Here is a 60,000-nt window from a genome sequence, read left to right on the forward strand (position 1 = left end):
AAAATACCTATTACCCATGGGACTGAATGGATCTAAATAGCAGTGACATAAAAATGTATATGTACTGTTAAAAAAATAAGCGAATGAGGTCGCTAACATTTATTAAGAGGTGAGAGATTTGTGTATAGGTCTCATCATTACTGAATAATGTCCCCAAACGACAATCAAAAATTCTTCAAATCTTAATTTCAGTCTACAACTTGTCAGTTAAAATTAACTCACGCTATACGTGCATGCATTATGTTTTTCAAGTGTGCAAACAACGTTCAGCTTCTGCCATCGTTTGGAGATTTAAAAAAAGGTCGTGATGTAGACAGGAAAAGTTTGAAACTGTGATAAATCTACATTGTGATTGTAAAACAGTAGATTGCTGACCTATGTGGACTGCATAAGATAAAAATGCTATTTTTTCAGAAAACAACTTTTTAATTAGCAATCATTTCTGATGGTGAGCAAAAATATGATTTGCATCGATATGTACTGATAAACATCCATCCCAATCTTTCACCCACAACCCTCCACCATTAGCATTTTCACTTTTACTGTTGTTGCGCAGAAGGACTTACACGTGAGCATTGAAGCCTTTGCCTCTTCATTTCATTTGTTTCAATTTCGTTACAATTAGACATAAAGCAACAAACACATGTCCAGCATGATACCAAGAAAAGACAGCAGCATAAAATAAAAGTGTGAAAAGTTAAAGGAGACTGCAAAAAAAAAAATCAATTTTTATACAACAGCTGCTGTTCAAGTGGCAGTAACATCAATTTCTGATTCATACATATGTATGTATGCATGGATGCATGTATGAATGTATGTATACATGTATGTTATGTATGTAACTATATACATGTTCGATCACGATTGTAATGTAACCGTGAACCGAGTGGTATATAAAAAAGGGGTCACAAAAGGATTATTGAATTTCTGAATTAGACAGGATAAAAAGAGAAAGGACAGAAAGCTCCTTGCACATGCCAGGGGCACATAGAGGCCAGTCACAAAAAGGGTTTTCAATTCTTTTATTTCTACAATAATTATAAGTAGAGAAAGAAGATAAGAAGGCAGGACAGTAGAATGTCAGGCAGCTGACTGTATGTGCGACACACTCGATGTCACTTTCTCAGACCAGAGCCGGGGAAAGTAACCAGCGGACGCCAAAAACAGCTTTCATTTCAATTTCGAATTTGAATAGCGTGACGCCACATGAGTTACCTCTACAGGTCAATGGTTGGACACCGTCACTGTAGTAAAACTGTCATCCGTTTCACGGAATGTACTGTGAGTAGAACTACGGTTATCGTAGCCAGCTGAGCACTTAGCTACATCTATATGCCCCTAACCTGTACGGGGGGCTTTCTATCCTTTCACTCTTTTTTTTATCCTGTCCAAGGAAATAAGCGACATTCAGCCATCTAACAAGTTCCCACTAAGCAGCACACACTAACACACCCTAGACTAAGCAGCACCTACATAAAGCAGCTCACCCTACTTAGCAGTTCCTATTAGCTGCACACCTAGAGCACCAACACAAAACCAAAATCCAGGTCAGATGCAGTCTCAAAATATCCTGGACACCATTGACATGGAATGTCCAACAGTATGCACTCCTCTCAAACATAGATCTACGTGAGGTAAAGCAAGCTTCAGTGAGCTTATCTGCCACTGTGACATACAATACTGTGCCCCACACATATGACCAATGAAATTATAAGTGCTTATCAAGTCCTGTATGTGCAATACAATAATAACTGTGCATTTCCATTTTGTACTCAAAACTCAAAACTCCCCACTTTGTCTCCACAAAGTGTCTCACTTGCACAATTACATAGGAACCATAATTACCACTTCGAATATTTAAGCATTATCAAACCCCGATATACAACAAACACAGGACTGACTGATAATGTATCTCTGAGTGTTGAACTCATATTACACATCATACGGTAATAACTGTATATGACCATGACCAAACAAATCTCCGTTTTGTCTCCACAAAGTGTTCCACTGACACAAATAGATATGAAGATCATGATTACCAACATGTCTCCGATAAACAGCAAAGCAAGTGCAACAACATGGCACTGACTCTCAATCCTCCCAGTGTTTACTAACCCTTTAACCACATTTCAGTGTGTTTTCCCACTTTGTCTGATCAAAGTATACCATAAACACATAACACAACTCCTACACATATTGTCACAACTACCAACAAATCAAACATGTCTCCCATAACACTTGCTGTTATCCCCGTGTGCACACACACATGAAAAATCATCGAAACATACTGACAAAGCCCATTTTACAATTAACTGAGACCATCTAATTTTTCATATATATACAAAACAGGTAATACCTCAACAATACATCAAAACCAACTTCAGGTGTAACAAAACCAAAACACACTACACACCTTCTACAATACAATACAATACATTTCTGTTCATCCATTTGGAAATAATTGTGTCACCCATCCAACACAATGTCTCAGCCCATAGCCGAGTCTATTGCACACACACACACACACACACACACACACACACACACACACACACACACACACACACACACACACACACACACAGAGTATTTAAATGATAATATATATCATGAGAAACACATTTTCAGAATAAGTTATGCTTCTATAATGATGTATGTTTTCGTTAGAATATTTGCCATTCAGACAGACAGTCTGGGTTCAGTTCGTTAAGTTGGACTCCAAAAACGTGAGTTCTGTGATATTTTTTGTAGGTTTTTTTTTCGGTTGTCTGCTTTTCTTCCTACTGATGATAAAATTAAATTTGCTGGTAAAATTCCAAGGGCTGTTCTGATCTGAAATCATTTTGATTTATTTTATTTTATATTGCGGATCTTAAATGCTACTTTCCTGATACTTTCTGTATCATTTGACAGCATTTTGGGTTGTTTTCAACCTCTACAAAGATATCATAAAATGGTCTTCTTCCTTTCTTTACAGAATATAGAACATCCAAGGTTCCGGGAATACTTGTCTGTCATTTTCAAAATTGATATTCAGCTCACAAACAAAGATTAACTTTCTAATGATTGCTGTGAATGTTCGAAAACTGGCTTTTATATTCTATTATCAATGAATTCTGCGTATGATTGATAAACTCTATATTCTTTACATACAACCGCAATACGTAATGCATTCTTATGCGGTTTTTGTTGTTGTTGTTGTTGTTTATTTGTTTTGTTTTTTGTTGTTTTTTGTTTGTTTGTTTGTTGTTGTTTTTTGTTGTTTTTTCTCTCTTTTTGTTGATCAAGTAAGTATAAGGTAAACTTTGTTGCTGAAAAATAATGACTAAGCTAGCATTCCTGATCAGTTGGTAAGATTTACTTTGTTTTGGAACATATTGCAAGCTTGTTTCCACAAAAGACTTTGATCACTTTGAGTCAACTCAAAATAGTCGGTCCATATTTACTGACACCTTCCATATTTGGATACAATTTATATCATTAGTGATTTTCATTTATGGTATGTGGTTTTCAATCTTCTCATCCGACAAATTTTTAAAGGCTGCATGAAACAATTTACGTCAGGAAATCCAATCCCACCCATAGCATCCCTTTCTTGCACTTATCCTATTAATTCTATTTATAATTGTGTCTATGACTTGTGTGTGTGCGTGCATGCGTGCTGATGTGTGTTGTGTGTGTGTTTGTGTGTGTGGAGGGGTTGTGAATAATTTGATAATGTTTTTTATCCTGTGTTCAATTTTTCCCTTTTCGGTATTAACGTTGTTGTTGTTTTTTCTATTTCTGAACGCCTAAGGCGTAATTTTTAGATTAGGCGTAAATAACCATAATGATAATAATAATAATAATGATAATAATAATAATGATGATGATGATGATGATGATAATAATAATAATAATAATAATAATAATAATAATAACAATAATAATAATAATAATAATAATAATAAAAATAATAATATGATTTTGCTGCTTATACCACATGCTCACCATTGCTTTTTGCTTTGAAGCTCCTTTAGATAATATAAAAGTATCTGTGCCTTCACTTTGTTCACACCATACCCATAATGAGCGCCATCAAAGCTCTCCACATCCGCCGTCATATTGAGGGAGTCAAAGATGGCCACGTCCCAAGGTCTCAGATGCTCTTTCATTTTCTTGCTGAAATCGATCACTTGTTGAAGGGGGTCACGTGGGGTCTTTAACTTGCCCCAGCGGTGAGGGGGGGCCCAGACGAGCAAAGGCCAGTGAGAACCGCTGTCATTTCTCTCTTGCAGCACTGGCTGCATGACCATATTGAAGGTGGCCTGGTCTTTAAATTTGTCGTGGCCACCCAAGCCGATGAAGGCAAGACTGCGAGGGGTGTGGTGCAGCTGAGAAATCATCTGACGTATGTCTTCGTTGTGATTCTTGGAAAAGTACTGCAGAACAGCACTCCTATCTGGGCACTCCCTCACATCCCTGTCCACCCACATACGACACACCTTCTCCGTGAACATGTAAATGCCCGCACACTGGCGTCTCAGATCTGAAACAACAATTACTGTCCATGGGAGCTCACTTTTCATGTCTAGTATTCGAATGAGCATGAAGAAAAGAAAATATGTTTTTAATTATATGAAGCAAACAATACTGTGCTCTGAATTGAGAGCACTCATGCACATTCATCTATATCACACACACACACACACACACACACACACACACACACACACACACACACACACACACAAATACACACGCGCACGCTTGCACGCGCGTATGCACACGCATTCCTGCTCACCCCATGCGCAAACTCTCTCCCCCTCTCTCTCTCTCTTTCACACACACACACACACACACACACACACACACACTCACACACACACACTGTCTGTCTGTTTGCCTGTCTACGTCTCTCTAGGGGAGATGGATGGGAAAGGTGGTTCAAAGGCCAGCAATCAAGCAGGCAAAAATCAGCACAAATAAAAGCCACAGCCTCAGGGCATGAACAATGAACACTCACCAGCAGGAGTTTTCTTACTAAAGGCTCCAGTGATGGGGTTCCCTCTGACGGCCAAGAGGAAGGCCGTGTACACATGACGTGTGAACGAGTCACCCACGAAGAAGATGGTGGTATTTCTCAGTAGATGACATATCTCTTCCACCGACATCTCGTCCACTTGGCACAACTGGTTGCTTGGACGCCATCTTGCATACTCTGCATGGAGTGGATTGCGCATGTCATGGCACTCAGGGCACACACATTGGTCCACGGATCGGTTGGTGCAGTGGTTGTGATAACAGCAAGGTTTATCTCCCTCTGTGTCACACATGGCTCGAAACCTGAAGAAAATAAAAAAATGATTAAGTAAATGATTGTTTGATTCATTGATTAACTGGTTGATTAATTAATTAGTGAATTAACTAACAAGCACGTAGATAACTAAATGAATAAATAGAATTATTAAATGAACGAACAAAAGCCATGGAGATCCTTGTAGTCAGATCTCCTTTTTCATCACACGTGTGTGCACGTTTAGTGTGAATGTGTGTAATGTGTGTGCACGCGCATGTCAGGGAATTGCAAAAATAATTGCTCATGCATGCACATTCCCCAAATGACAAAAACAATGTGTGTGTGTGTGTGTGTGTGTGTGTGTGTGTGTGTGTGTGTGTGCGGGTGTTTGTGTGTGAGTGTGTGTGTGTTCGTGTGTATGTGTGTGTGTGTGTACTTAGACGGTGTTTGCCTTCATGTGTGTGAATTTGCGTGTGCCTGGTTGGAAGAGAGGAAGTAATATGAAAGCAGGAGAGAAAGGCAGAGACGACGAACCTCCATGCGCGTTTAGGAAAAGTGACATTCCCACAGAGGCCGTCCTTCCGCTGAAGTCCTTTGGGCATCCCGTGTAGCTCTTCTCTCACCTGTAGGCAGCACAGTCCACACTGTCAGCTTGTCTTCACTGAGGGGAAGTATGGGGGTCACTGTATCCACATGGGGGTCAGTATGAGGGTGACTGTCTTCACTGTGGGGTCAAAATGAGGGTTAGTACCTGTTCTGGGGGTTAGTATGGGGTCATTATCTTCATGGGAAGCAGTATGTGGTCACTATCTTTACTGGGGGCCATTTTGGGGTCACTATCTTTACTGGGGGCAGTATGGGGTTACTGTCTTCACTGGGGAGGGGGTGCGGGGGTGCAGAATGGGGGTCACTATCTTCGGTAGGGGGTTAGGGGCCGTATGGGGTCACTATTTTCACGTGGGGTGGAGGGGGCAGTATAAGAGTCACTGTCTTAATTGGGGGCAGTATGAGAGTCAATCTTCACTCGTTAGAAGTATGGGGTTCACTGTCTTTACTGGGAGCAGTATGGGGTCCACTGTCTTCACTGGGGGCGTGGGGGGGGGGTCACTGTCGTTAATTGGAGGTCATTGTTAATGGAGGCAGTATGGGGGTCACTGACTTAACTGGAGGGCAATTGGTGGTCACTATCTTCACGGGGGGAGAGGGGACAGTATGATATGAGGGTCACTGTCTTTACTGGGGGCAGTATGTGCTCACTGTCTTCACTGTGGGCAGTATGGGGTCACTGTCTTCACTTGGGGCAGCATGGGGTCACTGTCTTCACTGTGGGCAGTATGGGGTCACTGTCTTCACTTGGGGCAGTATGGGGTCACTGTCTTCACTGTGGGCAGTATGGGGTCACTGTCTTCACTGGGGGCAGTATGGGGTCACTGTCTTCACTGTGGGCAGTATGTGCTCACTGTCTTCACTGGGGGCAATATGGGGTCACTGTCTTCACTTGGGGCAGTATGTGCTAACTGTCTTCACTGTGGGCAGTATGGGGTCACTGTCTTCACTGTGGGCAGTATGGGGTCACTGTCTTTACGAGGGGCAGTATGGGGGTCACTGTCATCGCTGGTGGTATTATGGGGTCACTGTGTTCACTGGGGTCAGTATGAGGGTTACTGTCTTCACTGGGGGCAGATGGGGGTCACTGTCTTCACGGGGGCATTATGGGGTCACTGTCTTCACTGGGGGCTGTATGAGGGTTACTGTCTTCACTGGGGGCAGTATGGCGTCACTGTCTTCACTGGCGGCAGTATGGGGTCACTGTCTTCACTGGGGGCAGTATGAGGGTTACTGTCTTCACTGGGGGCAGTATGGGGTCACTGTCTTCACTGGGGGCAGTATGGGGTCACTGTCTTCACTGGGGGCAGTATGGGGGCACTGTCTTCACTGGGGGTAATATGGTGGTCACTGTCTTCACTTGGGGCAGTATGGGGGTCATATCTTCATTGTGGATCAGTATGATGGTCACTATATTCATCGGGGTTCAGTCTGTGGGGCAATATCTTCACGGGGGGAGGGTTGGGGGGGTGTAGTCACTATCTTCACAGGGGGCAGTATCGGGGATCACTATCTTCACTGAGGGGTCAGTATGAGGGTCACAGTCTACACTTGGGGACCATTTTGATGGTCACTATATTCACTGGTGGTCAGTCTGAGGGTCACTATCTTCAGGGGGATGGGGGGAGTGTGGATTCAATATCTTCACGGGGGCAGCATAAAGGTCACTGTCTTCACGTGGGTCACTTTCTTTATTGAAGGTTAGTGTGAGGTTCAATATATTCACTCAGGTTCAGTATTTGGGTTACTGTCTTCACTGGGGGATCAGAATTATCATCACTGGGAGTTGTGAGGGAAAGTATTTCAGTGAATAATTCACTGGAAATCAGTATATGTGTCAGTATCTTCGCTGGGGATACGTATGTGGGTCCGTATTTTCACTAGGGCATGTATGAGGGTCAATATCTTCAGTGGAGGTCATTATCTTCAGTGGGGTCAGTATCTTCACTGATAAACAGTATCTTGATGGGGTCAGTATCTTCACTGGGGGGGTCAGTACTTTCACTGAGGGACAGTATCTTGATGGTAGTCCAGGACAGATACAAAAATGGTCAAAATGTCTGCAACAAAACCGTTCTTTTCACGATAAAATAGAATAAATCATACTGATCACGCTGATATAAACTTGACCGCTGTAGGTGGGCGGGAACATGATTAGATTTTGATTTTTAATAATTATTTCTCACACATTTGGCCATGAGAGAGCGCCTAACAAAGATCCGCAAGGCATGAGCCAGCGAGGGTTACGCAAGCGCGGTATAAGGGGTCGCCAGAGGAAAGCGTTTAGCGCAGGTACAGTACTTGTGGCTGACAGCTGCCGCGCTGATGCTATCCTATACCTCCGTTAGTAGGTCACTGCGGCAGATGACAGATACCGTACAGAAAATAAGAGAACTCTTTGGGGTCAAAAGGAAACCAAATTTTTAATTCCATCTATTACATACTAAATTGGTAGAAAACGCAAGTTTGCTTTTATGAATATTTTAGTTTCTTACCAGTCCTGACATTTCATAAAGATTGAAATCGGTATTATACCGACTGCAAAGGTGAATTTACGAAGGCGGCACGGGATCATTTAGTTCGCAGGAACAATTATGTTGACATTTTACGCAATGCAAGACTTGGAAATACTTCATGCTCTACTTATTAACGTGTAGTATATGAATATCTCAATACCTGTTAACTAGGTTTGTTTCAATGAACACTGTCGGAGCACTGTCCAGACAATTGATTCAGAAAGCATGGAAGGCAGATGATGGCAAGATCGACCAACATCATGTCTTGATGTAAAAAAGAACGGTATGAAACATATATTTTTCGTTGGAAATGAAGCGGTATTTGCAAATGTGGCTCACGAACCCTGCCGCAGTAGACACGTCGGTTTAGCATGGGAAAGAAAATGTATCTGGCTGGAGTATGAAGGTGGCAAAATGAAGTGCATCACATAGTCATGAAGTACTGCCTGGAAAATGAAAATGGGTCAGTCTCCAGAACTCTGGGGGTCTCAGTCTGATTCAGTATAAACATGTGTTTAGAATGATTATTCAAATGTTTCACATGTTATCAGGATTGCAATTCGTTAGATAAATGTCTGCAACAATTTTGTGAGAATGTGGTTTGTTCTTGTGTCTTAAATGTGTTGAAAATTATCAAAAACATCCAAAATTTCGGCGCCATTTTGTGACATGGCAATGAAGTGGTCAGAAACAAATAAGTACAAACCTGATTAAAATCCAGTACATACAGACCTGATCTATATTCATTCGTTGTGATAATAAAAACATTGATCATCAGTAAAAATGGTACATTAAGTTTGAAATATTACGCAAAAAAACCAGCGTGACAGACGTAAACAACCCATTCCTCTTGACGTATTTTTATTCATTCAAAGGCAAGCACATTCATGAATACACTACACGTTCTTTACTTGCAACAGGTGGTCAACACATCTATCTTCTGCAGCACATACACTCATTTTCTGGGGGGGAAAAAAAATGACTGTTCAACGTCGTATATTAATTTTCAGTTCTGCTTTTCTGTGTTACTTCTGTGCATGTAAACGACCCAATAAAAATTTACATGTAAACAAAATTAGAACTGTTTCCACATAAATCATGCGGATTCATCGCGGGAAAGCGTAAATCGGTTTGACAAACACCCTTCAATCGTGTGTGTTTGAACACAGATTCAGAGAATGTGTTGTTTCTAACAGCGTGTGAGATGTACATATGTTACACGGAAATCTCCGATATGTTCATTCGCACCCCGTGGTTGCTATATTAAAAGCAACAACAACAACAACAAAACTGTGTATGTTAATTTCGTCGTTGTTATGGTTTGTTTGTACTTTATCTCTGATTCGATTAAGTTTAGTCTCAATCACTGTTTCTGACACATGGCGAGATGTGGTAATATACGGATACTGGCGTAAGATTTCGAACCAAGTCAACGCATGTAGTTCAGTAGGACTGTTTTCAGTTGAAGACTTGTTGTATCAAAAGTTCCAAACAAGAAAGTTCAAAGCAGAAAATCACCCACTTAAATTACCTTGATTTTGGTTTTTGCTGTCTGGTGAAGTTTTATCACGAAATGATGCAAACTAGTTTATCGGTTCACAAGACAGACGAAGTGTGGAACGAAACACTGGGGAGAATTGATGTGAAAATGGAGTGCCTGCAGTGTTTCTGAAAAATAAAATCATCCAGGGTGGGGGAGTTAGTTTAGGTATTTTGGGTTCCATGTTACATATGTCATAAGGTTTTAAGTAATCATTAATAAAATACATAATTTTGCACAGGCTTTCTTTGAATGCATTGCATTGGCTAAGGATCGCGTGATAGATTCATTACTATCATTATTATAAATCCATTGTTATCATTATGATTATTATTTATATCCCACGCTAAATCGACGTCTTCTGCGCCAGGGTTCGTGAGTCACATTTGCAAATACCGCTTCATTTCCAAAGAAAAATATGTATTTCATACCGTTCTTTTCACATCAAGACATGATGTTCAATTTTGCCATCATCTGCCCTCCATATTTTCCCAGTTTATTGTCTTGACATAGCGCCGATAATGTTCATTGAAACCGAAACGGGTTAACACATATTTAGATATTCATATTCTACACGTTAATAAGCGGAGCATGGAGTATATCCAGGCTGTGCATTGCGTAAAATATCAACAAAATTGTACTTATGAACTAAATGATCCCGTGCTGCCTTTGTAAATTCACCTTTGCAGTCGGTATAATACTGATTTCATTCTTTATGATATGTCATGAATGGTAGGAAACTGGAAAACATTCATAAAAGCGGATTTGCGTCTTCTACCACTTTAGTATAAAATACATGAAACTGAAAATGTTTGTTTCCTTTTGACCCGAAAGAGCTCTGTTCCTAGCTTATTGTTAAGATTCAGTGACCTGCTCACAGATCAGCATCAGCGCGGCAGCAGTCAGTCACATGTACTGTACCGCGCTGAACGCTTTCCTCTGGTGACCCATTATACAGCGCTTGTGTAACCTTCGCCTGTGCTTGCCTTGCGACTCTTTGTAAGGCGCTCTCGCACAGGCAGCAGTAATAAAAAATATTCGATTCTGGTCATTAAAAATCAAAATCTACCTATGTTCCCGCTCCCCTATAGTGGCCAACTTTATATCAGCGTGATCAGTATGATTTATTCTATTTTATCGTAAAAAGAACGGTATTGTTGCAGACATTTTGATCTAACGCAAATTTTAATCAAAATTTCCTGGCCTATGGGGTCAGTATTTTCACTGATGGACAGTATGTTGATGGGGTCAGTATTTTCACTGGGGTCAGTATCTTCACTGGGGGTATCTTCACTGAGGGACAGTTTCTTGATGGGGTCAGTATCTTCACTGGGGGAATAGTATCTTCACTTTGGGGACATTATCTTCACGGGAGGGGGGGGGGGTCAGTATCTTCACTGATGGACAATATCTTCACGGGGGTCTGTATCTTCACTGGGGGTCAGTATCTTCACTGAGGGAAAGTATGAGGGACAGCTGCTTCACATGGGTCAGTATGGGGTTCAGTACGATGGTCAGTATCTTCACTGGGGGAATAGTATCTTTACTTTGTCTGAATTCACTGAGGGTCAGTATCTTCACTGATGGACAGTGTTTTCACTGGGGGTCAGTATCTTCACTGAGGGACAGTATGAGGGACAGCTGCTTCACGGGGGTCAGTATGGGGTTCAGTACAGTGGTCAGTATCTTTACTGGGGGAATAGTATCTTCATTTCACTTCACTTCACTGGGGGTCAGTATCTTCACTGATGGACAGTGTCTTCACTAAGGGACAGTGTCTTCACTGGGGTCACTATCTTCACTGAGGGACAGTATGAAGGACAGCTGCTTCACGGGGGTCAGTATGGGGTTCAGTACGGTGGTCAGTATCTTCACTGAGGGTCAGTATAAGGATCACAATATTCACTGAGTCTAGGTCTGGTCACTATGAGTATATACTCACTAAGGCTATGTTAACTAAGGGTAAGTATGTTCACTAAAAGTGAGTATGTTCGCTGATGGTGTTCAATGGGGATAAATTTGTTCATTAAGGATAAGTGATCACTGAATGTCAGTATGTTCAGTTAGATTATGTTCATGAACTATAGTCACTAAGTCTGTTCAGTGGGGATAAGTATGTTTACTGAAGGTAAGTATGATCAGGAAGGGTAAGTACGTTCACTAAGGGTAGGTGTGGGCAGTAAGGATCAGTATGTTCAATAAACATAATTCGTGAATAGGACTTGAACTGTGAACAAAACAAGGTGTGAGGCATGCAAACTACGATATTGGACAAACACGTGCTTGACGAAGGAGCGGTTAATCAGAAAGGACAGATATTAACTATGTGCCGTTCAATCAATAGTTAGACAAAGAAATAAAGACAACAAACACTCTTGCCATTGATAAATCTGGCCATTGATGGGGTCAGTTTTTTCACTGATGGACAGTATGTTGATGGGATCAGTATCTTCACTGAGGGACAGTATCTTTATGGGGTCAGTATTTTCACTGATAAACAGTATCTTGATGGGGTCAGTATCTTCACTGGGGGGATAGTATCTTCACTATAGGACAGTATCTTCACTGGGGGGTCAGTATCTTCACTGGTGGACAGTATCTTCACTGGAAGTCAGTATCTTCGCTGGGGGGTCAGTATCTTCACTTTGGGACAATATCTTCACTGAAGGAAAGTATCTTAACGGGGTCAGTATCTTCGCTGGAGGTCAGTATCTTCACTGAGGGACAGTATCTTGATGGGGTCAGTATCTTCACTGGAGGTCAGTATCTTCACTTATGGACAGTATCTTGGTGGGGTCAGTATCTTCACTGGAAGTCAGTATTTTCACTGAGGGATCAGTATTTTGATGGGGTCAGTATCTTCACTGGAGGTCAGTATCTTCGCTTGGGGATCAGTATCTTCACTTTGGGACAGTAATTTTACTGAGGAACAGTATCTCCGCTGTTGGACAGTATCTTCCCTGGAGGTCAGTATCTTCGCTGGGGCGTCAGTATCTTCACTGGGGGTCAGTATCTTCACTGAGGGTCAGTATCTTTGCTGAGGGCCAGTGTCTTCACTGGTGGACTGTATCCTCAATTGTCAGTATTTTAATTGTAGGTCAGTATCTTCATTGTATCTTCACTGGGGGTCAGTATCTCCAGTAGGGTCAGTATCTTCACTGGGGGTCAGTATCTTCACTGAGGGACAGTATGAGGGACAGCTGCTTCATAGGGGTCAGTATGGGGTTCAGTACGGTGGTCAGTATTTTCATTGGGGGTCAGTATGAGGATGACTATATTCACTGAGTCTAGGTCTGCTCACTACGAGTATATGCTCTTGATGTGTGAGGCATGCTAACTACGATATTGGACCAAAATGTGATTGGTGAAGGAACGGATAATGAAAAAGGACATGGAGACACAGATATTAACTATGTCCCGTTCAATCAACAGACAGACAAAGAAATAAAGACAACAAACACTCTTGCCATTGATAAATCTGGCCATCTTACATGTTTGTGAAATTTGTTCATCTTCTGAATGTCAGACGGCGTCATGGGCAGTCGCTCCCAACGCCCTTGTGTCATGGAGTGCATGACGTCTGGACATTGCGCGTGTTGCAGCCACAGTGCTGTGTTCAGCCACGCGTTCTGAACAGTCCAGGCTGGGGACCAACTGAACAGCAGACACACCGCCATGGTCACCACACACGTCACCAACAGCACACCACGTCTGTTCAGCAGGCAGCGGCTGATGTGTAACGCCATTATCAGGGTAAGATGGCCACGTTGTCCTAAATTCAGAGTTTCTCGTAGGTGCGTAGGTTCCGGCCTTTATAGCCAGGCAGGTCCTTCAGTTCTGTTGTTGTTGTTTTTCTCAAGTCTGAAACAAATTCAACGTGGGAAGAAACTGGATCATCTCTCTCTCTCTCTCTCTCTCTCGGGGAGCTGTCAACTGTTTTTGCTGCGAGTGGACGCACTGTACGAGCTCCTAAAACAATTGTCGATTTTTCTGGACGTATATCTGCCAGGAATCCTCAAGAACCATGCCTTCTTCTGCTGAAAAAATGAGGATTGTTTGTGGCCGCTTCGTGTCGACTTACCTCAATTTTATGTTGAAGCGGGGCATGAAGAGAAAGGCTTCGCAAGTGGCCATTGTGAGACTCGCACGGCGTGTAGACGGTGTAACCCTTGGGTTGCTCCTGTCCTATTTATTCTGGGGCAGTTTGTTGCTACGGTATGGCGACATTGAGAGCAACCCAGGACCCAACCCAGCCACAGGCAAAGACTCGTCTATGCGGCAAACACGACTGGCCAGTGCAGGATCAGCCCGTCAAGGAGCCGACACTGAGTGATGTCATGAACATCCTGGGCGCCAAGATCGACGACGTCAAGCAGGAAGTGCAGTACCTGTCTGATGATTACGCTGGCTTGAAAGAAGAAATGAAAGATCTCACAGAGGTGACAGAGCTGAAGAAAGAAAACCAGGACCTGAAGAAAATCAACAGCGACATGAACGAGAAGCTGGAAAACTGCGAGAGGAGGATTGACGACCTGGAGGGCTGCTCCAAGAGGAACAACTTACTGTTCTATGGTTTACCCAGGCGGCAGAACGAGACTCCTGCAGACTGCGAGGGCACGCTCAAGGACCTCTTCACGGACAGCCTGGACATGACGGAAGACGTGGAGCTGGACAGGGTGCATCGCCTGAGCGCCAGGCCTGACTCACCAGTGATCGCCTGCTGCACCTTCTACAGGCAGAAGGTAAACATCCTTAAGGCGAAAGGAAAACTTAAAGGTTCAAATGTTTTCATAGGTGAAGACTTCTCAAGGGGTGTGAGTGACTTAAGGTGGCGACTGACCCCTCATTTAAAGAAGGCCAGACAGGAGGGCAAAAGGGCGACGATGGTTTTTAACCATCTGTTGATTGATGGACAAAAGTACTCTGTTGATGCCCACAATAATTTAGTATATTGGAAATGAGAGGCTGGCCGGCCTTTGTTTGTTGATAATGCATCTTCTGGTGGGGATATAAAAAGAGAGGTTACACCGATCGCAGCGAGTGTCAGTGTCAGCGAACCAGCACGCGATTTGGGTGAAGAGAGCGGTGTGTGTGAGAGGTCAGCTGAGGACAGTGTGTGTAGTGTGTTTCCTGTAAATATGTGTAATGAAGTTGAGCGTGTGTTTGATAATGGAGATAATGTTGATTTGCCAGACGATGTGAATAATAAAAGTATAGCAAAACAGCTCACTTTTCTGCACTGGAATGTGAATGGCCGTATGCCAAAATTACACAACAATGATTTTGTTTCATTCGTCCGCTCATTTGATTTCATTTGTCTTGTCGAAACGTTTCTTGTTGGTTTCAACTGTTCTGTCTTTTCTGGACATAAATGTTTCTGTGTACCGGCTGTGAAATTTACAGCAAAAGGGAGACGATCTGGAGGAGTGATATGTCTTGTTAGAAATGTGTATTTGCAGTATGTAAAACACGTTGCTGTTCAATCTTATAATTTTTGCGCATTTATTATTGATCGTTTTTTGTTTGGTACTGCTTGTGATATATTGTATGTGTGCTGCTACGTGCCTCCTCAAGGTTCACGGAATTGCTGTACTTGAAGATTTTTTGTCTGAGTGTCTTTTAACTTGTGACCAGGATGTATATATTTTGTTGTGTGGTGAGTTAAATAGTAGAGTTTCCAATATATCTCATGATTGTATTGGTGGTATTTTAGATTTCCAGCATGTTAGTCACCCAGCTAGCTTTGATAGAATATCTGAAGATAAAGTGTTAAATGATTATGGTAAACTGCTTATGAATTTATGCACTGCCTTTGATTTGAGCATTCTTAATGGTATGTGTTATGGCGACTGACATGGTTGCTACACGTACATAACAGAGAGTGGATGCAGCGTGAATGATTATTTTTTATTGTCGTGTGACTTATATGGAGCATTAAAAGAGCAGTATGAGTTACTAGTGTCTGAGAGGCTTGATTCTGACCACATGCCTGTGAAATTTACAATAAATTGTTTAGGTGACAATGTAAGCAAGAAGCAAAATAGTATGTATATTGTAGAAAAATTTGTTTGGAATGAGGACTGTTCTAATCAATATAGCGATAATTTATGATCACAAGAATTTCTGGAAAGAATTGCTTTTGCACTTAGTTTGATAGATACTGATATCAATCATGCATTAGATGTATTTAATACATGTATTAAGGATGCAGCAGATTGTATGAACAAACAAGTACATTGTAGGAATGATTTTAAACCTCAAGACTGGTTTGATGTAGAATGTCGTGCTTCAAAAAGAAATGTGCGCAGATTACTCAATAAATATCGACGTACATTAGATAAGAATGATTGTGACCGTTTTTGTAGGACTAGAACAGAATATAAATATTTGCTAAAGCGAAAGAGAAAGCAGTACAACAATGCATTGTTGGCAGAATTGATAACATCTGTAAAAAGCCAGAAGGAGTTTTGGAACACAGTGCATAAGATTTCAATGAAAAGAAAACAACCACTTAATAACATTAGTATTGAAACATGGTATGAACCCTTTAAGGCACTTCTAACGAAAGATACCCATTCTAATGATACACTGCAATTGGGGAATGACGAAGAAGATGCAAACAGTATAAATCGTCCAATTTCTAAGGAAGAGGTATTATTTGCTTTAAGAAAATTAAAGAATCGTAAAGCTGCAGGGCTAGATGGCATTACTGGGGAACTGTTAAAAAATGCTTGTAAAGTAGAACCGATTTTGAACTTTTTGGTAACTTTTTTTAATTCTTTGTTTGATGGAGGAATTTATCCTGATGAATCGGCTGAATCCATCGTCCTGCCTCTTTACAAAAAAGGTGACGTGAATAATCCCAACAATTATAGAGGTATTTCTTTGTGTGATACCAGCAGTAAGATATACAGTACGACCATTAACCATAGACTACAGGAATTGGTTGAAGAAAATAATCTTACAGGAGAATATCAAACAGGGTTTAAACGTAATTATTCAACTACAGATCATGTATTTACTTTGATGGCTTTTGTACAGAAACAGTTTTCCCTCAATCGTAAATTATATGTTGCCTTTAAAGATTTTGAAAAAGCCTTTGATTCCATTAACAGAGCTATTCTTTGGCCTATTCTCTTGAAAGCAGGTGTTAATAGAAAGCTACTTAAATGTGTGATGAGTATGTATAAATGTGTGAAAGCAAGGGTGAGATGTGGAGGCAACATGACTGATTACATAAAGTGTACATCTGGTGTGAAGCAAGGAGACGTATGCAGCCCTGTTTTGTTCTCTCTGTTCATAAACGAATTGACCTCTGAAGTTGTTAGACATGGAAAGCATGGTGCACAGTTTATTGGTGACTTCTTAGAAATATTTATACTTCTTTTGGCTGATGATATTGTTTTGATGTCTGAAACAATTATAGGATTGCAAACACAGTTAAACAATTTATATCGAGCTGCTACTTCACTTCAGTTGAAAGTCAATATGTTAAAGAGTAATATAACTGTTTTCAGAAAAGGGGGGTATTAAGGGATCAGAGAAAAATGGACTTACAATGGAATACTTATGCCAGTTGTGAATGTTTGTAAATACTTAGGAATTTATTTTTCGTCAAAACTTAGTTTTACTGTTGCATGTAAACATCTTGCAAGCAGAGCGAAATATGCGCTTTTCTGTATCATGCAAAAATTATCCAGTTTAGAAAATCAATCTTTTGAATTGTATATGAAATTATGTGACTGTGAGATTCAACCTATTACACAATACGGAGCTGAAATTTGGGGTCTTTACGAATCAGCAATTCATTCACTGTGAAAAGGTTCATTTATCAGCATTAAAGAAATTTCTTGGGGTGACTATGAAAACACCTAATGATTTAATCTATGCTGAAACTAATTGCTATCCGATATATTTGAATTCGATTATTAGATGTATTTCTTATTGGTTAAAAATAATATGAATGGAAAACGTAAGACTGCCAAGGAAAGCCTACAACATGTTACATGATTTGGATAATAGAGGTAGAACTAACTGGGTATCAAAGGTGAGAATAAAACTGCACGATTTTAGCTTTGCCTACGTGTGGCTAAATCAAGGAGTAGAGAATATAAACGGATTTCTACGTACACTTCGCTCGAGACTAATTGACTGTCGTTGGCAGGAATGGTCAAGCCATATCCAGGATAGTAATCGTTTTGATTTTTATAGACAGATTAACTTTAGACATGCGGTACCAGTTTATTTGGTTATGAATATGGATAGACATTTAAAATGTATCATGGCAAAGTTTAGATTTGGAATTTCTGATTTGTTTACGCATTATTGCCGTTACAGGCCACATAAAGATAGTGACCTTATTTGCCCTTTATGTAAAAGTGCGACGGAGAGTGAACTCCAATTTGTACTTTGTTGTCCTGTGTTAAGTGATCTTAGAAATCAGCTGATACCTTCAAAATTCCATAGGCAGCCCTCCTTGTTCAGACTGTATTTGCTTATGTCATCCACTAAGGAACACGTTAATAAACAGCTAGCAAGTTACTTGTATAAAGCCTTAAAGATTAGAAATACAATATGCAGTTGAGTGTGTGCTAGTTTTCCGCTTTTTTGTTATTCTGTGTGAATAAGACTAAATGCAGATAATGACTATTTTTCTCATTTTCAGGTTACAACTGTGTTATGTTACATACCAAAATATATTACCTCTGTAATGTTTGTTTACACCACCCCTTCATGAGGGGCCATGGCCTATATTGATTAAAACATCCGTATCCGTATCTCTCTCTCTCTCTCTCTCTCTCTCTGTTCACCTCTGTGAATATATGTCTGTATGTGTGTGTGTGTGAGTGTGTTATACACACATCTTAGATTTCGCAGAACAGCACCAAAGATGACATCGTAACTCTCCACAATGAAAAGAGTCACTTTGCACCTGATCCACTTTGCAGCTCGCAGCGACTTTAGGCAGGTGGGGTTCTGGTTGTTGATTGTCAGATTTTGACCTATAGTAAACTTTAGGGTTTATTTTACCTAAAATTGAAGTATTTATGTGTAATTGTATTTTCTTTTGTCTCAAATGTGTGTTTAAAACATCCATCCCTTCATTCTGATCACATATGACTTCACTATTTACCACAACCCAAAGTTCTCAGACTGCGTTACTTTGTTACATCTGTCCATTATTATCTCGTAGCTTGATCAAAGTTCGTATTAGCATAAATTCTCCCTAGCTTACGTTCCGAAGTCCCGCCATCTACTTCAGCCGTGTTTGTGAAAGGGGAGATGGGGAACGACTGGAAAGACAGGCTGCCACACGGGATGTTCCGACATGCCGTGCTCGTCTGTTTCGAACACGGGGATTGTGGCAGACTTCACATAACCGCACGTGTTTCAACGACTGGGGCGATTGATGCGGTGTCATGGACCAAAGGCACTGACTAGGGAGTGGGGGTGAGGAAGGGTGGAAGGAGGGAGGGTGGCGCGGGTGTTGGCGCGACCTCAAAGACTGGACTTTGGACGGAGCAGGAAGGGGCGAAGGGATGGGGAGGGAAGGGGGGCAGAGTGTGGGTGGTGGGGGTGACACTGCTGGCACACTATAACACTAAATTTTTGCTCATTTATACATACGATGAATAAATTTTTAAGTTTGTATTGCTTCAGTTGTCCCATAAAGTTGATGCATAATCGATGATTGGCAGAACATGAGCACAGAAAAAAAAGCTTTCGTGAATGAACATCAAGGATCTTTTTTATTTTTGCTAACTGACGTATTTTGCTAGTGTTAAAGTGTGCCAGCAGTGTCACCCCCCCACCACCCACACTCTGTTCCCCTTCCCTCCCCCCCCCCCAAACCCCCCCCCCCACCCCCACCCTTGTTGTGGGAAGGGATAAAACTAGTCAGCAGAGCCAGTTCTCAGCTGTCTCCCAGAAAAAACTGACTGACACAGGCTGACTGACAGAACAGTGATATGAGGTGCAAAGAAATCCTTTTTGGGTTGTGTGCTGCTTGTAGGTGCTGCTTTAGGTGTAGGGTGAACTTTTTACTGTGTGATGCTTGTAGGAAGTACCTAAAGTAGGTAGTGTGTGCTGCTTTAGTGTGTGTTGCTTAAACAAAGTTGCTTTTGCTAAGTAGGGTGAACTGCTTAGTGTGTGTGCTGATTTTCCAAGTATATTGTAAAGTAAACACTCTATAAAAAAAATTTTTTTAAACCCACTCCATGTGGCCCTGCTATTAGCGTGAGGAGAGAAAGCGAATGAGTGCAAGTGAGTATGTGCATCATCAGTCAATCCTATATCCCCCTGTCTGCTCCTCTCTCTCTCTTGGAATAGAATCGAACCAACCACACTTTCAAAACAGTTTTTACACTAGAGAGACGTTTTCCTAAGTAAGTCCAAGAGAGATCTTTGTCAATAAAGACACCCAAAATTTTATGTGATTCTACCTTTTCAATTCTGTTTACTCCTAGGAAAAGTGGTTTGAATATGTGTTTCATCCTTTGTCTTTTTTGTAGTGCTGCTACATACATACATTTAGTTTTCTGTGTGTTTAAGGACATATGATTTAATTGTGTCCAATCACTAAGTCTGTGAATGTTGTCTTGAAGATCATCTGTAAGTTTACAGGCATCTGAATTGCTTGAATGCAGGGAAGTGTCATCTGCGAACATTTCACATTTACATGTCATAGAACAAGGCAAGTCATTAACATAAACAGAAAATAATATTGGCCCTAAGATGGATCCCTGTGGTACTCCATGTTTGATTGATTTGAATTTTGAGGTTTGTATTTATCATTGCTGTTAACTTAGAAGACTACTATCATTCGTAATTATTTTGATCTCGTAATAATTTGAACCATGTCGGTTACATCTGATTCATGGCCAACCAAGCAGGGACTTTGCGTAGGCTACTTAAATATAAACAATGCAACAAACAAGAAGGAAGACATTGCTACCACCCTTCATAACTCTGGTAAACACTTTCACCTTTTCTGATTTGCTGAATTTCGACTTTCTTCACACATTTCAGATGCTGATATGAACATGCCAGGATATTCACGTTATTCGATCAGACCCAACGAAACCCAAAACTACATGTTTACCTATACATTTTGCGTCTTCGTTAAATTGTAAACGACTGAGTAATCTTGAAGCTTATAATGTAGAATCAGTTTGGGTTGAAATTAAGATAAATGGTAATAAACCTCTTTTAATAGGATTTATATATAGAAACCCGTCAGAGAATACAGATTGGGAGGATAGGTTTAGTTCTCTTATGGATATTTGTTTTACATGGTTCAAAAAGAGTGTTAAAATTCCTAAGGTTGGGCATACAACTATATATTACAGAAATTTTAAGAATTTCAAAGAAGATGTTTTTCTTTCAGATCTAGCAAACTCGCCTTTAGATTACGTATACCAGATAGAGATCCTGATCAAGCAGTTGAATTCTGGATAAATACATTCTCTTCTGTATGCAACAAACATGCACTATTTGTAAGGAAAAGAGTTAGACAAGAAACAAAACCACCATGGATAACAAAGAAACTGACATTGAAATACATTTAAGAGATTATCTGAATACCTAGGGAACAAGGGAACAATTTAAGAAACAGAGAAATAAGGTAAATGCAATGAAATGTAAATCTAAATGTAACTTTTTTTTCCACAAAAGATTCTCGTAAAATCTGGAAAGCTATTAATATGTTAATAAACATGTGTCAATAAACCAACACATTATCACTGATATAACAGCAGATCACTTAAATGATCACTTTGCAAACATTGCCGATAAAATTATATCAAACAACAGAACCAGTGAAAATGACCTTTACAGTTTAAAACAGTTTGTTCATTCAAAGGAAATTAACGTTCCATTTAGTATCCAACCGATGACAGTTAACAAGGTACTGGACGAAGGTGTTGTACCAGAAAAATGGGTATCCGGCTTGATATTGCCATTGTATAAAGGCAAAGGTGATACACTTGACTGTGATAATTATAGGGGAATAACTTTGCTCAGCTGTGTTGGAAAACTATTCACGAAAGTGTTAAATGCTAGACTGACTGATTATATCAATGTAAACAATATACTTTCAGGAGCCCAAGCAGGATTTAGACAATCCCATTCTACATCAGATCAAATCTTTGTTTTGAAATCACTAATTGATATTTTCTCCATGAAAAAGAAGAAACTTTATTGTGCTTTTGTTGATTTTTTTTTAAAAGCCTTTTATTCACTTTGGGGAAGTGGGTTATAGCAAAAACGTGGTCTTGAAGGCATGAATAGTGAAATTTTGCGTGTCATAATGAACATGTATGATAGAATTAAGTCATGTGTGTTTTTAAATGGTGAAAAATCTGATTTCTTTAGAATTTGTAAGAGTGTACGACAAGGAGATATACTTGATATTACTTGACTTTTATCGAAATGGTATTTATTCTTCAAAACATTTAGCCGTTTTCTCTGGATCTAGATAGACTGATGTACAAGTTAAGTTGCACCCGCCGGGAATGTACGACACGGTCGATATAATTTCTCTTTCATGTTCATTCTAGTTTTATAGTTTTAACTCACTCCATGCCAAGAGTTTTTGCCCTTGCGAATCCCTGAAAACCCAGGGTTTGTATAGGATGGGAAAAAAATTCTCAAAAAAACAAATAAACACCCAGAGAATTGAAATTTAGAATGTGTATTTAGTGAATGTTGTTCCATATTTCAGCAAAAAATTAAATTATTTACTCACCATCTTGTTGTTGATCACGGTATTCATTTTTTGTGTATTTTGTAGCATTTTTGCACCCATCAGAAAGGTATACCAAGTGTCCTTGAACAGCTTACAAATGTTCCACATGACATCCTAACACTATTTGAGGAACTGAAGACCTAGTACATGCAATGAAGTATGAACAGATGGTGGAGAAAGTTGAAAATCACGCACACAAAAGAAAATATTGTCTCTACATAAAAAAGGGAGTTCACTGCACACAAAAACATGATGTATTATCACTGACAATAGGCTTGTCTGGAGTGAAAAAGCTCATGGCAGGTGATGTTGAGTCCTGGGCACAGCTTCACACACAGTGGAACTCCACATTTTGGACACCACTTGGCAGTTTGGTGTTTTTGTGTGTTGTGGCGCTTGAACAGGTCTTCACAGACCTTGCACTTGTAGCAGCTGGTCACTCATATCCACTCCAGCCATGTTGGTGATGTAGTCTTGTACTGCAGCTGGCTTCTGTCTTTCAGGACGGTGTCGTGTTGTCACACTGACCATGGTAGTTGGCAGCATGACGGCTGTCAGCACATGAACTGGTTTTTTGACCTGCCACTTCAGCACAGCAACATGCCCTGCAACTATACACACACACAAATGATCATGCAGGTCTGACTCTTTCTTCTTATTGTTGTTTAAATTATTTGTTTGCTTATTCCCTTGTTTATTCTAAATATTTATGTGAATGGAAGTATTAATGTGGTAAGTTTTTTTACATATAGTCAAAGAAAACCACTTTAGATTTTTTTTTTTTTTTTAAATACAATATTACAAACAATAATGACAGTATCATCAGTATTACTATTACTGTCATTTCTACAGCACCTTGTTCTACAAATGAACAAGTAAAACAGAAAATAAGTAAACATATGCATGCAATCACACACACACACACACACACACACACAGTTGTACACCTGAGCATGTGACATTGTTTTCTTTCACACACACACACACACACACACACACACACACACACACACATATATATATATATATATATATATATATATATATATATATATATATATATAATACATACACACTCACCATTTTCAGTCCAATCACTGGTAAAAACACCAGCAAAGTCGTCCGTTTCCTCAGTGATTTCGTTGTCAGTGTCGGTCAGCTGGCACATGGTCAGAACTCGCTTTCCTCTCCACTGTCAACACCCTCTTCAGCAACCGAATCTATTTCTAGTTCATCGGGATATGGTTCAAAATCACTGTCCAACGAACCAACATTATCTCCTTCAACACTGGAGCCTTCAGTTTGGATCATTTCCAAAGTAGTTTCAACGCTGTGTTGCGTTTGACCTCTCCTACCGTGTCAAACACTTCGACGCGACGCCATCTTGTCAAATAACTTGCAGATCTGACCGAGGCTATGTTTCGTTGTCGTCTGCTAATGAGCGTGTCACACTGCACACACGCTGTGTGTGTGAATGAAAAGTTGACCGGAGATAACTTAAGAATCAGTTCTGCTTTTGAGTTTCGTATCTGACACGTCACTCCAACAGCGCGACTTTTCAGCGCGACATTGGCATCGAACGCTTTGCCCGACGACATCCGCATATGCTGACAATGGCAGCGAGTGAGTTAAAGTTGATATGAAAATTGAGTATTTTGTTAAATACGTCGTATGAAGTGAAAAGGACTTCATTTTGAGAAAAGTCAATACTGGAAATGTTTACATTTCATCAAGGGTATTAACTCTCATGGTTTATTGTTTTAAACTGTGAATTCCGACTGATTTTGTGGATTTTGTCGTTCATTAAGACGTGCGATTTATTACGTTCCTTCAAATCAAGCATACGAAAACTTCTGCTCGACAAACAATAGGCCCACAAAGCAATTTTTTTTTACCAGCTAAAAAAGACAGAAAATCATGCTTTTTTGTGAAGTTTGTGTCTGTACCTTTACATGCAATGAATTCATTTTATTTCTACCTTTGTGCTTTAATGTTTTTACTTGTTCACCTGTTAACTGGATGTTATTACCTGTAACATCTGCATCAGCAAATCAATCACTTTTGTATATGTACAATGTTAAAGTTGTGTTTCTCTGTTCTCTTTATGTCCGCTGTATGTTTCTCACTTCGGTCATGTCTCTGTATGTGCATAAGTATATATATATATATATATATATATATATATATGTGTGTGTGTGTGTGTGTGTGTGTGTGTGTGTTGGGTGGAGAGAGTGTGTGCATGTGTATGGATATGAATGTGTGAATGCGTTCGTTTTATTACTTTTTGCGATGTTAATGATGATGATGGTGATCATTCTTCGTTGTAGTAGCAGTATATGTAACAGTGTTAACAAAATTAGTATTATTGTGTCGTTATCGTTAATGTTCTTATTGTTATTGTTGTCACAAGAACAAACTGGAAGACTGGGCGATGCCTAAAATCTTCATCTTGAGTAATAAAATTTTTGAATCTCTCTCTCTCTCTCTCTCTCTCTCTCTCTCCCTCTCTCTCTCTCTCTTTGTCTCTATCTATCTATCACACACACACACACACACACACACACACACACACACACACACAGAGAGAGAGAGAGAGAGAGAGAGAGAGAGAGAGAGAGAGAGATTCTTAGTCAGCTGATCCGTCTTTATGATGACGCTCACTTAGCAAAAAGTATAATTCCTGGCTAAACTACAGCAAATAATACAGTTTAAACAGTTAAACAGTACACAAGAAAGAAATTGAACGTTCAGAATCTCTCAGCATTTTTACAACAAAAGATTACTTATATTTTTCTGGTTTTAAATGTCCGCGTCATGCTTCAGAACTATGTTAAAACCGGAAGGTCACAAAATAACCTTGACACATGAACCCTAGGCCCGGTGTGTACTGCCATACGGTAAATCTTAATGGACACACACCAGCCTATAACTATCAGTTCTTTTTGAGTTGCAAGAAGTGGTAAACAACAAAAAAAATAATGACATGTAAGGGAAAGTCTTCTCTTGAAATGAACTTGCTATATCACTGACTAGAAACCGTTCATAATAAAATTAACATTTAACAATCTTTTATAAATAGCATAGTTCTTCCATGATGATTTACGTCACAAGAAAAACAACAACAAAATCATTCTCCATGAAAGTCTGTATGAGACTTTTGCAAGTACAAATCGATGCGCACGTGAGGCAGAATGTAATTATCTGAATCGTAACGCTCTGATGCCCGTTGAACAAGGTCACTGAGGTGTGGTGGTGACATGTTTTTGTGTACTTTGAACATGAGGACCATTTTATTGTAGTCGAATTGCTTGTATAGTGGTAATATTTCCAATTTTGTTAATTTTTCATCTGTTGATAGAGAGTGGTCTGGTAAAATAAGTTTAGCTGCTTGTCTATGCAGACTCCAGACTGTAGGTGCATAATTGACATGAGAGAGACAGTGTGCCCCGAAGAATAATTTTCTGGTTGGAGCATCGACGTAATATATGTTTATTGAGTACGAACAAATTGCGGGCTAATTGTTTGCATGCATATTGATATGAGCTTGCCAGGTCAGTTCCTTATCAATAGTTACCCCAAGAACGCGGTGCTCACAAACTTGTTCAATTGAGAGCGTTGTGCTAAGCTGAGACCGAAGTAATGTTCCTTTGTATAGCAGGTTTCCGATGTCTTGACTGTTCCGTAATGTCCAGTTATGTTGAGATCTGGACCAGTGATTTTAGGTGCTGATGATTGTCAACTTGTTTTCAGTGACTTTGGCTCACCGGCAGAATGTGTGTGTCAGGCTGACAGGTAGCGGGCACGAGCGCCTGTGGGTACTTCTTCTTCTTCTTCTGCGTTCGTGGGCTGCAACTCCCACGTTCACTCGTATGAACACGAGTGGGCTTTTACGTGTATGACCGTTTTTACTCCGCCATGTAGGCAGCCATACTCCGTTTTCGGGAGTGTGCATGCTGGGTATGTTCTTGTTTCCATAACCCACCGAACGCTGACATGGATTACAGGATCTTTAACGTGCGTATTTGATCTTCTGCTTGAGTATACACACGAAGGTGGTTCAGGCACTAGCAGGTCTGCACATATGTTGACCTGGGAGATCGGAAAAATCTCCACCCTTTACCCACCAGGCGCCGTTACCGAAATTCGAACCCGGGACCCTCAGATTGAAAGTCCAACGCTTTAACCACTCGGCTATTGCGCCCGTCGCCTGTGGGAACATCTCAGTCCTGAGGTGTGTGTTGGTATATTTGTGTGTGCTTGTTTATTGCTGTTGTTTTAAAGACTTATTATGGGGTTGTGTTCACGAAGCCCCATACATTGAATATTATTTTTGTTATTTTGGAAAACATATAGCTACCAACCCCTTGCTAATCAAGAAACATCTTGATTATGGTTTTAAGTTTATATGTTGATATGATTGTCTGTAGAAGAACTTCACAGAATTCCATGATTTTGTCTGTGGAAAAATTCCACTGATTGCACATATAGCCATACAGGCAATATTAACATTTTTACCCGTCCACTCTTTGATGTTGATGTCAGAAATAAAATCTACCCAAATGGGTATACCTGTTTCTGACGAACGTGTCCACCATCTCTGGTTCGACATTCTTATATTCTAATTAACATTTTCACCCGTCGGCAGTACAAAACATACGTGAAAAACTCCTAAATGGGTAAAAATGTTAATTATATATATATATATATATATATATATATATATATATATATATATATATATATATATATACATATATATATATATATATATATATATATATATAAGTTTGTTAATATAGCCCAACGTTCAACTTCTGCCATCGTTTGGAGATTAAAATAAAAGGTCGTGATGTAGACAGGAAAAGTTTGAAACTGTGATAAATCTACATTGTGATTGTAAAACAGATTCCTGACCTATGTGGACTGCATAAGATAAAAATGCCCTGTTTTCAGAAAACAACTTTTTAACTAACATTCATTTCTGATGGTGAGCAAAAATATGATTTGCATCGATATGTACTGATAAACATCCATCCCAATCTTTCACCCACAACCCTCCACCATTAGCATTTTCACTTTTACTGTTGTTGCACAGAGGGACTTACACGTGAGCATTGAAGTCTTTGCCTCTTCATTTCATTTGTTTCAATTTCGTTACAATTAGACATAAAGCAACAAACACATGTACAGCATGATACCAAGAAAAAACAGCAGCATAAAATAAAAGTGTGTAAAGGAGACTGCAAATAAATCATTTTTTATACAACAGCTCCTGTTCAAGTGACTGTAACATCAATTTCTAATTCATACATAATTATGTATGGATGCATGTATGAATGTATGTATACATGTATGTTATGTATGTGACTATATATAATGTGTTCGATCACTATTATACATATAACCGTGAACCGAGTGGTATATAAAAACGGGGTCACAAAAGAATTATTGAATTACTGAATTAGGATAAAAAGAGAAAGGACAGAAAACTCCTTGCACAGGCCAGGGGCATATAGAGGCCAGTCACAAAAAGGGTTTTCAGTTGTTTTATTTCTACAATAGTTATCAGTAGAGAAGAAGAGAAAAAAGATAAGAAGGCAGGACAGTAGAATGTCAGGCAGCTGACTGTATGTGCGACACACTCGATGTCACTTTCTCAGACCAGAGCCGGGGAAAGTAACCGGCGGACGCCAAAAACAGCTTTCATTTCAAATTCGAATTTGAATAGCGTGACGCCACATGAGTTACCTCTACAGGTCAATGGTTGGACACCGTCACTGTAGTAAAACTGTCATCCGCTTCACGGATCCCACGACCACCACGACCAAAAAACACCACTACAACCACCAAAATCCACTACCACCAACAACTACAACAGAGAATTTGAAATGAAGAAGAAGGAAATAAAACAAAAACAAAAACAAGAGAGGCCTCAAGACACTTGTGATACACTTTTAAAAAAAAAATCTAATCGTTAAAATGTGTTCTGTATTTGTTATTATAAAGCTTAGGGTTAAAAGAAAAAAGTCCTGACGGCATATTCGAACCCCGCGTGTTGGGATGAGAAAAAAACTGTCTTATCCATTACACTATCGTGGCTTCTTAACTGACGTTCAAAAATATATTATTTAAACATGCTTTTTTTTAAAGGGCGATAAATCGATTGTGGTATTCACATTGAGGACACTGTTCAAATCATATTATTCTGGCGTATCTTGGGCATTCAAAAAATCTTTAAGGACAATAAAAATTCTTTTTAAATCCGCGGTGGTTCGTCCGTCGGGATCGACGAGGACCATCTAGTCATCCTGGGGGTGGGTGGGTTGGGCTCTGTGGGTGCGCAGATGACTGGTCAGGCCAATCCGCGCCCGGAAGGTTCTGATGCAGTGTGGACAGGGGATGGTGGCGGCTGTCGGGGACTTGCTGGCACTGCTTTTCCTGGCCTGTCTGCGTTGCTCTGCTGCAGTGATTCTGTTGGCCTCACAGGATTTGGCGCCTTTGTGGACAGCTGAACGCCACTTTGGTCTGTCCATTGCATTCAGCTCCCATGTGTTGTGGCTGATGTTGAAGGCCTTCAGAGAAGCTTTCAGAGTGTCTTTGAAGCGCTTCTTCTGGCCTTCATAGGAGCAATTGCCATGTTGGAGTTCGCCATACAGCAGTTTCTTGGTGAGCTGGTGGTCTGGCATGCGAACTACATGGCCTGCCCTGTACAGCTGGGCCTGCATCAAGATGGTGAAGATGCTGGGAAAGTTTGCACGAGTGAGGACCTCCGTGTCAGGGATCTTCTCTTGCCACTTTATGCCAAGAAGTTTTCTGAGACTGGTGGTGTGGAAGTGGTTCAGCTTTTTGGCGTGGCGTTTGTAGACCGTCCATGATTCACATCCATAGAGCAGTGTGGTGAGAACTATGGCCTTGTATACTTTGAGCTTCGTCTCCAGGGTGATGTCTCTCCTGTTCCAAACGTTCTTATGGAGTCTACCGAATGCAGCGCTGGCTTTGGCGAGTCTGGCATTCACCTCGTCGTCGATGACAACTGTGCGAGAGAGTGTACTGCCCAGGTATGTGAACTTGTCCACCACGTTCAGTCGTTGCCCGTTGATGAAGATGTTTGGTTCAATGTAAGGCTTCCCTGGAGCTGGCTGGTGCATCACCTCAGTCTTCTTTGTGCTGATTGTGAGGCCAAAGTTGTCACAGGCAGCAGAGAACTTGTTGGCACTGTGTCGCATGTCAGCTTCGGAGGCAGCGTTGAGAGCACAGTCATCATCAAACAGGAAGTCGTTGACGGTGTCTGTCCTCACCTTGGTTTTTGCTTGAAGCCTCCTAAGGTTAAAGAGTGAGCCATCTGTGCGGTACCTGATGCCAATGCCTACATCAGCGTCTCTGAAGGCATCTGTCAGCATGGCTGATCACATGAGACTGAACAGGGTGGGGGCAAGAACACACCCTTGCTTGACTCCGTTGGTGACAGGGAATGGTTCTGAAGTCTCTCCGTTGTCTTGGACTCGGGCCAGCATTCCATCGTGTAGTTGCCGTATGATGGTGATGAACTTTCTGGCCTTGGTCAGATCAACATAGGTGGAGTAAAGGTCGGCGTTCTGTTCCTGACACTTCTCCTGGAGCTGCCTGGCAGCAAACACCATGTCGATAGTCCCGCGTTCTTTCCGGAAGCCACACTGGCTCTCTGGTAGGAGACCTTGCTCAAGGTGCATTATGAGACGGTTGAGTAGCACTCTGGCCAGAGTCTTGCCTGCAACGGACAGCAGGGATATTCCACGATGGTTGTCACAGGCCTGACGATTTCCTTTGCGCTTGTACAGGTGTATGATGGAAGCGTCTTTGAAGTCCTGTGGAACTGCCTCATGCTGCCAGATGAGCTGGAACAGCTGATGAAGCTTCTCAGTCAGCGCCATACCACCTTCTTTGTAGACCTCAGCTGGAATGGAGTCTGAGCCAGGGGCTTTGCCATTGGATAGCAGACGGATAGCTTTCTGGGTCTCCTCCAAAGTTGGAGTGGCATCCGACGACTCACTGACTGGCACCTGGGGGAGTCGGTCGATTGCTTCATCATTGATGGTGGAGGGCGGTTCAGTACGCTGTCAAGGTGTTCATCCTATCTCTCCATGTCAGTGATCAGGGTAGAACCATCAGCACTGAGGAGTGGAGCAGATCCGGAGGTGGTGGGACCGTAGACTTCTTTCAGGCCGTTATAGAAGTTCTTCATGTCGTTCCTGTCTGCAAAGCCCTGGATCTCATCAGCTTTGTTGCTCAACCAGGAATCCTGCATCTGCTGCAGCTGCGTGCGCTCTTCAGTGTGTCTTTCTTTGCCTGTGACTTGGGATCTTCAATGTGGGCTCTGTAGGTTTGGCGTTTGTCTTCTAGCAGCTGCTTGATCTCAGTGCAGTTCTCATCAAACCAGTCTTTGTGCTTCCTGACAGAAGGCCCCAGGCACTCCATGGCAGTGTTGTACACCGTCTCATGTAGTGTGCCCCATGCTGCCTCCACATTCTGGTTGTCCATCACGGTGGACTCAAGGTGTTCCTCCAAGGTGTCAGCAAAGCTCTGCTTGATGTTGCCTAGCTCCAGCTTGTTGACATTCAGGCGTTTGAGTGCTTTCATGCCCTGAAGCCGTCTCTTGGGCTGGATGCGGAGGTTGAGCTTGGAGACGATAAGGCGGTGGTCTGTCCAGCACTCGGCGCCGCACATGGCCCTCGTGACTCGTACGTCCTGCCTGTCCCTCTTCCTGACGATGACAAAGTCGATGAGATGCCAATGCCCAGAGCGAGGATGCATCCATGACGTTTTGTTACGGGTAGGGAGGCAGAAGATGGTGTTTGTGATAAGAAGGTTGTGCTCGGCACATGTCTGGAGAAGTAGCTGACCATTGCTGTTACAGTTACCAACTCCAAGCTTCCTTCCCAGGAGGTGCTGTCACAACCAACTCTCGCGTTAAAGTCACCAAGAATAATGAGTTTGTCTGCGTTGGGAACAGTGGTGATGACAGCGTTCAGGTCCTCGTAGAACTTGTCCTTGATCTCATCCGGGTTGGTCATGGTGGGCGCGTAGGTGCTGACAATGGTGGCAAACTTCTTCCCGTTGCATATAGGGAGTTTCATCGTCATCAGGCGATCGTTCACTCCTTTCTGGGGACCAGCCAGCTTGCCAACGAGGGTTGTCTTCACTGCAAAGCCAACTCCAGCCTCACGTCTCTCTTCAGGTCCGCGACCACTCCAAAAAGAAGGTGTAGCCTGCGCCTCGCTCACAGAGTTCGCCTTCATCTGCCAGTCTGGTCTCACTTAAGGCAGCGATGTCGATGTTGTGCCTGGCTAATTCACTCGCAATGAGTGCTGTGGTCTGGCCGAGTCGCCTCTGTCCAGAAGCGTACAGACAGTCTCGGACAAGAGAATGAGGTCGACGGTGCGCAACTCCTCCTCACTATAAACAAAGTCATCGCGCAAGTCATCAGTCGTCCTTCATCCCATACCATCATTTTCCCCGGTAAAGGAGATGTGGCTATCGCCACAATCACACTACAACATTTAGCCGTTTTCTCTGGATCTAAATAGATGTACAAGTTTAGTTACACCCAGTTGACACAGTCAATTCAATTTCTCTTTTATGTTCATTCTAGTTGACTCACTTGTGTAAACAAAATGAGTATGTTTTAACCCGGTGTTCGGTTGTGTGTGTATGTGGGTGTGTGTGTGTCCGTGTGTCTGTGTGTCCGTGGTAAACTTTAATATTGACATTTTCTCTGCAAATACTTTGTCAGTTGACACCAAATTTGGCATAAAAATAGGAAAAATTCAGTTCTTTCCAGTCATCTTGTTTAAAACAATATTGCACCTCTGGGATGGGCACCAAAAATTTTTTTTAAAAAGAAGCCTAATTATATGCAAACTGCATTTACTGTTATATTTATATTTTTGGTATTCTCTAAACTTGGCACTTTGACCTCTTATTCTGACACAACAACAAGAGTAGTCATTATTATCATTTTTTGTTCAAACAGGAACTTCTTTTGCTAAGCATGGAATTTTTATTTATTTTGCAAACGTTTTGGTGCAGATAGTAAAAAAGGGAAATTACTCTGTAATTAATGCTAGAGGACTTAATTTATCACAAGTGAGTCTTGAAGGCTTTGCCTCTCTTGTTTTATAGTTTTAAAGTTGATATGAAAATTGAGTATTTTGTTAAACTAATAACATGTAGAGCCAAGTACAAGTACTTTTAAACGTTGTATGAACAGAAAAGGACTTCATTTTGAGAAAAGTCAAGACTGGACATTTTTGCGTTTCATCAATTCAAGGGTGTTAACTCTCATGGTTTATTATTTTAAACTGTGAATTCCAATTGATTCTATGCATATTTTTATGGCGGTTTGGGGCATAATCCAGTAAGTGATGAGGCGTCCACAAATCTTTCTCTGAATAAATATTTAACAGTCTTCTCCAACTTTCCATCACATGTTATCATGTGTTGTCGATTGAATATAGGATTGAACGGGCAGGTCAACAACTTGAAACAAAATGGCGTCGTTCGCGCTCGCAAAGAATATGAGCATGCGCTTTGAATATGTATAAATATGTGTACGCAATTGATTTTTGCCCATGACCTTCAGGGCCCAGCCAATAGATTTATAAAGTCCGCTCGTCATATTGATTTTAGTATTTTCCAAAAAAGACCACTTGGGCGAATGAACATAGTGAAAGCCCTGTACACTGAGAGTAAAACACACAAGCTTTTCATGTATTGAGTATAATTTGAAAATGTAATGTTTAAGATGAGAAAGATCAGTTTAAAGCAAATAAAGTCCCCTAGCATTAATTACATATTAATTTCCCTCTTTTACTATCTGCACCAAAACGTTTGTAAAATAAATATAACTTCCATGCTTAGCAAAAGAAGTTCCTGTTTGAACAAAAAATGATAAAAATGACTGCTCTTGCTGTTGTGTCAGAATATTTGAAAGTGCCAAGTTGAGAGAATTAAAAAAAATATATAAATATAACAGTAAATGCAGTTTGCATATAATTTGGCTTCTTTTTTATTTTTGTGCCCGTCCCAGAGGTGCAATATTGTTTTAAACAAGATGACTGGAAAGAACTGAATTTCTCCTAGTTTTATGCCTAATTTGGTGTCAACTGACAAAGTATTTGCAGAGAAAATGGCAATGTTATAGTTTACCATGGACACACACACACACACACACACACACACACACACACAGAGAGAGAGAGAGAGAGAGAGAGAGAGAGACAACCGAACACTGGGTTAAAACATAGACTCACTTTGTTTACACAAGTGAGTAAACAAAACAAAAAACAAACACTCCCAAAATGATCATCAACATCGTCCACACGTTCTCACCTGAGAAATCTATAGAAGAACTTTGTACTGGGGCAAAAGCAAGGTGTCGTTCTGACCAGCAGCAAAGCGACAAGGGCGTGTCCAATTGCGCACACATGAAGGACTGAACTGACTCTAATTATGCTCTGAACCGCAAAACTGACAGACAGAAAAGAGAGAGAGAGAGAGAAACCGTGCCGGGGCGGCGAACTTGCAGCGAGGGGGTGGAGCAGGGAGAGGGGCGGAAGGATCGTACACTGTGTGGCTGTGTTGTGTTGCTGGCTGACTGACGGACTTCAGAGGGAACGTGAGTGCAGCGAAATCAGTGTCAACACAAAACAGTGTCTGTGAATGTCTATACACTGACAAAACTTGTACGGGCACAACCGTGGGGGGTATAATAGATAACTGCCATACACCTTTGCACGAGACTTCGGGAAAAGGGAGAGGGAGAGTTAAAAAGCCGGTTATTATCATCGTTATTTTGATGATAACGATGATGACGATTTGGATGGTGTCATTTTTAGTGTCAAAAGCGTGTTTTTCTTCGTAAGCTCTTCTTCGTCCTCGTCTTATTGATAAAAATTAGTAACCTTAGTAAAGTCTCAAAAGCAGAAGAAAAAGTGTGTAGGGCGTGGGGGTGAGGGAATCGGAGTGTGCGTGGGTGCGTGTATGTAAGTGTGTGTGCGCGCACGCGCACACGCACGTGTGTGTGTGTGTGTGTGTGTGTGTGTGTGTGTGAGCGCACGCTTACTTAACCCAGCAGTCAGTGTGTGAAATTCAACTCTCAGGTTCATCTCAAAAGGCAGGAATCTACCGGCCTGCATGGACAGTCTTTTCGATCATGTTTTGTTTTTTTGTTGTTGTTTTTGTTGTTGCTGTTGTTGTTTTGTTTTGTTTTGATGCTGGAAACTTTACCATACAACGGTAATGAAGGAAGGCGACAGGGGAACGGGGGCGTTGGGGAAGGGAGAAGGAGAGGCAGCGTTGTCAGCAGCGTGTCGAGCAAGCGAGAGAGACAGGTGTGAGAGGCGAGTAGGGCGTGGGGGATAGGGAGGGTAAGGGTTAAGGCCCGGAGGGAGGGGTGGGGGTGCAGAGATGGAGATGAATAGCTCGGGTCGATGCACACATCACGCTGCACACACTACACAACACCACATCACGAGCAACCAACGGTAGTGGTTGTTGGGGGGAGGAGGTGGGGCGTTGGGGAGGGGAGGGGGTGGGGGTGGGGGTGGAGGCCCAACACCACAGCTTCCAAAACAATGATGACGAATTAGCTATAACATTATTATGATACACACTGTTTATTATGGTTTGTCGTTTTAAACACCGTTTTGTTTGTGGGTTGTGTATGCGGTTTGTGTTGTGTGTTTATAACATAGACACACACTCTCTCTCTCTCTCTCTCTCTCTCTCTCTCTCTCTCTCTCTCTCTCTCTATCTCCAGACAAAAACACCAACGTAAGCCTCTCACTCTAAAACTTGAGGTAAACAAGAACCCAGCTGAACAAGTTTGTGAGCACCGCGTTCTTGGGGTAATAATTGATAAAGAACTAAACTGGCAAGCTCATATTAACCATGTCTGCAAACAGTTAGCTCGCAGTCTGTTCTTACTCAATAAACTTAGACATTATGTCGATGCTCCAACCCGAAAATTATTCTTCGGGGCACATTGTCTTTCTCATATCAATTATGCATCTACAATCTGGAGCAATGCCAGTCACAACCAGCTCAAAAAAATTAACTCGTTACATAGACGAGCAGCTAAACATTCTATCCGACCACTCACTATCAACAGAAATTAACAAAACTGGAAATATTACCACTGTACAAGCAATTTGAATACAATAGAATGGTCCTCATGTTCAAAGTACACAACCACATGTCACCACCGTACCTCAGTGAATTTGTTCAAAGGGCAACAGAGCGTTACGATTCAGATAATTATATTCTGCCTCGTGTGCGCATTGACTTGTACAAATCTAGCTTTGCATTTTTTGGACCATCTATTTGGAACTCTCTTCCTACGTTCGTCAAGACAGGCGATTCATTATCGTCCTTCAAATCAAGGGTACGAAAACTTCTGCTCCACAAACAATAGACCCCCAAACCAAATATAACCGGCCTAAACACATCATGCCCTTTGTGAAATGTATGCGCTGTCTGTTCCTTTACATACACTAACGTGTTTCATCTTATTTTCAACCTTTTGTGATTTTTATGTATTACATGCAAGCTATTGATTGGATGTTATTGCCTGACACATCAGCGTCAGGTTTCTCATCACTGTTGTATATGTACAGTGATATAACTATATTTCTCTGCTCTGTTTATATATTTTCATTTCAGTCGTGCCTCTTTCCTGTATTCTGTGTGGTGATTAATTTGACAGTCTTAATAACCCCTTTACTTCTTGATTTTTTTTCCTTTCTTTTTGTTCAATAATTGCTATTGTACTACAATATGATTTGTAATGTACTACAATATGATTTGATACCTAATTATGTTTATGTATACGTATGCATACATATCTGTATGTACATGTAGACATATGCATGCATGTGGGTATATGTGCAAATATGTATATGCATAAGGGTGTGTGTGTTGGGGATGAGTGTGTGCATATGTGTGTGATTGGGTGGGTGTGAGTGTGTGACAGTGTTCCCTTCATTATATTTTTTATGATGATGATGGTCCGTTGATTAGTATTATAATCATTAGTAGTAGTAGTAGTAGTAGTAATAGTAGTAGTAGTAGTAGTAGTAGTAGTAGTAGTGGTAGTGGTAGTATTTACTATTGTTATTATTGTTGTGTCTTATCGTTACTGTTTTTGTTGTCACAAGGACAGATTGGAAGACTAGGCAATGCCTAAAATCTTTATCCTTGAGTAATAAAGTTTTTGACTCTCTCTCTCTCTCTCTCTCTCTCTCTCTCTCTCTCTTTGAATTGAAGAGAGAGGAAGAGGGACAAAGTGGCTGACAAAGACAGAGAGACAGACACTGAATGAGAGAGAGAGAGGAGAGAAGGGTGGGAGTGGGTGGGCGGGTGGGGGGAGGGGGATTAGAATTTACTGACAAAAGAAGTATTGACCAGTGAACTGTTGACATGGTAATTAGCATGGGTGGGACGGCAACACCATTTGTACAAAGCTCCCAACTTAATGACTCTGTGTGTGTGTGTGTGTGTGTGTGTGTGTGTGTGTGTGTGTGTGTGTGTGTGTGTGTGCTACATCATCATGAAGCACGAAAACAAAAACTGGACTGGTCACGCTAAAACTATCATGTCGACAGAAAACACATTTGGTATCACTTGCATGAATCAGAAAGAAGGAGAATGAATGACACTGCATTTATTTCGAAATTATTTAATGAACGTCTGACTAATTCTTAACAACCAAAATGTCCTTGTGAGTTACTAATGATTATCTACTGGATGATTTGTCTTCTCACCTCGTCTTCTCGTAATAATCACCAATAAATATCCACTGTATTATTCATCTTCGCACCTGATGCTTTGGAATCCAAATGGATGCAGCACGAGTTTTGGCAGTGTCGTAATCCAAGCTCTGTCAGGCAGATGACTTTACAAAAGATGTTTTTGCGTTAGAATACGTGCACACTTGTTATGTCAGCAGAATTAAATGGCTGTGTTCACTTGTTAATAAATCCACGTGTCAATAATTATGTCTCAATCTTATCCTATAACGCCAAAAAACACTGGACACAACTATAAAACGTCACAGCGTGTCATACATGTGCACTAAAACACAACTCGGGCATCCTCCCCACCCGCCTCCCACGCCCACATAACTGAAGAAGACGAAGAAGAAGAAGAAGAAGAAAGGGGGTGCAGAAAAGCCAGAGAAAATAATAATATTACGTATGTATACACATCGACTACAACAACACAGGCATACATATACACAGACAACCAGCATGCGAAAATGAGAAATGGAGAGAGAGAGAGAGGGGGGGTGGGGGGGTGCAGAAACAGCACCTACACGCACAAAGACTTAAAAGTGACAGTCAGAAACAGGGAGGACGATTGGAGGTGGGTGGGCGTGAGTGAGGAAGTGAGGTGTAGGTAACGGAGCACTGATCGTTGGCAAAGGAAATCAGCGAGGGAGACTGCAACAGCTGCCGTGGTAAGAGTCCCTCCCACCTAAGCAACGCCAAATTAGGCTGGTGTGTGGTGCGTAGTGTGTGTGTGCGTGTGCGCGCGCGCGTGTGTGTGTGTGTGTGTGTGCGCGCGCGCGCGCGTGAGTGTGTATGAGTGTGCGCGTGCGCGCGCACTTTTCAAACACCGCCATCCTCCCAAGCTCATACCCTCCATTTTCTGTCATGCTCATACAAAGTATATCACACGAACGCCTCCCCCAACCCCCTCCCCTCTCCACCATCATCAGTGCTCGAGCGGACACACAAACGCTCACTATGACATACACGCGCGTACATCATTCACTGACAATACATACACACGCATGCACGCACGTACTCTCACACACACACAGATACACACACACACACACACACACACACACACACACACACACACACGCATTTGTTGCCGTTGCCAGGTTTTTTTTGTTTTTCCACATTTTGCTGAACTACATTTGACATTGGACGGAACAGTTTCTCAGTGTTCAAAATACGTGTAAAAGCGAATGGCGCTCACACACAAGTTTCAAGTATTAATAATTATTATCCTTTCACTCCTTTTGGAGTATGGAGGATTACTGCAAAATCATATTTTCGTGCCCAGAACAAACATTTCCAAATACACAACAATGTCACATAAAAGTTAGAAACCACAAATGTCTTTAAACTCTAAAAGTATAGCGAGGCAACATTTGCAAATCTAATTATCTTACTTACAGCTAAAATGACTTTTTCGCCTCCTTTGAGCATATTACAAAAATTAAAAACCGATTTTGGAGACAAATATTTTTTAGGAACATATCTGTTTCGTAGCTGATCATAATTGGGACATTCCATTATAAAATGAAACTCATCACCAATCACAGACATGTTACAAACCTTACAAAGCCGTAACTCTCGTGGTATGCCTTTGTGTCTCCCTGTTTCTATTTCCAGCTTATGATTACTACTTCGAAATTACGTAATTATCAGGCATTTGGGTAATGTTCAACTTTAGAATACTAAACTCAGGGGGGCTGTTTAGACGAAAAACAAAGGGTGTCTTAGGCTCACCTCGATGCGCTAAGTTGAATGGAACCCTCAGCTAAGCTGTACGACCACTACTTTCCCATGAAACTGCGACAATTTTATACACAGTAAGCTCAGCCGATCACAGCCAGAGCAACCACCTGCAAGCCATTTTGACTGCTGATCACGCGGGTGGTCGCGTCATCAATCTCTGTGTGTCAAAATGGCGTGCAGGGGGGGAAGGAGTACTCAGCTTACTGTGTATCTGCCGCAGTTTCATGGGAAAGGAGTGGTCCTAGAGCTTAGCTGAGGGTTCCATTCAACTCAGCGCATCGAGGTGATCCTAAAACACCCTTTGCTTTTCGTCTAAACAGCCCCCCTGAGTTTAGTATTCTAAAGTTGAACATTACCCCGCGCCCGATATAAATCACGTTCATCCATTGATTCATCCATTCATTTAATCATTCATTTGTGTACGTATCTATCAGTTCCTTTTCCTCAACCCGAAAGCGGACCCAGGTGCACGCAGACTATATCCGTGCCTTGCTGATGTGGTTGCCCATGTATCGCTCTGTGTGTGGCTTTGAGATCTGAGCAGGGTTTGTGTGTGTGTGAGTGTGTGTGTGTGTGTTGCATGTGGGGGAGCGGAGGGAGGTGGAGTCAGGAGAAAGGAAGAGAACAGTGTGGCTGTGCAGGTAGAGTGATACTTTCTGCCCACAGGCACACAATACTCTTTTGTAGTCCACAAGTCCGAGGGGGTTACCGAGCACCCCCCTCCCCTCTTTTTTTTTTTTTTTTTTTTTAATTATTTATACGAACAAATATCTAGAACTGAAATATCTTCATTCATTCTTTTACAGTTAAGGCTTGTATTGGCCAACTATCAAATCTTCGAGGAATTAACGACAAATTGTCCTGTTGTATTATTTCATCACTTCAATATCACTCTTTCCGAGATTATTTTTATACAGAGACCTACAAGGTTCCTGTACATTTGGATGAACATTTGACTCAACCCTTTGGGGAGTCACACTGGTCGAGTTGCTTCCTCTACCCCGAAAATGCTGTTTTGCCATGAATCGCCTTTCATTAAAAAGTCGCAAAATCGTGTCCTTCCCTCCCCCCCCCTCCCCTGAACAGTTGACAGACAGACCAACATGTGTAACTGAAAGCACATCCACTTTGATAGATCACATTTATACAACCACAAGACAAAACATTTCCGAAGTCTGTGTTCCACCATGTGGCTGTAGTGATCATTACCCTATTTGTTTTACATGGTTCAAAAATAGTGTTAAAATTCCTAAGGTTGGGCATAAAACTATATATTATAGAAATTTTAAGAATTTCAAAGAAGATGCTTTTCTTTCAGATCTAGCAAACTCGCCTTTGGATTACATATACCAGATAAGAGATCCTGATCAAGCAGTTGAATTCTGGATAAATACATTCTCTTCTGTATACAACAAACATGCACTATTTGTAAGGAAAAGAGTTAGACAAGAAACAAAATCACCATGGATAACAAAAGAAATTGACATTGAAATACATTTAAGAGATTATCTGAATACCTATGGAATAAGGGAACAATTTAAGAAACAGAGAAATAAGGTAAATGCAATGAAATGTAAATCTAAATGTAACTTTTTTTTCCACAAAAGATTCTCGTAAAATCTGGAAAGCTATTAATATGTTAATAAACATGTGTCAATAAACCAACGCATTATCACTGATATAGCAGCAGATCACTTAAATGATCACTTTGCAAAATTGCTGATAAAATTACATCTAACAACAGAACCAGTGAAAATGACCTTTACAGTTTAAAACAGTTTGTTCAATCAAAGTAAATTAACGTTCCATTTAGTATCCAACCGATGATAGTTAACAAGGTACTGGACGAAGGTGTTGTACCAGAAAAATGGGTATCCGGTTTGATATTGCCATTGTATAAAGGCAAAGGTGATACACTTGACTGTGATAATTATAGGGGAATAACTTTGCTCAGCTGTGTTGGAAAACTATTCACGAAAGTGTTCAATGCTAGACTGACTGATTGTATCAATGTAAACAATATACTTTCAGGAGCCCAAGCAGGATTTAGACAATCCCATTCTACATTAGGTCAAATCTTTGTTTTGAAATCACTAATTGATATTTTATCCATGAAAAAGAAGAAACTTTATTGTGCTTTTGTTGATTAAAAAAAAAAAAGCCTTTTATTCACTTTGGGGAAGTGGGTTATAGCAAAAACGTGGTCTTGAAGGCATGAATAGTGAAATTTTGCGTGTCATAATGAACATGTATGATAGAATTAAGTCATGTGTGTTTTTAAATGGTGAAAAATCGGATTTCTTTAGAATTTGTAAGGGTGTACAACAAAAAGATATACTTGATATTACTTGACTTATATCGAAATGGTATTTATTCTTCAAAATGGATGAGTAATATCAGACAAATTTTAATAGAATCAGAGTGTTTGGAATGCTCAATTCTTCTTAGATATGGAATCTTTCTGCAAGAATGTCAACATTCCTTTGAGAGATAATTTTCAAAATCCATGGAGACATGCTCTAGAGGCGAGTAATAAGTGTTTGTTTTATCGAAATTTCAAAAGTGGATTTGGTAGAGAAAAATGTATTAGTCAAATGCCTGATAATTACGTTATCAGCTTCTTCAAATTTCGAAGTAGTAATCATAAACTGGAAATAGGAACAGGGAGACACACAGGAATACCATGAGAGTTACGACTTTGTAAGGTTTGTAACATGTCTGTGATTGGGGATAAGTTCCATTTCATAATGGAATGTCCCAATTATGATCAACTGCGAAATAGATATATTCCTAAAAAAAAAATTTTTTAAATGTCTCCAATTTTTGTAATATGCTCAAAGGAGGCAAAAAAGTCATTTTAGCTGTAAGTAAGATGATTACATTTGCAAATGTTGCCTAGCTACACATTTGGAGTTAAAAGACATTTGTGTTTTCCCAGCTTTTATGGGCCATCGTTGTGTATTTGGAAATGTTTGTTCTGGGCATGAAAACATTATTTTGTAGTTATCCTCCAATAGGAGTGAAAGGACAATCAAAACTTGAAACTTGTGTGTGTGTGTGTGTGTGTGTGCGCGCGCGCGCACGCGTGCTTGGGTGTGTGCATGGGTGTGTGTAACATAAGCTTTACAGAGACTGTTGCTACCACAGCTTGCAGCATGATTGAGTCTGTGTGACCTGAGAGTGCACGGAGACATTTAAACTTTCAAACAGGATTAAACTGATAGATACGTACACAAATGAATGATTAAATGAATGGATGAATCAATGGATGAACGTGATTTATATCGGGCGCGGAAAAGTGTCCACACTTAGGTTGTGTGTTCACAATGCCAGCCACACACAAACACACACACACAGAAACAACAAGAAGCAACCAAATGCCTGCAAAGTAGGCCACACGCGCCACGCGTCACGCGCGAGCGCGCACGCAAGCTGTCACAGAGAGAGAGAGAGCAACCAAATGGGAAGTAAAATAATTATAATAATAATAATAGAAATCACACACACACACACACACACACACACGCACACACACACACACACACACACACACATATCTCTCGCAACCTCTCTCGTACGTTCACGCTTGACATACGCTCAAGAGGTATTTTTCAGTGCTCCACTGCTTTTGTTAAAGAAGCTGCAAAGCATCGATTGTAAGGCTTATAAACTTGCTCTAGGTGTGCCCATTCTTACATCAAATTTAGGGACCTACAGAGAAGCAGGTGTTTTATCTCTTGATGAACAAAGGAAAACTTCAGCCGCGAAATTCGTTATCAAATCTTTCGCATATGAAACCTTTTCAAAAGAAGAAGCTAATTTAAGTTCACAAAAAGATTTTGCTAAAAGAGCTAAGACGATACAGTCTATGACATCCATTAATACATTTGCATCAGATATCATTAGTGCTACGGAATCAAAAGACAAGCAAATTGCAAAAATACCTACTTTTTCACCAGTCCCTGAATGGGATCAGTGTAAAGCTACCTTTGACATGGATTATACAGATTTATCCAAGAACCAGTCACCATTTTTGTTAAAACCTGAAGTGCTCTCCCATATAGAAAATCAATATTCTAATTATCTAAAAATATACACAGACGGATCTGTTCTAGAAGATGGTAATTCAGGAGCGGCTTTTGTAATTCCTTCATTTAGAATAGAAAAATTATACTATATTGGTAGACAATATTCCATTTTCACAGCTGAACTTACAGCCATACTTATGGCCTTAAATTATATTTCAGACATTCCGAAAACTGTCAGTGAAATTCTATTATGTGTAGACTCGAAGTCAGTATTACAAGCTATAGAATCTCCAAATTCAAAGAAGCGAATTGAGATGACAATGGAAATAAAACATATTATTCACCAACTGACAAAGCAGGGCATTAAAATAACTTTCTGTTGGGTACCTTCGCACTGTGGAATGAGTGGGTAGACCAAGCAGCTAGAAGAGCAGCACGTAATTTCGAAGGCGCAATACAACTTGACATCCAGTTAGATCTACATTAATACATTAGTTGTATAGAAAATGTATCTAGAAATCGATTTAAGAAATTACTTATAGATTCAAATAATCAATATTACCAATGTTGTGTAAACACAAAGAATGAAGCTAATCCCAAACATTTTCGAAATTTGACACCAGCAGCACATTCAAGACAAATTACAAGTCTAATGTATAGAATTCGTTTAAATGCCTTTCGTACAAAATTTTCTAAAAATATAAAATGTATATGCGGTAAGCAAATAACTGTAAGTCATCTACTCATTCATTGTCCGAGCATAAGACATTTAATTCCTAAAGATGTAGTTGATGACTTTTCTTCCAATATTTCATTAGCCACTGAAAAGATTTTGAATGATTATTCATTGCTTAGAATGTTTTCGGAAATTTTAAACTCCAGTCCAGTTGGTATCCTTCTTTGATGTGTTATAATTAATGTTGTTATTTATATTTACATTGTTGTAGGTTAATACTTGTTGATATGCTTATACATATTCTCCTTCCCATGACACCTCATTCAATACACACCACAATCTCTTTAGACCTTTTTCTTATAATATACTTTTCCTCTGATACATAACATATATACTTTTTACACTAATATACACATGCATTCCCTTTCCTTTATACACTTCCTTACTCCTTTCCGTCTAAAAACACTTATAGTGAATAGACGTTAAACTGAAGATAAAACACACACACACACACACACACACACACACACACACATATATATATATATATATATATATATATAAGAATCATATACAGACATACATAATTACATACATACATACATAAACAAGAGGCAGATCCTTCAATGGGGTGGTCCGTGAGAAAATGAGATTTACTACCGGTCAAAAATCTTCATGGCACATTTACTAATAATACGGTGTTGTCTTGAAATTATATTTACCCTACTTCTTTCAACTGGTAAACTGTTATTATGACGATAACATAATAGTCACGAACTTCAATTTTGTTCTGGGCAAACAAACAAAAAACCCTCATCTTTTCCATCAGACTGAGATGTGTGTGTAAAATGCGTAAAATAGACAGTCTGGTATGCATGATAAAACCCGCTAAGTTGATCATTTGGATATATATACTAAATGTGGCGTGTCGATGTTCGCTGTGGCTGTTGTTGTTTTTGTTGCTGTTGTTCACAAACAGACGAACCATGGTAACTTTTATCAATTGCAGTCCTACAACATGGTACTGTCTTAGTAGTAGACGGACAAGAAACATTGCTGAATGCCTGTTGCCCTGAAAGAAAATATTGTCAAACTTGAAATGCTAACATCAACAGGAAAAAAGACACACACAGCATTAATGTTTTCTCCTTCTCCAACCACGCGTGGAGGTGGGGGAGGGGGGGGGATAACAAACCAGTCAAACGCTGCCGCAATGTTGAAATTGTCACTTCAAACGTTCAACGCACTCCACGTACAACAATTACAACTCTCTCCATACGAACGGCGAAAGAGACGACGTTAAGAGCGTTTCACCCCAATTACCACCATCAAAATATTGCAAGCGGAAGGCTCTTATACTGAAGAGGTGAATGTTGACAGAGAATACCACAATTCTGACGACGGAAGCTAAAGGTTGGGTCATTCAGACACCCACTGGACATCCGAGGGGTCTGTGTAGAGGAGAAGAGAGGACTGGCCGTACTGAGTGAGTTAAGACCGATATTTCTCAAACTTGACCCGATAAAGAAATTCAATTTCACAAGTTTTGACGCTACAGACTTCCCTTACCCACCCAACAGTCCTTCGTTATGCCAGAGCTGCGTTGTGACCACAGAAACCTTCCCCTGCCAAGATCCCATGCTGGTCCGGTTTTTTCTTCGTATTTTTTCTTCTTCTTTTTTCTTGTTTTTCTTTTTTCTTTCTCTCTCCCACAATCTTTCTCTCCCGTTATCGGTGCACGTCAACCTTCTTCTTTTTTTCTTCTTTTTTTTTTTTTTTTTTTTTTTTTTTTTTTAACACAGCGGTTTTGACTTCGCGTGAAGCAATCAAGTGGACACTTGCTTTTTCCAAACAAGGAATCAAAAAAACAAAATGAATGATGGGGGATGGGAAGTGAGGGCTGCACTTACCTGTCCGCCGTCTGCAGTCCAGCTGACAGCTCCCTGCTGATGTGTGGATTTTTTTTTTAATAAATCTTTTTGCTTTGAAGTAAGCGTGTTGAGATGAAGAGAGTCACAATGGAATAGCGGTGCCTTCAGGGCTCTCAAATCGGCACGTGATTACCCAAGAGAGGTGAGTCATCGACATCTGTCTGTGTGTGTGTGTGTGTGTCTGTCTGTCTGTGTATCTCTGTATATATGATATTATATATATGTATAAATACAGACACACACACACACACACACACACACACACACATATATATATATATATATATATATATATATATATATATATATATGCGTGTGTGTGTGTGTGAGTTCATGTGTTGGGGCTTATGTGCTGTTATGTGTCGTGTGCGTTGGGCCTGTGAACATTTGTTTGTGCTTTTATATCTGTGAGACTGTATATTTGTTGCATTACTGTTGTGCATGTGTGTGTGTGTGTGAATGTGTGTGTGTCTGTGTCTGTCTGTCTGTCTGTCTGTGTGTCCGTGTGTCCGTGTGTCTGTGTGCCTGTGTCTGTGTGTATGCGTGCGTAACATAAATGACCCAAACAATTATTGAGGCATCTCCCTTAGTGATGCAGCTAATACAGTATATAACACTGCTATAAACTGTAGACTTCAGGAGTGGGTGGATGAAAACAATATCACAGTGGAATTTCAGGCAGGATTTAAACGAAATTATTCTACGTAGACCATATGTTTACATTGATGTCCTCTGTGCAAAATCAGTTTTCTTTAAATCATAAGTTACACGTTACTTTCATCGATTTTGAGAAAGCCTTTGATTCTGTAAATAGAAGTATTCTGTGGCCAAATCTGCTCAAAAACGGGATTCGGGGTAAATTATCTGGATGCATAATGAGTATGTATGGCAGAGTTAAAGCTAGAGTTAGATGTGGTGGTAACTTGACAGAATATATCTAATGTACGAGTGGGGTGAAACAAGGTGATGTAGGTAGTCCCATTCTCTTTTCCTTGTTTATTAATGAGCTGGCATCTGAAATTGGCAATAATGGAAGACATGTTGCACATGTCATACTTTTGGCGGATGCTGTTTGTTTTGTTGTCTGAAACGGTTATTGGTCTTTGTATGCAGTTAAATAGTTTAGATTGAGCTGCTACATCGCTTCAATTAAAAGTAGATATGTCAAAAAGCAATATAACTGTGTTTAGAAAGGGAGGATATCTCGGGGCTAGAGAACAGTGGTGTTATAATGGGGTTGCTATGCCTGTTGTTAATATTTCGAAATATTTAGGAATTTGTTTTTCAACACGTTTAAGTTTTTCTGTGGCCTGTAGAGATCTCGCAAGCAGAGCAAAGCGTGCTGTATTGTGTAACATACAAAAAAAACAAGCTTAGGGAATCAGTCTTTCCAACTATTTATCAAACTTTTTTATTCTTAAGTACAGCCCATGGTTCAGTATGGTGCAAAAGTATGGCACCTTGATAACGCTGCAATGTATTGTGAAAAAGTTCATTTATTTCCCCTTCAGAAATTGTTAGGAGTATCGATACCAACACCAGATGACTTTAATCAATGGTGAAACATGTATATATCCAATATATTTAAATTCAGCTGTAAGATGCGTACAGTATTGGCTAAAACTTCTTCAAATGGAAGAGACGCGATTTCCAAAGCAAGCATATGATATGTTGTATGACGTAGACGCTAGAAGCAAGGTAAACTGGGCTACTAAAATAAAGGTAAAATACACGAGTTAGGGTTAGGGTATGCATGGATTAATTAAGGCGTTGGCAATATAATACATTTCGACAATTTTTTTCGAAACCGTCGATGGCAAGAATGGAATGCTCATATTCAAAACAGTAACAGATCTGATTTGTATCGACAGTTTAATACGTTGCATGTCAATGAAAATGGAACAACATTTAAAATTCATAATGACATGATTTAGATTTGGCTTTTTTGGTATTACTGCTCATCATTTTTGTAATGGACCGTATACTGAAAGTGATCTCATTTGTCCATTGTGTGAAGATGCACATGAACGTGAAGCACGTTTGCTGTTCCTTCCTTGATGATCCCAGAAAACAGCTGATTCCCAAAACGTTTTGTAGACACCCTTCTGTATTCAAACTTATTTTACTCATGAACTCTGTAAATGAAGATGCTGTTAAACAATTTGCCATTTATTTGTATACGGCATTTCAGATACGGTCTGTCAGTTGTACGTGATTTTCTTCTTTCTTTCTTTTTTTTTTTTTTTTTTTAAATTTTAAATTCAATGTTATATGTGTTGCATTGATGGACTATAGTTTTCACACCACCTCTTCACGAGCGGCTATGGCCTATAGTGAATAAAGAATGTTCGTTCGTTCGTTGATTCGTTCTGTGTGTGTGTGTGTGTGTGTGTGTGTGTGTGTGTGTGTGTGTTTTCTGTCTGTCTCTCTCTCTCTCTCTTTCTTTTTCTGTCTGTCTCTCTCTGTCCCTTTTTCTATCTCAGTATCTGTCTCTGTATTTCTCTCTCTGTTTCTGTATCTTTGAGCCTTCCTTCCTCTCTCTGACGCCCCCTCTCTCTCTCTCTCTCTCTCTCTCTCTCTCTCTCTCTCTCTCTCACACACACACACACACACACTCTCTCTCTCTCTCAGTCCCATGCTGTCTTTCTGTGTGTGTGTGTGTGTGTGTGTGTGTGTGTGTGTGTGTGTGTGTGTGTGTGTGTGTGTGTGTGTGTCTCTCTCTTCTCTCTCTCTCTCTCTCTCTCTCTCTCTCTCTCTCTCAACCAAAGCAACAACGACAACTCTAACAAACAAAAGGAATCCATCGACCGTTCGCTTCGTTCACTTATCGATCTAGCGCAAGCGGACGTCCGACTATCGATGAAAAAACCGGTTTCTTCTCTCTCTCTCTCTCTCTCTCTCTCTCTCTCTCTCTCTGTCTCTCCTTTTCCACCCGTCTCTCTCTGTGTCCTTCTCTCTCTGTCTGTCCTTTCTGCCATGTATCTAACAGTCTTTTCTGTTGCATCTGGTGTGTGTGTGTGTATGTGCGTGTGGCCGTGTGTGTCCGTGTGTGGGGGGTGTGGGGGGTGGGGCTGGGGGTGGAAGGTTGGGGTTGTGTTATCTATTTATAGTCTGTTCACACTCTGGTGACTCTACACTTTGTTTTCTTAACGCATTTTTCTGTGGGGTCAGTCTTCTGTGTTGTCTTTGTTTCTCGGTGCTGTGCGGTTGGCGGTCACTCTTTGTTTTATTCCTGCGTGTTCTTGTGCTTCAGACCTTACCCCGTCATACTGTGCTCTTGTGTGGTCTGTTTTCCCTGTACACTGGTCAGTGATGGTCTGTATATTCCTCTGTATTGTGCTGATCTTCAGTCTTTGTTTTTTGTTGTTGTTGTTTTTTTTTAGATACTGTGTTGATGTTGTATGTGTTATAAGTAGAAAAAAAATGTTATAGATATGCAGCAGGCAGGCAAACAGACAGACGGAGAGATAGAAAGATAGATAAATAGATAGATGTGTGCGTGTGTGTGTGTGTGTGTGTGCGTGCGCGTGTGTGTGTTGTGTGTGTGTGTGTGTGTGCGTGTGTGTGTATGCGTGTGTGTATGTGTGTGTGTGTGTGTGTGTGTGTACACGCTCTCATGTCTGTATGCATGAACAGGACCAAGGACTGTCAATATATATGTAATAATTTCCACACCACCGCAAACAACCTGTAGTAACCGGATCCAGTGTTGCCAGAAAAGGTCCTCGTAAACTATCTCCACTCCCACCCCGGGTACTCCCTCCGCCATCCCCCCCTCCCCATTCCCCCCCCTGCCCCCTACCCCCAACCCCCAACCCCCACCCTGCAGATAAAGAGACGGTGATGTCACCTCCCCCACGCAGATCGATATCATGTATGGATCGAACCGGTCCGTGGCAGGCCGGACTGTGAGGGCAGACATCTTTATCCACGGGTGAACGGCTTACCCCTTGTCCCCGAGCTTGTTTGCTGCTGGTCATGATGATGATGATGATGATGATGGAATGTTGCTGCTTTTTTTCTTCTTCTTTTTTCTCTATCTCTCTGGGCGAGGATTTCACAAGTAAGGAAGGAGCTGCCATGCTGAGAGAGACAGACAGAGACAGAGAGAGAGGGGGAAGAGAGAGAGAGACAAAGAGGAGAGAGGGGAAGAAGAGAGAGATGGAGGGAGACAGGAGAGATGCAGGACGGAGAGAGACAAAGACAGACAGAGACATAGGGAGAGGGGGAGGAGTAAGACAGAAAGAGAGATAGAGGGTGGGGGACACGAAATTTTTAGGGGATCTACTTGCAGAATCGACACTGTGTCTTGCATGCCCCCCGAAATATGAAATGTGAATGACTCCACAAACTGTGTCAGAATGACAGCCTCATTGAGTTGCGCTGTTTAAAACGTAGATTACACGCAAACTAGTTGCCTCAGAGGTTTCGGGTTATGCCGAGTAATTTCAAAAGAAAAAACTATAGATTCATTTAAACTCACTGTTGATTTCACGTCCTGTCTCATAATGTATGTGACGTTCCTTTTTGGAACATAATTATATCACAGTATTTTACACACACACACACACACACACACACACACACACACACTTCTCCAGTCATCCACACACTTTATCTTCATGGTGTCTTGACATTCTCCTATCAAAGCGATTGGTCTGCTTCGGTATTTTCGTTCTGTTCATCTAAGACGATGATATTAGGCTGAAAATGAATGATATTATTAGTATTATTATTATTATTTGGATTATTATCATTTCTATCATAGTGGTAATTGTTATTATTAATTAGAAATCGACATTTCTGTATATTCGAATGAAAAAGGGGACGGTTGAGGTGGAGGGGAGGGGAGGGAGGCAAGGGGGAGGGTACTAAGAGAGAGAGAGAACAGAATGCGGAAAAGATAGAGTACAAAATGTAAAATGGAGAGGGTGAGTTTCGGTATTTTCGTTGTATTGTTCTTGCGTACATTTGCATTATTATCACCTAACTAACTAGCTGTCACAAACAAATGAATAAATAGATAAATAAACAAAATAAGGTTGAAGGGGTTGATGTTCCGAAAGTCTTTTACGGCCATCAGGGGCGATGAAGTCATATTCATTGTGCCCCAGGGCTCAGTATTTGAAGGCCCGATTCCTCGCCTTCCGTCGCATTGCTAACATTCCCCGATCGAAGTTAGGAACCCATTTCACACCTGGGTTGTTGAGTGAGGTAAGTCACAGTGAAGTGCTTTCCCAACAACACCACACCACGCCGTACAGAAAGGAGCGGGGCCTCCGAACACTGAAACAGATGCCCAACGCCTCGCTGACTGATTCCCTGTATTTACTATAGCATACACGTACAAAAGCAGTTAGATGAGTTGAGTGCTTTGATTTTTTTTCGTTCTTCTATGCGTTTGCGCTCTTGCCTCTTGCCCTGTCTGTGAAACATCGCATTTGAAAGTGTTTGTTTTTTTTATATTGTGCTAAGGCATATTTCTTGTATTGTTGTTCTTGTATTCGTCTGCCTTTTCAGCTAGTTTGGGTATTTTCTGCCTTTTTCAGCTTGTTTGGGTATTTTCCTGTATTGTCGTTCATGTGTCCATCTGCATTTTCAGCTTGTTTGGGTATTTTCCTGCATTGTCGTTCATGTGTCCATCTGCATTTTAAGCTTATTTGGGTATTTTCCTGTATTGTCGTTCATGTGTCCATCTGCATTTTCAGTTTGTTTGGGTATTTTCCTGTATTGTCGTTCATGTGTCCATCTGCATTTTCAGCTTGTTTGGGTATTTTCCTGTATTATCGTTCATGTGTCCATCTGCATTTTCAGCTTGTTTGGGAAGTTTCGCGTATTGTGGTGCTTGCATCCATCTGCCTTTACAGCTTGTTTGGGAAGTTTCTTGCATTGTAGACTGACTACAATCGTCAGTTGTTTTATTATTGCTCTCGTATATTCGTATATGTTTGCGTTCTCAGCTTGTTATATAACTTGGCACTGGTCTGTCTATATACAACGGGCTTTTGAACTCGTTAGCTGGTTGTTGTTTTTTTGTTGTTGGTTTTTTTGTTGTTGTTGTTGTTGTTTGTTTGTTTGTTTGTTTTTTTATTTGTTTGTTTTGTTGTTGTTGTTGTTTGTTTGTTGTTGGTTTTGTTGTTGTTGTTGTTTGTTTTGTTTTTTGTAATGCACCAAGGCGTTTTCAGTATAGCGTGGTCAATGTTGGTACACGCATACAAAATTTGCTTCTGTACTTTGTTTTGCTTCTCTCTCTCTCTCTCTCTCTCTCTCTCTCTCTCTCTGCGTCTCTCTGTTTCTGTCTCTGTCTGTCTGTCTGTCTGTCTGTCTGTCTCTCTCTCTCTCTCTCTCTCTCTCTCTCTCTCTCTCTCCTGTTCGTTCGCATTCTCAACTACATGCACCTTTCTTGTTCCGGTTCCGGTTCCGGTTTTCAGTGGCTGGTTCAAATTACCAGCGTTTTGAAAAGAATGCTGTCTCGTCACTAGACACAAAATCCATTACTGCAAAGATCGATATCGATCTAGCAGCCAAGCGACGTCCATGAGGGAATGGGAGTGAGGGGGTTGGTGGGGGTAAAGACAGCATGCAGCAAGTAAGCATTGGGAAGAGGAAATCTATAGTATATTGTGTGACGTGGGGGCAATGGTGGTGGTGGTGGTGTTTTCTCTGTGCGCGCGCGCGTGTGTGTGCGTGTGTGTGTGTGTGCGCGCGCGCGCGTGCGTGCGTCCGTGTCCTAACAATGCTCTTTGACAAACTGAAGAAGTATGAAGCGTTGATTGTGGGGAGGGAACTGTTGTTTTTTTTCAGTGAGGTTTTTGTTGTTGTTGTTGTTGTTCCTGTCATTGTTTCGCGCGTGTGTGTGCGTGTATGTGTGCATGCGCGAGTACGCGTGTGTCTTCTTTTTTTTCGGGGGGTCGGGGTGGGGGAGAGAGGCGGTTTTGTGAATAAAGAATAGAATAATACTAAGAACATCTTGCACAAAAAGATTTTTTTTTTTTAAACAACAGCTAATAACAGTCAGCAGAGAAACGATACACTTCATTCCATCGGACTTAAAACTTCTTGACTGCCCCTAGGACGTAACACTCACGTCCATAGTGACGTCACTGATGACATCATCAAAAGAATGGAAATATGTTCAGAAGGCTGACACTTCACATATTTGATCTAGAGTGGCATATCTCCAGAGCATATTCTCAGTTTCTGGCTGATTGTTCTGGAAATTGATTCATGACTTGAAACGCATCTTTTACTGTTTTTTTGTGTCCCCGGCAGTCAAGGAGTTCAAGTCTGGAACCCGTGTGCCAGTTCAAGTGGTTCCCATGGGAGGTACCCGTAAAGTCGACAGCTCATTGCGTCGACAGCTCATCGCTGTCCTTGTTCTATTTTCATTTTTGAAAAGGTGGATTTTGTCCTCCAATTGTAAATTCTTATTTGTGCTATGTTCACTTTTAGAATGCTGAATGGCGACAAACGTCCTTCATTATTGACCACATCCTCTACACAACATCCTGTATCTATACTTAGACTACATCCTCTAAACTACATCCTGTATCTATAGCCAGACTGCATCCTCTAAACTACATCCTGTATCTATACCCTGACTATATCCTCTAAACTACATCCTGTATATCCAGACTACATCTTCTACACAGTATCCTGTATCTATACCCAGACTACATCCTCTACACATCCTGTCCACGCAATGAGCTGTCGACGCAATGACATGGACCCGTTCCCATTTCATTCCAGTACAAATGAAACATATTCATAAACATTTTCACATCTGTTCGTCTTTTTGGAAACCTAATAAACTACTACCCGTATAAAAAATACACTACTACCCGTACTCGTATACGCGTAACGGACGTTGTGACACAAAACACAACTTAAAAACAACAACAACAACAACAACAACAACAACACCGCCTTGCTCGTTTTTAGAGTCGCCATCGACTCATGTGGAGAGCATGGGTCAATTAGGGGGCGTAACTCTACACTGCCATCCTCGCAAACCCGACACCCTCGGTTGTTAAAATTTGTCCTTAAGAATCGGGTCTTTGCTGACACTGATATCTACAATTTCCACGAACCTTCGGCACTCTGCCATTTGTACTGTCATTGTTCCATTGGGGATTTTTTTTTTCTTTGGGTGTGTGTGTGTATGGGGCGGGGGAGTGGGGTGTGTGTGTTGGGGGGTGGGGGCGGGGGGGGGGAGAATAATCGATTACAGTTTGTATCGGATCCTCTATTTTAAACCAAATCAAAGGTGGTTGTTTTTTTCTCCCCCCCCCCCCCCCCCCCCCAACCCCACCTTTTTTTTCCTCCTTTTTTTTCTATCAGTGAAAAAAAATAGCACTTGTTTGTTTTTCTTTCTTTATTTCTTTTTCTGATGCACTGTATGTCACCGCCACGCCTATGCCATCTCACTGTGCAGATAGACAGACTACACAGGTGATTATCTAGGAAGACAGATCTATAGACGGTGACCAGGGAAGCAAGAAACCCACAGCGAGGTTTGTTTGGTTGTTATTTTCGTTTGTGGGTTTGTTTGCTTATTTGTTTGCTTGTTTGTTGTTTGTGTGTTTTACTGTTTGGACACATTAATCCTTTTTTTTTTTTTTGTTGTTGTTGTTGTTGTTGAGGTCAAGAAGGTGTCAGTTTCCTGTGCTATACCTGGGTAACAGTGAGAGAAAATGTCGGTTCCCGGGTGACACCCAAGAGAAAGTGTCACTTCCGGTGCTGTACCCGGGGTAACGCCAAGAGAAAGTGTCATTTCTAGAGCTATACCCGGGGTGACACCCAAGAGAAAGCGTCATTTCCAGTGCTGTACCCGGGGTGACACCCAAGAGAAAGTGTCATTCCCAGTGCTGTATCCGGGGTGACACCCAAGAGAAAGTGTCGGCTTCCAGTGCTGTATCCTGGGTGACACCCAAGAGAAAGTGTCATTTCCAGTGCTGTATCCGGGGTGACACCCAAGAGAAAGTGTCATTTCCAGTGCTGTATCCGGGGTGACACCCAAGAGAAAGTGTCATTTCCAGTGCTGTATCCGGGGTGACACCCAAGAGAAAGTGTCATTTCCAGTGATGTACCTAGAGTGACGTCAAGATAGATTATCATTTCCAGGGCTGTACCCAGGGTGACACCCAAGAGAAAGCGTCGTTTCCAGTGCTGTACCCAGGGTGACACCCAAGAGAAAGTGTCATTTCCATTGCTGTACCTAGGGTGACACCCAAGAGAAAGCGTCGTTTCCAGTGCTGTACCCAGGGTGACACCCAAGAGAAAGTGCCACTTCCATTGCTGTACTTAGGGTAACACCCAAGAGAAAGCATCGTTTCCAGTGCTGTGCCCGGGATAACACCCAAGAGAAAGCGTCATTTCCAGTGCTGTTTCCGGGGTGACACCCAAGAGAAAGTGTCATTTCCAGTGCTGTACCCGGGGTGACACCCAAGAGAAAGTGTCATTTCCAGTGCTGTATCCGGGGTGACACCCAAGAGAAAGTGTCATTTCCAGTGCTGTACCTAGAGTGACGTCAAGATAGATTATCATTTCCAGGGCTGTACCCGGGGTAACACCCAAGAGAAAGCGTCAGCTTCCAGTGATGTACCTGGAGTGACGTCAAGATAGATTATCATTTCCAGGGCTGTACCCGGGGTAACACCCAAGAGAAAGCGTCATTTCCAGGGCTGTACCCGGGGTAACACCCAAGAGAAAGTGTCATTTCCAGGGCTGTACCTGGGATATCAACCAAGAGAAAGCGTCATTTCCAGGGCTGTACCTGGGATAACACCCAAGGGAAAGCGTCATTTCCAGTGCTGTATCCGGGGTGACACCCAAGAGAAAGCGTCATTTCCAGTGCTGTATCCGGGGTGACACCCAAGAGAAAGTGTCAGCTTCCAGTGATGTACCTGGAGTGACGTCAAGATAGATTATCATTTCCAGGGCTGTACCCGGGGTAACACCCAAGAGAAAGTGTCATTTCCAGGGCTGTACCTGGGATATCACCCAAGAGAAAGTGTCGGCTTTCAGTGGTGTACCCGAGGTGATACCAAAGAGAAAGTGTCGCTTCCAGTGATGTACACAGGGTAACGCCAAAGGAAAGTGTCATTTCCAGTGCTGTACCCAGGGTGACACCCAAGAGAAAGCGTCATTTCCAGTGCTGTACCCAGGGTGGCACCCAAGAGAAAGTGTCATTTCCATTGCTGTACCTAGGGTAACACCCAAGAGAAAGCATCGTTTCCAGTGCTGTACCCAGGGTGACACCCAAGAGAAAGTGCCACTTCCAGTGCTGTACCCAGGGTAACACCCAAGAGAAAGTGCCACTTCCAGTGCTGTACCCGGGATAACACCCAAGGGAAAGCGTCATTTCCAGTCAAGATAGATTATCATTTCCAGGGCTGTACCCGGGGTAACACCCAAGAGAAAGTGTCATTTCCAGGGCTGTACCTGGGATATCAACCAAGAGAAAGTGTCGGCTTTCAGTGGTGTACCCGAGGTGATACCAAAGAGAAAGTGTCGCTTCCAGTGATGTACACAGGGTAACGCCAAAGGAAAGTGTCATTTCCAGTGCTGTACCCAGGGTGACACCCAAGAGAAAGCGTCATTTCCAGTGCTGTACCCAGGGTAACACCCAAGAGAAAGCATCGTTTCCAGTGCTGTACCCAGGGTGACACCCAAGAGAAAGCGTCATTTCCAGTGCTGTACCCGGGGTAACACCCAAGAGAAAGTGTCATTTCCATTGCTGTACTTAGGGTAACACCCAAGCATTTCCAGTGCTGTACCCGGGATAACACCCAAGAGAAAGCGGCATTTCCAGTGCTGTACCCGGGGTAACACCCAAGAGAAAGTGCCACTTCCAGTGCTGTACCCGGGATAACACCCAAGGGAAAGCGTCATTTCCAGTGCTGTTTCCGGGGTGACACCCAAGAGAAAGTGTCATTTCCAGAGCTGTACCCGGGGTGACACCCAAGAGAAAGCGTCACATCCGGTGCTGTACGCGTGGTAACACCCAAGAGAAAGTGTCGGCTTCCAGTGCTGTACCCAGGGTAACTCCAAGAGACAGTCGCTTCCAGTGATGTACCTGGAGTGACGTCAAGATAGATTATCATTTCCAGGGCTGTACCCGGGGTAACACCCAAGAGAAAGCGTCATTTCCAGGGCTGTACCCGGGGTAACACCCAAGAGAAAGTGTCATTTCCAGGGCTGTACCCGGGGTAACACCCAAGAGAAAGTGTCGGCTTTCAGTGGTGTACCTGGAGTGACGTCAAGATAGATTATCATTTCCAGTGCTGTACCCGGGGTAACACCCAAGAGAAAGTGTCATTTCCAGGGCTGTACCCGGGGTAACACCCAAGAGAAAGTGTCATTTCCAGGGCTGTACCCGGGGTGACACCCAAGAGAAAGCGTCATTTCCAGTGCTGTACCCGGGGTGACACCCAAGAGAAAGTGTCATTTCCAGTGCTGTATCCGGGGTGACACCCAAGAGAAAGCGTCATTTCCAGTGCTGTATCCAGGGTGACACCCAAGAGAAAGTGTCATTTCCAGTGCTGTACTTAGGGTAACACCCAAGAGAAAGTGTCATTTCCAGTGCTGTACCCGGGGTAACACCCAAGAGAAAGTGTCATTTCCATTGCTGTACTTAGGGTAACACCCAAGAGAAAGCATCGTTTCCAGTGCTGTGCCCGGGGTGACACCCAAGAGAAAGTGTCATTTCCATTGCTGTACCTAGGGTGACACCCAAGAGAAAGTGTCATTTCCATTGCTGTACTTAGGGTAACACCCAAGAGAAAGCGGCATTTCCAGTGCTGTACCCAGGGTAACACCCAATAGAAAGTGCCACTTCCAGTGCTGTACACAGGGTAACACCCAATAGAAAGTGCCACTTCCAGTGCTGTACACAGGGTAACACCCAATAGAAAGTGCCACTTCCAGTGCTGTACCCGGGATAACACCCAAGAGAAAGCTTCATTTCCAGTGCTGTACCCGGAGTGACACCCAAGAGAAAGTGTCATTTCCAGTGCTGTACCCAGGGTAACACCCAAGAGAAAGCATCGTTTCCAGTGCTGTACCCGGGGTAACACCCAAGAGAAAGTGTCATTTCCATTGCTGTACTTAGGGTAACACCCAAGAGAAAGCATCGTTTCCAGTGCTGTGCCCGGGATAACACCCAAGAGAAAGCGTCATTTCCAGTGCTGTACCCGGGGTAACACCCAAGAGAAAGTGTCATTTCCATTGCTGTACTTAGGGTAACACCCAAGAGAAAGCGGCATTTCCAGTGCTGTACCCAGGGTAACACCCAATAGAAAGTGCCACTTCCAGTGCTGTACCCAGGGTAACACCCAATAGAAAGTGCCACTTCCAGTGCTGTACCCGGGATAACACCCAAGAGAAAGCGTCATTTCCAGGGCTGTACCCGGAGTGACACCCAAGAGAAAGCGTCATTTCCAGGGCTGTACCCGGAGTGACACCCAAGAGAAAGCGTCATTTCCAGTGCTGTACCCGGAGTGACACCCAAGAGAAAGCGTCTTTTCCAGGGCTGTACCCAGGGTAACACCCAAGAGAAAGTGTCGGCTGCCAGAGCTCTGCTATCAAGGTTCACACACACCCGGAGGAATGCCGGTCCCGTCCAGTCACTTGTAAGCACGAACATAAAACAAACAGATAGAAAGAAGAGAAGACTTACTAAGCCAACATAAAAGGGGTGTGGGGGAGGGTGCGGTGGGGGAGGCCGCCTGAGGGCTTTGGCAATCGTCGCCAGCGGACGCTTGGCACTGTTGTCTCAGACCTTGTGTCTGGCACTCTAACCCGTTCCACCTGAGTGCTTCCTATCAGATTTTGCGGGACCTGTGTGGTGTGTGTGTGTGTGTGTGTGTGTGTGTGTGTGTGTGTGTGTGTGTGTGTGTGTGTGTGTGCGTGAGTGTGTATGCGTGTGTATGCCTGTGTGTTAATCCCTTCAGTAGTTCGGCTGGAAGCCTGGGATCTTGCACTACCAGTAGTTGTGCAGTTTTCTCCTCGCTGCGGCAGAAGGGGATTACCACTGCCTTCAAACCCTGCTGACATGTTGTACGTCCGTCCACAGAAACAGAGAGAGAGAGAGAAAGTCAGGCTAGAAGTCATTAATAACCAAACAAAACACACACAAAAATAAGAAAGGAAAGAAACGATTGATCGGCACATAGGGAAGAAGAGGGGACTGGGTGCAGTATAGTATGGAGGTACGGAGGGTGGTGGGGGGCGGTGGTGGGGGGGGGGGGGGTGTGAAGTATGTGGCAACAGCTGGGGGACACAGTTCAGGTCAGACTGAGGACAGACAGGAATAGACAGATAACGGAACGGGGTCTGTCCACAACAAACTCTCTGTCCCTGTCTTCGTCAACTTCTACATTATCTATTTACCACGGGCACCCGGGCTACACAGCGAGAGGGTGGGTGACACGGCTGGCAGTAAAGTGTTCCGGCTGTCCTCCTACGACTCACAGCGCCTGCAGGCGGTTCCTTCCACTGTGTCTGTGTCTCCGCTGGGAGGTGGTTGTGTTGCTTTTGTTTTCTGCTGAGTGCTTCCTTCTTTCTTCTGCCGTTACCTGTGTGTCTCGGTTAGTGCTCTCGAGTTCAAGACTGTTTTGCGAGGCGCATGCTTCAATATGGAATCAAATGCAAAGCAAGGCAAGGCAAGGCAAGGCAAGGCATGACAAGGCAAGGCAAGACAAGGCAAGGCAAGGCAAGAAGTTTATCTCACGTACCCCCTGGGTGCATAGAAACATACATCGACGTCTTTAAGTTTTACACACACCATATAAACAACCGACTACACTGAAAGCTATATCGGAACTGAAATGAACAACTTCTTTCTTTTTTTTCTTTTGATATATTTTTTTTGATAATTCTATGGGTGTATTGCTAAAATGAATCTTAGGGTGTTTTATTGTTGCTGTTGTTTTGTTTTCTGAACTTTAGAAATAATTGCTTATGAGTTTTCATCCGGTGGCATGGTTAGGACTTGTAAACTACAAACCAGAATAATTAAAACGACAGTTCAGTATCTCCGCGTCAACTTCATGGGGCCAGTAAATAAATACAGAAACAAATGATCAATAAATGAGTGTATATATGTGTGTA

The 60,000-nt window shown here is 41.7% G+C and overlaps 2 protein-coding genes across 3 annotated transcripts in view; one reads left to right on the forward strand and one right to left on the reverse strand.

Annotated features, from left to right (window-relative positions):
- Positions 1-3,974: 3,974 nt before the first annotated feature.
- On the reverse strand, positions 3,975-34,288 carry LOC143285147 (uncharacterized). The gene is made up of 5 exons (XM_076592375.1): positions 34,053-34,288; positions 13,432-13,801; positions 5,813-5,901; positions 5,006-5,325; positions 3,975-4,528 (listed from the first exon to the last, which is right to left on the reverse strand). The coding sequence occupies exons 2-5, from the start codon at positions 13,684-13,686 to the stop codon at positions 3,987-3,989; spliced, it is 1,206 nt and encodes a 401-aa protein (XP_076448490.1). The 5' UTR covers positions 13,687-13,801; positions 34,053-34,288; the 3' UTR covers positions 3,975-3,986.
- Positions 34,289-59,190: 24,902 nt separating this feature from the next.
- The window catches only part of LOC143284742 (uncharacterized), a 32,309-nt gene continuing 31,499 nt past the window's right edge, over positions 59,191-60,000 (forward strand). Inside the window, exon 1 of one of the 2 annotated variants that reach the window (XM_076591702.1) lies at positions 59,191-59,577. The gene's annotated coding sequence lies outside the window, so the exon portion shown is untranslated. The remainder of the gene's footprint in view (positions 59,578-60,000) is intronic. The other variant, XM_076591704.1, reaches the window with a different exon arrangement.

The sequence above is a fragment of the Babylonia areolata genome, chromosome 8 (assembly GCF_041734735.1).
Source record: "Babylonia areolata isolate BAREFJ2019XMU chromosome 8, ASM4173473v1, whole genome shotgun sequence".
Classification (NCBI taxonomy): domain Eukaryota; kingdom Metazoa; phylum Mollusca; class Gastropoda; order Neogastropoda; family Buccinidae; genus Babylonia; species Babylonia areolata.

What these genes read in the sequence shown, in the direction of transcription:
- LOC143285147 (XM_076592375.1), bottom strand. Translation starts at nt 13,686, where the DNA reads ATGGCGTTACACATCAGCCGCTGCCTGCTGAACAGACGTGGTGTGCTG. An exon ending in TGAACAAATTTCACAAACAT is followed by an intron (nt 5,902 to 13,431) that starts GTAAGATGGCCA and finishes TGCTGCCTACAG; the next exon opens with GTGAGAGAAGAGCTACACGG. An exon ending in TTTCCTAAACGCGCATGGAG is followed by an intron (nt 5,326 to 5,812) that starts GTTCGTCGTCTC and finishes TATTTTCTTCAG; the next exon opens with GTTTCGAGCCATGTGTGACA.